Below are 72,089 nucleotides of genomic sequence, written 5' to 3'. Positions count from 1 at the left end.
TTTGAAATGATATTTTTATGTAAAAAGCAACATGAAAGCCAGACACCAAAAATAAAAATTGGCTCGCACGAGTGGTGGAGTCTGGGTCAATCTCAGGGAACGGGGGATACTAATGTCTTCTTTTAAATCGTTGTAATTTTGAAAAGATTTTTAAATGTAAAACATGTGAAAACCATACATCAAATAATAAAAACCGCTTCTCACTAGTGGATGAGACCGGGTCGAACTCAGGGAAGGGGAATATATCGTATTCAAGTACACAAATCTAAACTAATCTTTATTGCTGAATTATTTGAAATGTAAAAATGTTTAAGAAATGTAAAATCAACTAACTATTACAACAAATGAATACCCTTCGCAGAGGGCGTAAAGTGCAATATTTACAAACCCAATCAAATTCCTAATTCTAAACTAAAAAGTAAAAATCTTCTACTCTTTTGCTTCCCCGTGTCACATAATCACTTCCGCTCCAATCCCTTGCAATCCTGCACAAGTCAAACGAGACACAGCAGTACACAATAAAAGAATAAAACTATACTACAAGAATTATAAAATCTAAATGACTCCCCTAAGTAAAAATGATTACTAACTACTAATTGACATGAACTAAAATGCTAACTATTACAAAAGATGTTAATCAAGTCTACTACTAACTAATTGATTAACTATTGTTATATTAAACTAAACAACTACAAGCTAATGAATTACTAATCTGTAAGATGAAACATGAACAACCAATTCTCAACAATTCTTAGTGAAACTCAAATTTTGCTCCAGCTAATACTTAATGAACACATGCAATGAAGCTCATTAAAAATCAACAATGGAATTCAGTAAAAATCTGTAAGTAACAATCAGTGAAAAATATGAAAATCCTCTAAAAACCATTGCTAACATTAATCCAATCAACTGGAAATTACACCAGAATTTCAGAAATCATTAACAACAATAGAGATAGTAGTTTAGACACTTAACTTGAATCCAGCTATCCGGTTATACCAATCCACAACACATTAACACATAAATGAACTGTTGTTACCAGATTACAATTTCACGGCAAAAATGAGATGCCGACAGATCAAGATGGACATAATAATTGCCGGAATTTCAGTCATGAATCGGAACTCCACTCCATACCGAGGCTCAGTAGAACAAATGTTCAGAATGTTTCTTCACCCAAGCAAACAATAATCCGCTGATCAGATTATTGCCAGAATCTCCAGATCATTGTCGGAAATTTTATCATCGCCGGAACAAATGCTCATCAATCATATGCAATTGATAATCAACTTATTTGCAAATACAATTCTAGCTTTCAGAACAAATGTTTTCAACAAAAATTAACCTTTGTAGCTGGAACAATATCCAATGGATTAATATGATAAAACTATGATAATCGATCAGATGATTGATTAATCTCCACACAAATTGCTGAGAAAAAAAAATTCAGTGCTCGATCATTCAATCCGATTTCTCCATTTCAGTTTATGATGATGTTGATGCTGATCATTAAACTAAAATGTAAATACAAAATCAAGAACAGGATGACATTTAGAATCAAACAACAATTATTCTAACAGAATCCTTTTTTTTTTCTATTTTGATTTTAAGCAAACGATCGACTACTGTAATGAACAATGGAATAAAAAAGAAAATTAGGAAAAGAAGATTAGGAGAAGAAAAGAAGATGCAGAGGAAGGAGAGGAAGATCTGAAGGAGAAGAAGAAGAAGAAGTAGAGGAATCAGAACTTACCGTGAACCAGAAGGATTAGAAGAAGAAGTGGCGACCTCCACCACCATGCTGTCACCGGAATAAAGAGCTTCCACCACTGCTGCTGGCTGGAGTGTAGACAGAGAAAGAGGGAGAAGGGGAAGGTAGGGAAAAGGAGAGGCCGGTGTTAGTGGAGGAGGGTGAGAAAAGAGGGAAAGAGAGGGAAAGAGGGGAAAACAAGAGGGCTCAGCCGTGAATGGGGGAGGCGCCCTGAACTTGCGTTTTTTTGGGGTTTTTTAAAAACTTTCAAACCGGCTGGAACCGGTTTGAAACAAATGCAAACCGGTTCAAGCCGGTTTGGTTATTATTTTTTTTTTAGTTTTCTTTTAGAAATACAAACCGTTTCAAACTGGTTTGTGTTATTATTATTCTATATATAATTTTTTTCAATTTTCCAAAAATTACAAACCATGTAATGATTTGTTTTTATTATTTTATATTTTTCATTTTTAAAAGTAAAGAAAACCTATTAATTGGTTTATTATGAAAATTTTCAAAAACAAAACTATTTATTTATTAAGAAACTCAAAAACTAATCTAACTGTATATATTTTTTCTTTTCTAAAAAAAACAAACACTTAAAATGAATATAAAACTATTTTTTTCTCCATTTTTTATTTTTAATAAAAACTAAAACCAAACTACAAAAACTAAAATAGGCATAAAAATGTAAAATAAAACTATTTTTCCTGCATTTTCTATTTTTAAATCATTTTAACACATTTACTCGAAAACTAACATAAAATTGGGTTTTTGAAACATTATTTTATAAAATCATGCATATTTAAATGTTAATTAACCCTGATTTATATGCATGATCAGATACTTCGTATTCAAACACGCAACTAAACTACGCTTTATTACCAAAATTATAAAAGTACGAGAAAAATAACTACTTAACTATTACATCAAATGTTTACCCTACGTAGAGGGTTTAAAACGGTTTTATTACAACCCAAAATTTAAATGAAATTCAAGCTCCTAATCTAAAAGAAAAGCAAAAAGTCTTCTGCTCGTGCCTCGTGTCGCATGTCAGACACGTGCCACTATGTATCTCGCTCGCTTGCCTTCACTTTGCACTTTCCTACAAATCATGAACACACAAAGCAACGAAAGAAAACAACTAGCACTATGCTAAAAATGTAAGATACGCAAAAATATGCAAAAATAAAAGATATGCAAAATATAAAAATCAAAGATACCTACAATACCTAAAATTCATAAAATGCAATGTCTAAAATAAAACTAAAATGCAACACGTAAAATAAAACTAAAATAAAATGCTTGAAATGTGAAATGAACATTACCATAAAAAAAATTAAAACTAAAGATTTTGCCGTGAACACACTTTAAAAACAAGCCATGGAAATGAACTTAAAAAAAAAATAGCCGTGAAAACCTAATTTTTAAAAACAAACAACTCGTGAAAGACTTCTTTTAAAAATACACTCTGCTGTGAAAAATGTTTCATAGCAGAGTAAAGACACCCGACGTTTTCACGGTGGTGTAGTAGCAAAGGAACTATCGAAGAACGACGATTAAGCATTTTTCATGTTGGTGACCTGGATTCACGTCGATGAGCAGCAGAGGAACTATCGAGGAAGGGATTAAGCATGAATCCAACAAATGAAGGTGGACAAGGTGCCGTGAAAATGAGGTTCACGAAATGTGCCGGTGGCTATGCTGGGCAAATGAAATCTGGTGGATTCCAGCGTTTATAGAGGATGAATCCGGCAATCATAATGGGATTCTGATGGCTGGATGACAGGGGATTCCGGCGGTGGATGACAAGGGATTCCGGCGATCAGAAAGGGATTCCGATGGCTGAAATAGATCCGGCGAATGTAGTGGATTCCGGCCAGAGATCTGAAGGGGATTCCGGCCAGAGGACGCCGATGTTGAGCTTGCTGAAATTTGCAACAGAAGCTAAATCATGGTGGATGAGATCTGCTTTGCACGACAGATAGAAAATAGGGACTGGATGCCGACGTTTGTAGAGGTTTTCATTTGTTGTGAAGAAGTTCACGGCAAATACTGAATGATTTTGCCATGAAGAAGTTCACAACAAGTGAAACTCAGGTGAGGCACAGATTCTGGCTGTAGATACTCTGGCAAAAGCAAGGTTTCACTGTGAAATTAGATGATTTCACAGTGAATCAGTAGATGATCGTGCAAACTACACTTTGGCAAAACAATATTTCACGACAGATGATGCGTATGCATTTTGTTTTTACTAATGATGCTTATGCAAATGAGTATGCAGCAATGAACAGTAAAAGAAAATAAAATTACAGAAATGGATTAGAGAAGTAAGAGAAAATAGGAAAAGAAGAAGAGATAGAAGGAGAGAAAGAAGAAGAACTTACAGTTTTGGTTGAGAAGAGAAGGTTGGACTCCTCCTCCTCCTTGCGCCATTGCCGGACTGTGTCACTCCACCGAAGAAGAAAGAAGAAGAAGAGAGGGAAAAGAGAGAGAAGGGGAAGAATAGATAAGAGGATCCAGAGGAGAAAGAAGGGGAAAAGAGGGCTCATGCACATGGAAGAGAAGATTGATCATGCATATATTTTAGGGATAGTTCATATAAAAATATGCATGATTTCATGAGAAAATGATTTAAAACCCAATTTTATGTTAGTTTCGAGTAAATGTGCTAAAATAATATAAGAATAGAAAATGCATGAAAAATAGTGTTATTTTACATTTTAATGCATATTTTAGTGTTTGACATAATTGTAGTAGTTTAGTTTTTGAAAATCATAAAAAAATTAGAGTTAAAATAGACTTAGTTTTACAATTTCTAAAACATAGTCATTTTGAGTTATTTTGCAAATAAATTTTTGAAGAGAGTTGAAATGCAATTGTAAAAAGAAGATGGACTTATGGACAAAACTTCAAAATTATAAATATGATACGTAAGGGGAATTTCAAATGGTCTTCTCTCTTATGCCTTTGCCCGCTTTCCTAACCCTTCCCCTCCACCTTGTTTATTTCCTCCTTCTTCCCCTTCTCCCTATTTCTCTCTTCTCTTTTCCGGAGGAGGTGCTTCTTCAGTCCGGCGACGGCGTACGGGTGGATGACCGCCTTCTTTTCTAATCCCACTGGTTACAGTAAGATTCTTCATCATCTTCTTCTTCTTCCTCTTCTTCTTCTATTCTTTCCTCATTTTATTCTTCATTAGATTAGTTCAGCTGAAATAAAATCAAAATAAACTGAAATCGTATCATTTTAAACTGTAGGTAAATGTGCATCGTTTCATTTCAGAATTTCAATCTTAAATCATATGCATTGTTTTTAATTCAATTTAATGTTCATCTATGTTGCTTAATCAATTTTCATAAATCAGTCAACTGATCTCTAATAATAGCTGTTATCCGTTTGTTTTTGACAGAATTCATTTTGAATTACTCTGTGTATGCTACAAATTGAGTGTTGATTGATCATCTGGATCGATCAAAGTTGATTCAAGGTTTCAATTGAGAGTACTCTGTCTTCGGCGATGAAATCATAATATTTGATCGGATAAATGTTTGAGTTCAAATTGATCGGATATCTGAATCAGTCTTAATATTGTGTTTTTGTGATGTTAACATTAAAGAAAAAAATCACCGGAGGTCTGTATTGAGTTTTATATGATGTTTACTGCGTTTTCCAGTGATTGACTGTCGTTTATGGATTTTTTCGGCTAGTAATTGTTTTTCCGGCAAGTGATGGTTTGAAATCTAAGTGAAGGTCTAAAGTTCAGTAGTTAAATGTCTGAAGTCTATCAAACATCGATCGAATGTCTGCGGTTTTTTTATTTGATTTCCAATTGATTCCAGTCTGAGTGAGTCGTCCAATTTCTGATCATCGTGATCTAATGTTTTCCGACATCTCTGTTACCGACAATAGATCGCCTGATCTATCCGGCAGTTTGGAGTGTTTCTGAGCATTGCATCGCTGGTGAAATCTTTCATTTGTTGCATCTCCGGTGATCCTCCTGCCTGAATGGCATCCTCCTGCCCGAATCCCCTGCTTTAACTGGAATAACTTCATGATTATCGTGAAGATGTGAATCCGGTGGTTTCATTCTTGAGCCACCGTGAAATTCATTTCACGCTTGTTATTTCAAATTGATTCTATTGTTGTTTCTGGTAAATGTGAGTGTTGTTTAAAATTCAAATGAGTATTGAAAAAAAAAATTGATCGGATGATTGGATTCAATATAATGTGAGAGATATTGATTTTGAATCAGTTTGATTACTGGAATGCTTTTCCGGTGACTAGTTTTTTTTTTCTGATTGTTTTTCTCAGTGATCGATTGTTTGAAATTAGATTGAATGATTGTGTTTTACAGATCTCTGTTGGTTGTTACTGATTTCTGATAGCCATCCATTGAAGTTACTGTAGTTGATCCTTGTATTGTTTGAGCTTCAGATTGTGATTGAATTTTAGCATTGATTGAAGAACTGGATTTATTCCAGCCGGTTATGAATAGTGAAATCCTATAGTTGGCTGAAATTCCCTAAGTAAGACAGATTACATTCATTTAAAATTTTGGTGGATGCTTGCAACTTGAGAGTTTGATTTTCACTGTGATTTGGATGCTTGAAATTCAAGTATGCTGGATGAGTTAACTGTGATTTTTCATTGTTGAAATTGTTGTTGCTAATTGTTTTACTCAAATTAGTTATGTGATTAGTTAAGTAATTAGTTCATTGTTAATTGCTTTGTAATTAGATTAGTTAACTGATTTGAAATCATTAGCATATCTTTGTTTGTAGTGTAGATTTCTTTCATGTTATCTTTTAGTTTTTTTTTTAGTATTAGCAATTAGTTAATTAGTATATTCTGTTTAGTATAATTTCTACTTCTTTCTCGTGTACTGCTCGTGTTCTTTTGACTTGTGCAGGATTGCAAAGGAGTGGAGCTGAATTGCATATATGACACGAAGTACATGAAGATAGAAGATATTTTTTTCTTTTATTTTAGAATTTAGGCATTTAATTGGGTTTGTATATATCGCTTTTTACGCCCTCTGCGAAGGGTATTCATTTGTTGTAATAGTTAGTTGTTTTTACTTTTCTCGTACATTTTACATTTCATAATACGGCAATAAAGAATAGTTTAGATTTGTTTGCTTGAATACGAAATATTCTCATTCTCTGAGTTTGACCCGGTCTCATCCACTAGTGAGAACCGGTTTTTATTATTTGATGTCTGGTTTTCACATGTTTTATATATATAAATCTTTTCAAAATTAAAATGATATAAAAGAAGACATCAAAGATGAATCCTCCTCTCCCCTTACGTGGGCTTTTAAATCCCATTTTAGGGTATTTTAATGGGAATTACAAAAACCACCCATTTTATTCTGGGTAATTCTAAAGACAACCTCCCTAGAAAACTTATTGTCTAAAACGCTCTATTTCACTATATTTGCTAAAACTAAAGCTAAAACTAATTTAAAAACTTTTTTCTCTTTATTTTTCTAACTTAACCTACTCAACTAATTGTAAATAATAAACTACAACATAAATTACAAAATAAACTCATTTTTCATGCATTTTCCATTTTTTATTCATTTCACACATTTTCTCGAAACTAACAATAAACTCGAGATTTTAATGTGATTTTATATTAAATCATGCATAGTTTAATGATTTAAATGATAAAATAAATGTATGATCAAATACCCCCATGCTTATCATTTGCTAGTCCTCGAGCAAACTGGAAAAATGCAAGAATCAACACTATTTACACTAACTCACTTTTGTAGGAATCACAGTTGCATTTAGTACATGCAACAAGACCTTTCAACCCCTAGGTTACCCCAGTGGACGAGTGAGGTCTCGTGAGGGTTTGCACTGATGCTACCCACAAAGATCCTTGTCATGTATGCATAAAGGTATTCATCTTCACAAGTAGTAGGTAATTAAAGACTTTGTTTTCACAAATATTTTCTGTTATTACGTAATCAAAACATAATTAGAGTCTTATATATACCACCACAGAATAAAAAGATTTCGTTCACTTTTCTAAATATCATAATTATTTATCTTTTATTCTTAAAAAAATCAAATAAACTCATGTTATTATTTACTTATCCTCACTCATATGTTTTCTGCACAAGTTTTCTCAATCATGCTTCTAAGCAGTGAACTTTTTTACTTTTTATGCTTTTTTCTTTTTTTTTATTTTCAACTTTTCACACTTTTTCTTTTTGCACACTCTTTTTATTTTGTGGCTTGCGTATGGTTTGCTTTTATGTCCTGTGTAATGCCAACATCTTTTATACTTTCTATAAGAACAATATAGGCCAAAGATATTGACTAAGACATAAAAGTGACTTCCTTCGTTCACCTTTTCGACATGAAATTCAAACACTTCAACTTGTGTCTACTCCCAGCTACTAGGGATCATGAAGACTTCCACTCTCCTTTTCGACGTGAGATTCAAACACTTCAGCTTGCGTATGAGTCCAACTACTAAGGATCGTAAGATATACCCAAACAACCTAACGCATGCTCTTTTACACTTATGAGCTCATTTTTGTACTTTTGTTCATTTGCTTAGTTTTTCAAAAATAAACTATGCATATTCATATTTGTGATTCAAAATAAACTCTAACATGCATCTATCATCATTTCTTTGAAATCCACATAAACAACCATGATTTCTAGATTCATGTCAGAAAAAAATTTTATGGGGCTTAAAAATCCTTTAAAAACATTAGATTTTGAATAACATTCATATAAGTTTAAACTCTTTCTTTAAAGACCTACTTTTCATGAAAGATGTGTAAACATGTGCAAGTATATAGACAAAAATATCAGGGTGTGCAAACTACACCCTCTCCCATGCTTGAATGACATTGTCCTAGTGGCACTCTCTCATGCTTATATGAAACTAAGTGAATGCACATGAGACACAAATAAATGAGGGAAAAGAGTAGAAACAATCTGACATGAAATATGAATGCATGTCCTACGACTGCAATGAATGCAATGTATACATGACATGAGAACTCATGAATGAAAAGAAAATAAAAGACATACAACCTAAGAAAATCTTACAAATTCTAAAGGCAAATCTAATAGTATACAATATATGAGCTGCCTCCCATAAAATGCTAAGTTTCACATCACCAGCTAGATGGATCTCTGGAAAAACCCTTCATCGTCCATGAGATCAATGGACATGAAGTCATGCTTAATGAGCCTCTCTGAGAAAAATAGTGTCATCTATGATACTGTGCATAATATTTCCACCCACTCTACCCCTAAAAGTAATATTATGACTCTCGACACTGGAAGGTAAGAGGTTAGTCTCCTCTTGGAGACTGCGGTCAAACGGAGAGTCAAGAACCGATTATAATCACAATGCCACTTATGGGCAAAACAAATACACAAAAGTGTGAATAAACATATCTTGTCTATATATAATAACACTCATTAATGAGTGTATCAGCTAATACAATAAGAGTATAATCTCAATGTCACTTATGGGCTAAACAAACACACAAAAGTGTGAATAAATATCTCTTGTGTACATATAATGACACTAAAAAATGAGTGTATCAACTATTAGAACAAGAGTAAAATCTCAATGCCACTTATGGGCTAAACAAACACACAAAAGTGTGAATAAACATCTCTTATTTACATAAATGACACATAGATAAGAGGCATAACAGGAGAAAACACAAGAGGTAAGGAGAACTTGTAATGAAAATAAACCAATGCCATTAAGAAGAATAAGAATATCAATCTTTCGAAACTCTACAGTTTCATAACACAGGAAAAACAAGATATCTAGCATCCAATACATTTAAAAATGGCTAAACAAATTAGTAGTAAAATACACTCATAGAAACCAAGGTCAATCACCTTCCAGTTAGTTACATACCTATACTGACAAGATGACATGAGGTGCGCTTACAACTCACCCCAACGACCAGAGGATCCTTCATAGGACCTCTCCTCCTCTTAATAAAGCTCTTACCGAGCTTTGTCAAGAAGAAACTTGTTTTGCTATAGTCAAAGATAGTGATGAAGTACATGCGGTCTTTAGGCTCGGGAATAATATGAGGATATATAAACCTCTTCATTTTGTGAAAAATAACTATAATGGAAGAAGGAAAATTGTATTTCACTTTTGCAATGAGCCGAGACATATCAAACCCGATTGTCCCAAGCTTAAGTGGAAAGTGGCTTCCATTGGAGAAAGGCTCCCCAAAGCAAATGAAAAATCAAAGAGGGATGGAGACATTATGTAAGGAAATAGAACTTCAAAAGCAACCTCGAAGACAAGCTCACAAAGGATCTCTTAATGAACACAAGAGTTCATTCAATATACTCACAAGAACCACAAAAAATACTCAAAAGAGTATATACACCAAGAAGGAAAAGAGGATAAATATATCACTCGTGGGGAAAACCCACTCCAAAAAGAATACATAATGCATGGGGTATGGCCCCATATTTATACATGAAAGGAAGGGGCTAGAAAGAGTTGTTGGACCCTCCAACAGCTCTATTAGAGCCGTTGGAGAGTCCAACAGCTCTTACATGCTTTTGCTTTTTGACTTGGTCAAAAAACAAAAGTCTAAAGGATGTCCAAAGTTATTTGCTTTTTGCTTTTTGACTTGGTCAAAAAGCATAAGCTTACACTAGTCCAAAAACCAAAAAAATAAAACTAACTAGTTGTCCTAATGTAACTAAACTAGAAAACAAATAAAAGATTACATATGAGATTGTCTATGAGATTACAACTTTTAACACATTAAAGCATCCATTGCTCAACTTACGGAAACTCGCCAATAATTTATGAAGAACAACTCCTCTACTCCATCTACATCCGGTGCCACAGTCTCATCACCTCCCGGTATGTCTTATTGGATCCTTGATTCGGGTGCATCTTTTCATATGACTCTGAATGCATCTCTTTTATCCGAACAAAATATCAACTCTTTCAAATCTTTTGTTTCTACCGCCAATAGGACATCCTTAGATGTTAAAGGTATAGGAAACCTTTACAAAATTTTAAGAAAAAACAAAGATTTTTTTTGTTCCAAAAATTAGAATCATTCATAAACTTAACTTAATTTTTTTTCGATTTCTCAAATATCGAATCATGGTTGTAAGGTCTCTTTTTCATCTACAAAATGCTCTGTGTAGGATCTCCAGTCTGGGAAGCTGGTTGGGTAAAGTCATAGGAAAGGGGACCTATATTATATGATTTTTTTTTACTTTACTTCCAAATCATTTTGTAATCCAGTTCAATCTAAGGATGTTATTACTTGGCACAAAAGTCTTGGTCATTCTAGTGCCTCCAAATTGTATCTTTTTTCATTCTTGGAGAATTTTGGTAACGAAAAGAAATTTACTTGCAATGATTGTATTCTTGAAAAAATACACTCTCTTCCTTTTCAAAATAGTCACTATGTTTCTAAAAAAACCTTTTGAATTAGTGCATTCGGATGTATGGGGGCCGACACCTGTAATGTCTAAAGGAGGACACTCCTATTATGTTATGTTTATTGATGATTATGCTAGGCATACGGGTTTACTTTTTTAAGTTCAAATCCAATGTTTTCTCTATTTTTAAAGAGTTTCATTCTCTTATCAAAATTCAATTTCAAACTAATATATCTACTTGTAGATCGGATTTATGTGGTGAATGTATGTCAAATGAATTTCAAAATTATCTTAAGAAAAATGACATTATTCATCAAAGATCTTGTCCAAAAACACTTCAACAAAACAAACTTGCCGAGAGAAAACATAGGCACATTATTGAAACTACTAGGACTCTTCTTGTTTCTAAAGATGTTCCTAAAAATTTTTGGGCCGAAGCCGTGGTTATCGCAACATCTCTGTTTTTTAAAATTTGTTTAAAATATCATCAGACTTCAAAAAGTTAAGAATCTTTGGTTGCAAATGTTTTGTCCTCTTTCAAGGAAAATATAAACTCTCACCAAAGGCTCTTGAATGCATTTTCATTAGGTATGATGAGAATAAAAAAGGATATAAATGTTATGATATTTAAAATAACAAACTTTACATTTCAAGAAATGCAACGTTTTTGGAGGATCAAGACGGATTTGAACAAAATAAACCCAAGGAAGATGTGGATTACTCTTTTTTTTTTTTTACTTATTGCCTAGAGATGTCTCTAATAACTCTAATAATGATATTGGATGCAATGATGAGATTAATTCTCTTGATGTTGATGATGATAACTCTCTTAGGGATAACTCCTCTAATGAGAACACTAATATGATGCATGTGTATACCTGGAGTGGGGGTGAAGAGCATCAAAATGCTCTTGATATGTATTCACAAAATCTTTCTTTAGAAGAACATTTGGAGGAAACCCTACCTAGAAGAACTATTAGGGTTTTTAGACCTCCTCAAAGATTTGTATTCTATGATTCTTTCTCTCCAAAGTATAGAGCTTGTTTAATGATGATCCATGCCCATCATGAACCTTCAAGCTATCATGAAGCTAAGCAACATTCACATTGGGTGGATGCTATGAAATTAGAATTAAAATCCCTTAACAAGGCCAACACTTAGGAAATAATATCTCCCTCAAAAGAAAAAAAGACTATAAGGTGTAGATAGGTATATAAGGTAAAAACAAAAAGTGATGGATCATTAGAAATGTACAAAGCTAGATTAGTAGCTAAGAGATACTCTCAAGAGTATGAAGATTGGTTATGAAGAGACTTTTTCTCTTATTGCTAGGATGACTAGTGTAAGAACTTTAATAGCCTTAGCATCTATAAAGCAATGACCTATTTACCAATTAGATGTCAAAAATGCTTTTCACAATGGAGATCTTTGTGAAGAAGTCCATATGGATCCTCTGTCGGGTCTTGTGATTGATAAAAGAAAAATCTTTAAACTTAAAAAGGCTCTTTATGATCTTAAATAAGCCCAAAAAGTTTGGTATGACCGGTTTAGTAAAGTTGTTATTGATAGTGGATTTGTTTCTTGTTATATTGACACTGCTCTTTTTGTTAAGAATATAGAGAACGACATAACTATTTTGCTATGTCAAACGGACTCGGCTAGGGGGTCAACGCACCCGCGTCGACACGCCTCGACAAGGGTGTGGCCACGGGTCGGACACGGTCAACGAAGAGTCGGACTCGGTTAACGCACCGAGGCTGAGTCCGTCCACGTTTTGGACTCGGTTAACGTTGATCGAGTCTATATTCATCCATTTTTAGGGTAAAAAACTAAAAAAAATGATTTATATATATATATATATTTTAAATATATATATATATATATATATATTTATATATTGTGTTGTGTAGTGTTGTGTGCAAAGTCTGTGCTATGTGCACAATCGACTGTGCACTTTATATATATATATATATATATATATATATATATATATATACATATCCAAAAATTTTGAAATTGCGCCGCACCCGCACCCATGTGACACCTATTTTGTTACTGTATGCTGATGACATGATCATCACTAGAAATGATAAAAAAAAGCATTAAATTTATTAAAAGTATTCTTAAAAATAAACCTTGGGTTTCTAAGGTATTTTTTAGGCATTGAAGTTGCATACTCTTCTAGAAAGTATGTACTTTCCCGAATGAAACTTGCATATAATATTATTGCAAAGTCTGGGCAAACTGACGAAAAGAAAGTGAAAACTCCGAAAGTGATCAACGCTAAGATGAGAGCCAACGATGAAACTCCTTTATAAGATCTCACTCCTTATCGTCAATTGAATTAGTCATTAACATATTTGTCCATTACCAGACCAGATATTGCTCATGTTGTTTACACTGCAAGTTAGTTTCAAGCTACGCCTACTACTGTTCACGTGGCTACTGTCATGCGAATTATCCGATATCTGAAGGAGATAGTAACAAAAGGGCTTTTCTTATCCTCTTCTTCATCTCCTAATTTAATTGCTTATACTGACTCTGATTGAGGAGGTAACCCCAATTATCGAATTTCTACTACAAGATATTGTATTTTTCTTGGAGAGTCGCTGATCTCATGGAGATGTAAGAAACAATAGAAGGTCTCATTGTCTTCCACTGAAGACGAATATATGGTGATGGCCACCACTACAACCGAAATTGTTCGGTTGCAAAGTATGCTCAAACATATGATCGTCCTCATCTCTACTCTTTCGAAGTTGTGTTGCGACAACAAAAGTGTGATCTACATTGCCAGTAACCACACCTTCCATGAACAGACCAAGCATATCGAGATGGACTGCCATTATGTTCGTGATATGTTTCTAAGGAACACCATTGAACTTTCATATGTCATTTCAGAATATTAGCTTGCAGATTTTTTCACCAAAGCTCTGCCATCTCCTCGATTTTTCTTTCTTTTGGGCAAACTTTTGGTGATCACACCTATGTTTGAGGGGAATGTTAAAATATATACACTACGTATATATATATATCTCCTATTATATATATATATATATATATATATATACATATATTTACATTTTTTTTTATTGCTCAGTAGGGGCATTTTAGTCTTTTATATCATTATAATTAGAACTGTCCACTAGGGACAATTTTGGTTTTTTGTATTTTTTTTTTATTTGATAAAGGAGGAGGGTTGCGGTAGGCCTCTGACAGCCAGCATAAAAACTTAGTCATACCCTATGAAAATGAATGTAGAGACTTCTTCATTCCTTTTCATGAGATAAATCGTGACTTCATACGCAAGATTCAAAAGAAAGAAATTGCAGAGGCTTTGAAGAAAATGAAATCAAGAAGGGCAGTTGGCCCAGATGGTATACCTATCGAGGCTTGGAAATGCTTGGGCAAGAAAGGTTTAGAATGGTTGACAAATGTTTTTAACTTGATTTGGCGAACAAATAAGATGCTTAATGAGTGAAGGAAGAGTACTTTGGTGCCTTTATATAAGAACAAGGGTGATATACAAGATTGCACAAACTATCGTGGTATAAAACTCATGAGTCATACTATGAAACTTTGGGAGAGGGTGATTGAGTCTAGGTTGAGGAAGGTTGTCATGATATCGAAGAATCAATTTGGTTTTATGCCTGGAAGATCAACTATGGAAGCTATACATTTTCTTAGACAACTTATTGAAAGATATAGAGAGATGAACAAAGATTTGCATATGGTTTTTATTGATTTAGAGAAGGCATACGATAGAGTACCTAGGGACGTTCTCTGGTAGACAATGATGAAGAAAGGTGTTTCTCTCAAGTACATTAGTATAATTAAAGATATGTATGAAGGAGTAGTAACCAATGTCCGCACTTGTGGAGGGGTGACAACCAATTTTCCGATAACGGTTGGGTTACATTAAGGATCTGCTTTAAGCCCTTTCCTATTTGTGATAGTGATGGATGAGCTTACGAGATCAATTCAAGAAAATGTACCGTGGTGTATGTTGTGTGCTGATGATATTGTTTTGATTGATGAGTCTAGAGCTGGGGTTAATGCTAAGTTAGAATTATGGAGACAGACATTGGAAGCTAGAGGTTTTAAGTTGAGTAAGAGTAAGACTGAATATATGGAATGTCGGTTTAGTAAGCAACGAAGTAGTGAGGGGAGTGTAGTGAAGCTTGGTGAGCAAGAAATACCGGTGAATGATTATTTCAAATATTTGGGATCCATCATTCAAAAGTATGGAGAAATTGATGGAGATGTAAATCATAGGATAAAGGTTGGGTGGATGAAATGGAAAAGTGCAACTGGAGTGTTGTGCGATCGTAGAATGCCATTGCGGTTGAAGGGAAAGTTTTATAGGATGACTATTAGACCCGCTTTACTATATGGTACGGAATGTTGGGCTGCCAAGAGACATCATATTAAAAAAATGAGTGTAGCTGAGATGCGAATGCTTAGATGGATGTGTGGAAATACAATAAAAGATAAGATTCGGAACGAGGAGATACGTAAGAAGGTAGGTGTTGCACCCATTGAAAATAAGATGCGAGAGAATCGTTTACGGTGGTTTGGACATATTCGGCGAAGGCCTAATGATGCTCCAGTTAGAAGGTTGGAGAAATGGGAAAATATATTAGTTAAAAGAGGTCGGGGTAGGCCTAGGAAGACTTGGATGGAGATGATAGGAAAGGATATGAATGCTTTGAACCTCACTGAGGACATGGCATTGGATAGAAATGATTGGAGGAAAAGGATTCATGTGGAAGACTCAAAATGAATTTCTTTTTTGGTTCATATCGCTGACCCCAATTGTTTTGGGATAAAGGCGTAGTTGTTGTTGTTGTTGTTGTTGTATTTTTTTTTATTTGACCAATGGCTCTTTGGTCTTTAACCATAGAACCATTAGGTTGCTCCCAACGACTCTATGGGCTTCTTGGTCCCCTCTTTGTATAAATAGGGGTTGTTGCCCCTTTGTTTCTTTAAGCTTTCTTAAGCATTCATTATATTAATTTTTATCATTGTTGTGTTCTTGCTCCACTTTAAGTATGAGTTGTGTGTAACCCTTTGTGGCCTCTTGTATTTTGCCCATTAGTGGCTTCTTGCTTGTGTGTGTACTCTTTGTAGCCCCTTGTGGCATTTCTCTTGTGCACTTGTGTTTCATTACACTTATTTGGGTGCTCCAAGGTCTAGAAAATATATAAAATGCATGGTTTACTTCCATGAATATTTCATCCTTTGCTTTTTTCACTTATATTTTAGTGGGGCGCCAAATTTGCAATACTAATACTTGTTAAATGTTAAAGTGTGTATATATATATACTTATTGTTTGTGGATGTACATACATATCTATACATTTTCATCCTTTGCTTTTTTCACTTATATTTTAGTGGGGCGCCTACTTTGCAATACTAATACTTGTTAAATGTTAAAGTGTGTATATATATATAGATATATATTTCTTTATGTAATAAGTGAAACCCATTAGGGGTATTTTAGTCATTACACATTATGTAATTAGTGGTGTTCCTAGAGGGCACTTTAGGGTTTTCCTTTTTAATGTATTTTATTATTTTCTTGGAATAGAGCTATTGGGAGCACTTCCCAACAGCAACAACTATATTTCTAGCTGTTGGGAGCACTTCCCAATGGCTCTTCTTTGCTTCTTTTTGTGTATAAATAGGGGGTGTAACCCCTCTTGTATGTTATGCTTGTTCTCAAGCAATTATCCAATAAATTCCTATATTTTTTATGTGTTGTTCTTACCCATAAGAGGCATTTGTGATTGAGTTTTATATTTAGACCCATAAGTGGTCCTTCTTGTGTGTTGTTCTTGCCCATAAGAGGCTTGTACTTGTGCACTGGGTATTTCATTACATGGTATCAGAGCATTGGTGCTCTTGGGTTGTATATCATACGTGAAGATCAGGAGGAAGATCGTGAAGAGCGGTGAAGCTTTAGTTCGTTGGTTTATTGCCTCGAAAAACATGCCATCAAACTTCTTAAACACATTTATTGCCTTTCTCTTCTCTATCTTTTATCTTCCTCTATTCTTTCTTTTCTTGGTACAATGGCCAAAAAAGTAGTTACGGTTGTTCCCATCAAATTTGATGGAAAAAACTATAATATGTGGGTCACTATCATGAAAAGAATCTTAGTTGATAAAGACTTGTGAGACTATGTTGATAGTTCCATATCGGAACCTCAACCTATTCTCACAAAATCTATTTATGGAGAAGATGTTAAAATCAAAGAGGAAACTCCTAAAGATAAAGAGAGAAAAAAAACTATTAAAGCATGGATGAAATAATCATGATTTGGCATCATGCATGCATAAAATAATTTTGAACGTATTATGCATTTTGTTCATTTGTTAGTAAATAAAGATTATAATACCATAAAGGAGACAAAGTACCCTAATAGTTTCTAATACTCATGTCACCTTGCTTAGTATTTATCACTTTTTCTTGCAAAAAGTAATGTCTAACAAGGTCTATTTAAGTATACATGCCTTTCATGAAGACTGTGCTTCATTTGCTTTTCTAAATTTGGCTAGATTAGCACAAGTTTTGAGTGCCACATTGCTCATGAACCATACTAGTATCTTAGTATGTTCATTCTCCCAATCTTCTATCATGGATTGATAGTCTTGAATAACTTTTTTTTTCTTCATCACTCTAGGCTTTTTTTTCTCTCTCCTTCTTGGTGAGCTTACGAAAAGAAATTGGTTTTCCTAAGTCCTGAGAAACAGGAGCTCGGGAAATATATGATGAAGATATAATATGCGGGCCTTGCTCTTTCTCCTAGGACCTAGTGGAGGAGATCGACTGGTCAGTAGGTATGACAATGGGCTCATCAGTCGATTTTTGAATGGGGTAAAAATCCTTCCCACTCTAAAAGAATGTAACAGAGTTGACCCGCTCATGGTGTGAATTTGTGGGGTACATGCCAAATGACATGGGATCCTTTCCCTTTGGGTTGACAACAGTCTGACTAGGTAGGCTGCCCTCGCTGCGCCTGCTCAAGGACTCATCCAACTGTCCCATTTGAGTCTCTAGACTGACTATTGATTGTGTGTGAGAACAGAGAGTGACCTTAATGTTAGAAAAGGCCTCTAATATCTTCTCCTGAAACGATGTGCTCGATGTGGGCTTCTGATGAGAAGGCAGACTAAACTGGGGGTGGGCCTGTGAAAATGTGGGACGTGAGTAACTTTGTGAAAAGTTACTCTGTCTGTGCCGTGTCTGGGAGGGCTGATGGGGTGGTTTCGCCATCCCGAGTTATATGTGGGTACATAAGGATTGTGCACCGGTCTGACAAAACCTTTGGCAACATTCACTTGCTTTTGAATGAATTCAGGATATAGCGGTGCTGCCGGACACTCGGAAACAAAGTGTGCAAGGCTAGTGCATAGCTCGCATACTTTTCTTACTGGACTTCTCGAAGATGAATTGACTAGGAATTGATCTAACTTCCTAGTCAACTGGTCAACTTTGGTATGCAAATCGCACTCGGACCCTACTTCAGAAATTTCAACTTTTCTAGGACCACTAGGCACAGATGTGGTCCTATCGAGCCGTGAAGACAAGGCATGGTGCATGGCGTTTTCACTCAAAGTCTCCAATAAAGACCACACCTCATCCTCACTCTTGAGTATGAATATGCCCTCACATGATGAATCAACCATTTACTTGTCCTTCTCAGTCAAGCTATCATAAAAATACTACACCACTTGCCAATGAGGCACCTGGTGGTGGGGGCACTTGCGGAGAAGATATCTCATCCTCTCCCAAGTCTCGTGTAATTGTTCTCCCTTAATTTAAGAGAAACTAGTTATGACTTTACGAAACTGATTCGTTTTGCCAATTGAGAAGTACTTTTTGAGGAACTCACACTGCATTCTTTCTCTAGTGATAATCTGAATCATATCGAGAGCCTTTAGCCAATGCTTGGCTTTGTTCTTGAGAGAGAACAAAAACAACGTTAACCTCAATGCGTCATCTCCAAAGTTATTGATCCGCACTATAGAGAATATCTCAATGAATTCGTCGAGATAACAGTATGGGTCTTCGTTGCTAAGGTTATAAAATAAAGGTAACATTTGAATGACGCTGGCCTTAATCTCAAACCGATTCGCTTCTACATCAGGTCTCGTGATGCAGGAGGCGGGAGTGTACTGATATGGCTTGAAATACTCCCTCAGAGGATTAATCAAAGGCTGATTGTTGGCCATGGTGATGGGACAAGGGGCTCTCCTAACGAGAGACTCAGGGTCTTCAATAGGCTCAACAAGCTCAGGGATGAGGGTTTGTCATCCTTGCATGCATCAACGGAGTAGACTAGTGTGGCAAACGTCCTAAACTTGGGTTTTCTACCTAACTAACGCACTAAGCAGCCAAACCACGCAAACCACAAAGCGAGTAAAACAAAAAACAATAATGAAAAGCTAGAAATAAACAATACACCACACACTTGCACTCAGTAGGGAATTTGCCAAAAGCAAACTTAGAGCACGGTACCAATCATGTGCAATCACCTCTAAGGGTATCCTGATAGGTGGGCTGTGCGGGAAAAGTAAACTGGTCTTTACGTTGTGCAAACACGTGGTTCTAATCCTAAGTACGAAAAGCAAACTAAGCAATCCTAATTAATCAACAGGAAGGTAAACTAAACAATCCTAATTAATGTACTGAATTAAACTAGCAACCTAAAATATAAGAACAAATAAAAGCAATAAAGTGAATACTCGTATTTCGTCGTTCCCCGACAACGACGCTAAAATTTGATGTCTGTGTTCTGAAAACAATTTTGAAATGATATTTTTATATAAAAAGCAACGTGAAATCCATACATCAAAAATAAAAACTGGCTCGCACGAGTGGTGGAGTCCGGGTCGATCTTAGGGAACAGGAGATACTTTGTATTCAAACATGGAACTAAACTATGCTTTATTGCCAAAATTATAAAAGTATGAGAAAAATAACTAAACTATTACATCAAATGTTTACCCTACGTAGAGGGTTTAAAACCGTTTTATTATAACCCGAAATTTAAATAAAATTCAAGCTCCTAATCTAAAAGAAAAGCAAAAAGTCTTCTGCTTATGCCTCATGTCATGTGTTGGACGCGCACCACCACGTATCTCGCTTGCTTGCCTTCACTCCACACTTTCTAGCAAAACATGAACACACAAAGCAGCGAAAGAAGACAACTAGCACTATGCTAAAAATGTAAGATACACAAAAATATGCAAAAATAAAAGATATGCAAAATGTAAAAATCAAAGATACCTACAATACCTAAAATGCATAAAATGCAATGTCTAAAATAAAACTAAAATGCAATACGTAAAATAAAACTAAAATAAAATGCTTGAAATGTGAAATGAACATTACCATAAAAAAAATTAAAAACCAAAGATTTTGTCGTGAACATGCTTTAAAAACAAGCCATGAAAATGAACTTTAAAAACAAACAGCCGTGAAAACCTGATTTTTAAAAACAAACAACCCGTGAAAGACTTCTTTTAAAAACACACTCTGCTGTGAAAAATGTTTCATGGCAGAGTAAAGACACCCGACATTTTCATGGTGTTTTAGCAGTAGAGGAACTGTCGGAGAATGACGATTAAGCATTTTTCATGCCAATGACTTGGATTCATGCCAGTGAGCAGCAGAGGAACTGTCGGGGAAGGGATTAAGCATGAATCCAACAAATGAAGGTGGATAAGGTGTCGTGAAAATAAGGTTCACAGAATGTGTCGGTGGATATGTTAGGCAAATGAAATCCGACAGATTTCGACATTTATAGAGGATAAATTCGGCAATCAGAATGGGATTCCGGCTTGCTGAAGCTATTTTAGTAGATCTGCCAGTGCATGACAGGGGATTCCGGCGATTAGAAGTTGATTTCGACGGCTGAAACAGATCCGACAAATGTAGTGGATTTTGGCCAGAGATCTGAAAGGGATTTCGGCCAGAGGACGCCGATGTTGAGCTTGCTGGAATTTGCAGCAGAAGCTAAATCATGGTGGATGAGATCTGCTTTGCACGACAGATGGAAAACAAAGACTGGATGCCGACGTTTTCAAAGGTTTTCATTTGCCGTGAAGAAGTTCATGGAAAATACTGAATAATATTGTCGTGAAGAAGTTCACGGCAAGTGAAACTCAGGTGAGACACAGATTCTGGCTGTAGATACTCCAACAAAAGCAAGGTTTCACTGTGAAATCAGATGATTTCACAGTGAATCTACAAATGATCGTGCAAACTATACTCTGGCAAAACAATATTTCACGACAGGTGATGCGTATGTATTTTGTTTTTACCAATGATGCTTATGCAAATGAGTATGCACCAATGAACAATAAAAAAAACTAAAATTATAGAAATGGATTAGAGAAGTAAGAGAAAAGAGGAGAAGAAGAAGAGATAGAAGGAGAGAAAGAAGAAGAACTTATAGTTTTGGTTGAGAAGAGAAGGTTGGACTCCTCCTCCTTGCGCCATCGCCGAACTATGTCACTCCACCAAAGAAGAAAGAAGGGAAAGAAGAAGAAGAGAGGGAAAAGAGAGAGAAGGGGAAGAATAGGTAAGAGGATCCGGAGGATAAAGAAGGGGAAGGAGAGAGGGCTCATGCACATGGAAGAGAAGACGAATCCTCCTCTCCCCTTAAGTGGGCTTTTAAAGCCCATTTTAGGATATTTTAATGGAAATTATGAAAACCCCCTATTTTATTCTGGGTAATTCTAAAGACAATCTCTCTAGAAAACTTATTGTCTAAAATGCTCTATTTCACTATATTTGCTAAAACTAAAGCTAAAACTATATTAAAAACTTTTTACTCTTTTTTTTTCTAACTTAACCTACTCAACTAATTGCAAATAATAAACTACAATATAAATTGTAAAATAAACTCATTTTCCATTTTTTATTCATTTCGCACATTTTCTTTAAACTAACAATAAACTCAGGATTTTAATGTGATTTTATATTAAATTATGCATAGTTTAATGATTTAAATACTAAAATAAATGCATGATCACTTCTTAAAACCCCTCTTTCTCTCCATGCATCTGTCTCATCTCTCTCTCATAACCCCTCTCCCTCTCTGTAGGTGCTGGTAGCCGATGGGTGAGGGTTGACACTTAAAACCCCTCTCTCACCCATGCATTTGTCTAGTCTCTCTATCTCAAAAACCTTCTATCTTCTTACATGTGTCTCGTCTCCCTTTCTCATATTCCCTCTCTTTGTGTGCTTTGGTCACTGGAAAGTTGTGCATCGAATCTCTCCCTATGGAGGGAAGGTCTTGTCCAGTGCTTCCCCGCAGTACACTGGAGTCGCAGTAGAGTTTGGGATGTCGGTGCCTCCAGACTCTCAGGTTGAGTGCCCTACCTTCCCCCTCTCTATGGGGGAGAACCAGTCTGGTGCTTTCTTGCAACATGCTTGAGTTGTGGTAGCGTCTGAGACGTTGATTGTTTGGCTGATGAAAATGTCTGCTATCCAACATGCTTCACGCACTTTTGGGAATCTCGGGTCTGACTTTCCATCCCCGGTGTTGGGGAATGAGGTCCAACAGGCTCATCCTCTTGATGTGGATGTTGTGATCGACCCATTGGTCAATGGCGGCCATGATGGGAATCACACATCCTCTATTACAGGCAGTGCTCTTGGGAGCCAGACTTGTCAATCTCATGGCACCGATTACAATCTTTGGGTGTAGGATGTTCATGGGTCTACTATTGGTAGCTCATTCATGAACAAACATGCCCATGAAGGAGGTAATTTAATGTCTCTTGAAGGTGTTCCTGCTGCGACTAGTGGTATTTCTGGTAGCAGTCATATTGCTTCTCTCTCTTGGGCCCAGGTGGTATGTTGCTCATTAATTTTGCCTAATCAAAACCTTTTCAGGTCCTCAATGATTGATGAAAAACACATTATTCTTTTTTCTCAATCATTTTGTATTGAGAAACAAAAATCTTTCAGCCATTGACTGATTTATAAGTGGGACACTAGGGCAATGAAACAAGAAATTTATGTTTGTGAGCATTGTAAGCAATGGAAGCTTCTTTCTAATCCGATCTTTTTTGTGCTTTAGGACAATGACTTCCTAGTGTGTTTTTCATCGCAAGACGATCTGATATCAGTTATAAGAAGAAAATCATGGTTGGTTCCTGCTCGCACCTTCTTATAGAAACTTGAGACTGATATGACCTAGGTTTAAGGTCTATTCCGGTATGGATTAGAATGGATGGTCTTCCACTCGCTTATTGGTGCAAGAATGTCTTTTGTTTGATAGCGGATGCATTCAAGGGAAAGCTGGTTGTTGTTGATGAAATGACCTCTGTCGAAGTTTGCTTGCACGTTGCAAGGATTCTTGTAGAAGTTCAATCTGATTTAGAGATCTCTAATTTGACCCCCATCATCTTGGGCATGTTCTATAAGGGATACCTTCATATTAAAGCTGAATTAGACATATTTATGATGTGTGTAAGGCAAGATCGCATGTCACTATAAAATTTTTGCACAAGAATCTTGCATTTAATGCGCATAGTCTTAGCAATGGGTGCTAGTAGCAGAAGCACAAAGCCAAAAATGTATAGGTCCTGAAAGTCACATATGAAAATCATAATTCTTCTAAGACTCTTGAGGAGAATCAGGAAGAGGAAGATGTTGATGCGCCTCCACAAGAGTCAATTTAGGATGTTGTTGCTCTTGATGATGCTTCCTATCCTAGGAAACAACATGCTATTCAGTTTAATGGTTGTCCAATTTCGAAGAAAGAAGTTGATGCTTACCAGATCTCTGAAAATAATGATAATCATAGTGCTCTCTTGATTAGTAAGAGATATGGGGACCGTTTCTCTGCCCAAGACATAGATAGCCCAACTTCTCTTTCCTCAACGTTTGTGCATCACACCATAGAAGATACCATTGAAGAGATCTTTTTTGGCAACCTTTTTTATTCTGACCCTGCTTCTCCTCTAGGCTTTTGTCATCTTAAAAAGTAAGAGGTTCAGATATTGGCTAAGGTTTATAGCAGGGATCATCGATTACCTCTACATCTTGCTCTATTACTTTTTTTATTCTAACCCTACTTCTCCTCCAAGCTTGCTCTATTACCTCTATCTTTTCCCTCTACATCTTGCTTGGTCTACAGATTATCGATTGAGGAGACTCATCGTACCTTTGTACATACAATTTGTAATGCTTAAACTAGTTGCTCGAGTGCTTCTTCCATGTTCCCTATCAAGTTATTGCTCAAGATTGCTAAAAAAGTGCACAGTGAAAAAATACTAAAATTGAGATGCTAAATGTGAACTCCAAGTAATATGCCTGAGGTGTTCAAGGAGTAGGATCTCAAAATGTACTTAGTCTATAATTGTAATCTTCATCTTGTTGGATCTTAATCAATGGAATGAGTGAGCATCATCTAATGTAATCACCATCTCATCTTGAGTGATATCTCAACACTTAGAATCTTCGATGTAATTCTTTCCATCTTGAGAATTCATAATTTTATTTTTCTTTCAAAAAGGTTATTCATTGGAAGCACCATGCAATGCTGATGATGGAAATTTGGAATTAAACCTAGACAACTTATCGTAATGGCCTCCTTTATTGTTGGTCATTGGACAACCAGTATGATGAGTGCACGTACTTGACCTGACTCAACCCGGAGATATTGTTGAACATTTTTTGATATATAGCTTGATTCCTTTTTGTTGTCTTTTATGGGAGAAAGTAGCTTTATTTTCTCCATTAGTTGCATGCCCCCTTAATTTATGATAGAAGAGATGTGGTTTTGTATCCATTACTACATATTACTTCTACAAGTGGCTTATATGCTTAGCACCATGGTTCAAAAGTTTTTTTTATGTTTTCTTGTATTTTGAAAATATTGCAATATATTTAGAAAATCCTGATAAATTTGTGATATTTTCAATCATCATTTATTTTTTAAAATCCATGATCTTATTATAATTTCATTTAGATTTTTTTATACCAACCTTTTCGGCACAAAGTGGAGTAGGTGTTTTTTAAAGGACTCCCCCACCCCCACTTTCCATGGGAATACATGCACTTCCTCTCATAGTTCCATTCATGGGAAAGTGCTTTCTTGTGGGGCTTGCAATAAATGACCCCTTATAGCCCAATATTTGTTTCACAAGGAATAATCATTTCCCAATGAAAACGGGTCATTATCCCACAGGATTTGAAACAAACATGTCCTGGAGAAAAATAATCAGCCCACATGGTTTTGTGATGGGCCCTATGTTTTTCCACAAGACTTGCCATTTTCTCATAAAAAGTGAGAGAAAAAAAATACATGTGGTCATTCTTGGAGCTGCATCACCTTTCCTAATGGAAGGCTTTCTTTTATGTTTGGATAATCTAAAGGAAAAACCCTCCCATCACCAATTGTACACTGTCACCTCTGATTGGTAAAACCCTAGAGGTTTTCCCTGCCCACTGAGAAATACCCCTAACTAATTGACCTTAAAACAATAGATCCCACCCATGGGTTTAAAACTTGTGACATACCGCCAACTTGGGGACATTCACAAGTCACCCCGACCAGATGAGTAAAGCCCTTGTGAATTCCTCCTTCTTGAAAGAAACAGGCTCGTAAGGTATGTTTGATGGCTTGTCTAGGATTGGATGAAATGAACAGAAAAGATAGGATAAGTTTATTCCGTAACAATTCTACCAAGTCTAACGTTTGTTTCGACCATACTCGGATGCTATGATTTAAATGTTTGTTGTTTGATGATGATGTGCGAACAACTTGAACAGTCATGGATAATGGGTTAGATTACTTTATTTTGGATCGTATAACCCGATCCACCCATCATTTTACAAATTTTAACAAGTATATTATGGATTTTTGCCCCAAATATGGATCTTGAATTGGATCTAAATGCCATAACATAAAAAATGTTAAAATCTAAAAACTATTTAAAATGTTCAAAAAATATATATTCAAAATCACATTTTATGTTCAAACACATGAAATGTTTCTTCTGAATGAGGTGCCAAAGAGTGTATTCCTTCCTTGGCATCTCCTTATCACCATCACCAAGCTTGAGGCTCGGACAATAGTCCCCACTACTGTCACCAAGGTATATAAATCTTTTTGTTGTTGTTGAGTCTTTCATGATTGCTGCCTAGATTTGATCAATGATCAGGCATTGATTTACAAGATATTAAAGTTATAAACACCAATTCAAATCATAAATACAATAATCAATCGAACAATACACATCAAACTCTTGTTTAGTATGAAATTGAAAATTTTGATCAAAGCAAACAAAACTAACAAATAGAAATCGGCACAAGCCTATTACCTTTCACATATTATGAGGGCAGAGTGTGCATCAGGTGAAGTGTAGAAGAAAGAGAGCAATAAAGAAGGGAGAAGAATGAAGAAGGGGGAGAAAAAGGGAGAAGAATGAAGAATTTATGTTGTAGTTGATTGCAAATCAACACATAACATGGATGCACAACCAAAATGAAAATCGAAATCCAAAACAAAATGAAAATCAATAACCATTAACAAAAAAAATGGCAGATTGTTCATTTTAATCTTATTATGATACTTAGGATTTAGGATTGTAGTCTGCGTAGTGAAGGTGAGCTCTAGGTGATAGAGGAGAAGAGAATATGGTTGACATTAACGGCCTGCTTCAAGAGGGATTTCTTGATGTAATAGTAGAGCTCTTTGTGTGCCTGCAGAGGCAAGGGCTAGGATACTTATCTTCCTCTGGGTAGCCGTTACCCAGCCATAACCATTTCATTGAATTTTCAAACATGCTAGAAATTCAATGTGATGTGGGTCCCACCACTATCTTAGTGGTTCATAATTCAATGACCCACTACGTAAGTGGGTCATTGGATTCCTGACCCACTAATCTGGATCTATACCTAGATCTATATTTCAGATCTAATACCTAGATCCATCTTTGTCTTATGGGTTCCATGTGTGAGACTCAATGGCCACACTAGATTCGTATCAGCATCCAACATCTCTCACTTAGCCATATGGGGCAAACATCCATATTGTATCATAACTGGTGCACTCATTTCACATAACTATATGGGTGTTTGCCATGACATCATGAGGTTTTATATACACTAGTTGGATTTCTCCTTCATGATATATCTCTATCATAAGGCTATTCACAAACTATGTTATTTTCCATCATGTCATAAATTTTTATCATAACCGTTAATATGCAATAATTTATTTCAAGTATTCACCATTCAATGCATCGGTTCATAGTTCTAAAGAAAAAGTGAATACATCGTAACGTGCTTCTCACATAGTCATGGGGTTCTTGTAGTTCTTCCATGACCATACCATAAGACATTATCATGTCGACAAACACACTAGTGAAGTACTATAAAATTTATTAATTTAGGAATCCATGATTTGATAAACATAGCAAATACTCTCACTTTTCAAACTTTCACCATAGTTTATACTTTCACTATCTATGTGCACTATCACGTGTTGATTTTCACCTAATCATTTTAGATCAGTATATCTAGATCCAAATAGTCATAAATGTGATTGACTAACCATGTTACATTTCATGCATAAGCTTTTAAAGCATAAAAAATATCCTTTCATGCATTCATACAAGCATACCATAGGGAGCATTATTTATAATGATTATTTACCATTATATACAAATAAATATCCTTACATGCATGTGTAAACTTATAATTCAGTTCCAACTATTTCAATGCATTGCATTTATGCAATATTTGTATTAAGCAATGACATCATGAGGTTTTACATACACTAACTGGACTTTTCCTTCGTGATATATCACCATCACGAGGATATTCACATACTAGGTTGATTTTCCATCATAAAGTAACACTACAAGAAAAATGTTAATTATCAATAAAAATTTGTGACAGAAATAATCCGTCACAAATTTGCGACGGATTAGCTAAAGAAAACTAGTCATCCCTAAAATCAGAATTAGTTGCAGAATCAGTGACAGAAAAAATCTGTTTCAAAATTCGTTGTTAATTAACGATGAATTAGCGACAAAATAATTCTATCTCAAACTTTGTCGCTAATTAACGACGAATTAGCGATGGATAAATTTTGTCTCAAACTCTGTCACAACTTCTCGACAGATAGGCGACATAATTTTTCTGTCATGAATTAGCGATGGATTTTGAGACAGAATTTGTCTGTCGCTAAGTTGTCACTACTTTTTGATGTAAAATGGCCCATTCAGGGCACAAAATTCTCTCTCTCTCTCTCCCTCCTCTTCCGTCGATCCACCTCCATTTCTTCTCCCTCGCTCGATCCCCCTTTGTCGCCTCCCATCCTTCGAGCAGACGCCGACGACCGAAGCTGTCGGCAACCCCTTCGAACACCACCATCATCTCCTTCTTCCCTATTGCCACTAACGACCACCGACCGTCGGCCACCCCCTCTTCGATCACCGCCATCTCCCCTTGTTCCCTCAGTGACTCCACCGGCGACCCACCGCATGTTCCTCCCGGTTTGTCAACTCGGTTGAAGTCCACCAGTGACCACACCGATGAGCGCCTCCCCTCTGTCCCTCTTTCCAATCTGTTGGCAAAGGGCCCCGCCCCCCTGCCGCTGGTCCTTTCTCGCAGGGGGATCTGCCCCCTACCTTTGTGTTTGCTCGACCGACGAGAAGCTCCGCCCCCTGCCTTTGTTCTCTTTTGGCTTGCAGGGGGACTCCACCTCCTGTTGCTTCTCGATGGGGGGTTGAGCCACCGTCTTTATTTGCATTCGGTCGGCAAGGGGCAGAGCCCCCTGTCCTTGGTTCTTTCAGTCAGCAGGGGGTGGAGCCCCTCCGCCCCCTATCCACTTTGTTTCTCCAACCGACAAGGGCTCTGCCTCCCTACAATTGTCTTTTCTCGTTGAGCACGGAGGGCGAAACCCCTACCTGAGTGGTTCTTCTGCCGACAAGGGGAGGAGGCTCTAACCCCCTATCGTGTTCTCCTTTCGTCAGGCAGGGTGGGTGAAGCCCCCTTTCTGTGTCTTTGTCTTTGGCCGGCAGTCTGTTTTCTTTTGCTTCTTTCTGTGTCTGTCTTTGGCCGGCAAGAGTAATATGCATTGCAGGTGCGTAGCAGAGCAAAATGTGTGATTCTTAATGCTAAGCATCGCATGCGGCTTAAAATGCCATGCAAAAAGAAACAAGAAAAATGCAAATGCAAAAGCATGCAAATCGGGTAAATACCCGTGGTGAGTAAGTGATGCAAGTGCATCACATGTTATTTACTTTCTTGGATGCAACACTTTCCTTCTCACACACTCACTTAATTGTGTATATCTAGGACTGTTTTGCTGGAGTTTGGAGATCATGCTGAGCATGATTTGAATGTATGGTAATATAAGTGCTTTTATTTTTGTAGTTCGGAGACCATGTTATTCATGATTGTAGTTAGCGAGATATTAGAGTGTGTTTGTTGCAGGTACATGTTTGACATTATTGTGATATGAATGATTAAATGTATTGCAATGTTTGACATGACTATCCATGCTTGCATGAAGTTATTTTCGATTTGATTATACATTCCATGTGAAATTGTATCATAAAAATATGCTTAAAATGAATGTATCATGTGTGTATGATATATGTATATATATATATATATATATATATATATATATCAAATCATTACATCCACCATCAATGCATGATAAATTAGATATTTTCTTCATCATAGCATTATTATGATTCTATTTTAACTGGTTAAGATAATATTCGTAACATCATAGGACAAAATGGTTGTAAACCATGAATGAATGTACTGTAGGATAGTTGATAATGAGGTGTCGCTTGAATATATGGATGGTGTTGACAGTTTTATTGAATTTGTAACGGCAAGTGTCAGTACAGTGGATCCCACCGGTCGGATCAGGTGCCACTGCACAATGTGTAAAAACAATCGATTTGTAGAACCTCATGGCGTTAGACATCACCTATACATAAAGGGTTTTATTAGTAGTTATCAGAATTAGACGCTTCATGGTGAAGAATTTTGGAATAATTTTGATGCACGGGTGGATGTGGTACACGATAATCCATATGTGGATTTGATATTTGATGTCGTAAGACCAAAACTGGGTTCTATTATGGGTCCTAGTGATGTACCAACTGGGGTAGAGAAAGAAGCAACAAACAATGCAGCTAGTAGATTTTATGACTTAGAGATGTTGATGAGCCAATGTAGAATGGTTGTGAGAGTCACACTATCTTGTTTGCAGTTTTTCAACTACTAAATTTGAAGTCAGAATATAATTTGAGTCAATCATGTTTTGATCGTCTGTGCTCTATTGTAAAGAGTATGTGGGACAAAGATGAGAAATTGCCACAAATTTTCTATCGTGCGAAGGTTATGGTCAATGCTCTAGGTATGGGGTATCAAAAGATAAATGTTTGTCCAAATTATTGCATGTTGTATTTCAAAGATTAAGAAAATAGAAGATCATATCCATCATGTGGGCATCCTCGGAACAGGGGAACTTCGTATGCCTTCAATATGAGCTCTGGTGCCCATCAGGTACGTATAACGTTTATTTCAATACATATCTAAAGTTTCATGTCGTTAGATTTCAATACGTATATGCAAGATTGAATCACAATGAAATTTTATTGATAGCATTAGAAAACATGTATGCATGATTGAATCACTATAAAAAAATTTTGATATCACTATAAAAAAATTTTGACAGCCTTAGAACACATATATACATGATTGAATCACCATGATTTTTTTTGAGAGCCTTAGAACACATATATAAATGATTGAATCAGTATGAAATTTTGTTGACAACCTTAGAACACATATATGCATGATTGAATCACTATAAAATTTTTTGACTGCCTTATAACACATATATGCATGATTCAATCACTATAAAAGTTTTTTTACAACCTTAGAGCACATATAAGCATGATTTCATTACTATGATTTTTTTTTGACAACCTTAAAACACATATATCCATGATTGAATCACTAAAATTTTTTTTTACAGCATTAGAACATATATATGCATGATTGAATCACTATAAATTTTTTTGATAACCTTATAACACATATATGCATGATTGAATCACTATGAATTTTTTTTGACAAGCTTAAAACACATATATGCATGATTGAATCACTATAAATTTTTTGACACCTTTTGAATACATATATGCATGATTGAATCACTATAAAAATTTTATGACACCCTTAAAACACATATATGCATGATTGAATCACTATGATTTTTTTTTATAACCTTAGAACACAGATATGCATGATTGAATCACTATGTAATTTTTTTGACAACCTTACAACACATATATTCATAATCAAATCACTATGAACTTTTATTGACAGCCTTAGAACACATATATGCATGATTAAATCACTATGAAATTTATTTGTCAGCCTTAAAAAATATATATGCATGCTTGAATCACTATGACATTTTTTTGACAACCTTAAAACACATATCTGCATGATTGAATCACTATAATTTTTTTTGTGAGCCTTAGAACAAATATATAAATGATTGAATTAGTATAAATTTTTTTTGACAGCCTTAGAACACATATATGCATGATTGAATTACTATAAAATTTTTTTGACAACCTTAGAACACATATATGCATGATTGAATCACTATTATTTTTTTTATTGCCTTATAACATATATATGCATGATTGAATCACTATGAAAGTTTTTTGACAACCTTAGAACACATATAAGCAGGATTTCATTACTATAAATTTTTTTTGACAACCTCTATATTCTGTTAATATCCTTCACTTTATTGCTAGTCTATGTGTCATTCAGCCATGTTACTTTGATTGCCTTAGATTAGGTGCATTGCATATAATTTATTTCATTATATTTTGTTTATCAATACTAACATTTCGGTTCTCTTGTAGGATGCTGGAGATGATCAGCGTAGAGAAGCTGATGAAGGCATGGATGGAGGGGCAGATTGAGACAATGAAGAGGATGATGCTTCGAATCTTGGCGAGGATTAGCTTCATGTGTTGAATTTATTTCACGTACTTGTTGTTTCAAACGAAACTCTTTGTATATGTTCACTTGTAACTAAATTATATAAATTGGCAAGGATTATACTGGGTTCTTAAATTTGTTTCACTTATAACTTGTGTTAAATTTGTTTCACCTACTTTGTATATGTATTTTTTATGTATACTTTGTTTTTTATACACAGGTTATATAAATTATATAACGAGAAATTTTTTCTAGATATTTATATTTCAAACAAAATTGTTTTATTTTTTTAAAATTTTGTGACGAATTAGTGACAAATATTATTCGTCGCTAATATTCAGCGATGGATTTTTTGAAGAAATTTAGTCGCAAAATGGTGACGGTATTTGGCGATGAATAATATCCATCACCAATTTAGCGACGGATTAGGGACGGATATTTATTTGTCTCAAAAACTGAATCAACCGATGTTTTGCTATGAAATGTAATCCTTCGCTAATCTGTCGCTAAATTGGCAACGAATATTAGAGACGAATATGTATTCATCATTAAATTTATCGACGGATTTGTGATGGATATGTATCTATCATAAAACCAAATCAATGCTTATTTAGCGACGGATCATGACATTCGCTAACCATCATGAATTAGCGATGAAAGTAGAAACAGATCAGTTATGTCGCTAATTAGCAACCAAAAAATTGTGACGGATGCTATCCATCGCTAATCCGTTGCTAAACAGTTCAGCGACAGATTTGCATCGGACAACGTCCGCCACTAATCAACAAAATTCTTGTAGTGTAAAGCATAAACCCCTATATTTTAATGCAAATGGGATATACACTAGATCCATATCCAATTAAAGTTGTCGCATTACCATTTGGATATGCCAAACATGATAAGTCAATTCCAAGGCTTTAATTAAACTACAAGCTTGTGAACATATAAGTTCAGATTCATAATCGAATCCACTCATGATCTAAATCTAAATCCATTGGATTTGTATAAGACCGTATCCAAATGCGACTTGAGATGTTCTCATCAAGTTCAACACAATCTGTATTAAAATTCAAATGGATCTCATGCAAAATAAAACTATGGATCATAAAGGATTTGACCATATTCCAAATCCATATATTTATGGATTCAGACTACATATCCAGCATTATACTTATATGGATCTAACCGTGTCAAACCAGGACCAATACAAAATATATGACATTATTAGGTCCAAATATATGGTCTGATACTATCAAGATCCAACATAAAACCTAGATCAAATCTAGATTCATATAATATATTTGACAATATATATATATATATATATATATATATATATAGATTTGTCTCTAAAACAAATTTGGATCCATATCCCATATTCAGGCATTATACTTATCCAGATCTAATCATAAATCTTGGATTAAATCTAGATCCATATCCTATATATAGTAATTTATACTTATCTGAATCCATCACAAACTACATATCCCATATCCAGGAATTATATTATCTGGATCCATCATTAGATCCGTTCAATAAGAGTCTATCCATGCATCAAACTATAACTGAGTACATATCATATTATTAGCTTTGAGTCAAAACCTGTTCCAAACTGGATCTCAATACTTGATTCATGTTGAGTTATTTGCTCAACATCTAAATAACAACAAAATACTCATAAAATGTCTCATTTAAGTATGCTCAATGATGTTTTCTGGATCCATAACTTATTAACTGGATATATTTAGATCCATTAAAGTTCAATAGGATCTAATAGCATTGCCTACATCTAAACTCATTCAATTGGATCTATACTCAATCAATATGATCTTATTCTTATTTTGATCTATACATATCCATACAGATTTAACCAGATCTAAAATATTTTACTGGATTAAACTAAGGTCTGTGTCACCTTATAAGATCCAAACATCTGATCTAATACTGATTAGATCCAATCTTGACCCAAATATTAGATCTAATGGATCCTAGTCCAATTACACTTGATCCATATAAAACTGGATAAAAAAAGACATACTAGATCGAAATATAATATGATCCAAACCATTGACACAATATTAAAGCATATAAAAAATAATATGCAAACATAATATTTCAGGATCTAAGTCAAATGCATGTTAAAAACCAACCTCTCCCATATGAAGGTAGAGATCCAAAATAGATCATAATTAAGACAAAAAAATTTATTGGATCCAACCAGATTTATAAGAAACTACCTGTACCCACTTGATTCAATCCAGATCCAAACATGTCTGGATAAAGCTTTAGGAGGTACTCCACAAACCATAGATGCTTTTCTGCAAAAACAGAAAAATTAAAAGGTAGTTCTGAATAAAAACAACAAATTAGAACATTAAAACATAATTTTCAAAGCTTTCTAAGTTAAACAAAAAAAATCATCTGGGTTTTTGTATTTTCAAAAAGGTTGAGGATCTGTTATAAAAAATTAGCACAACAACCCTGTCTCGGGTATTTTCAAGAGAACAAGCTTGTTTCTGGAAATTCCCAAAAAACACAGGCCCTTGTTTAAAAGACAGAATAACATATATGAAATAATCCAAAAAGAGTAGGGGCAGATATGTAATCTTATGCTAAAAAGGATAAAATCAAAATTATAAAAAAAAATTGAGGAGCAGAAACCTTAAATCTTGTCATAAACCACCTTCTTCTTCTTCTTTCACTTTAATTTTTTTTCTTCATTTTTCCCATTTTTTTTTATTTCAACTTTTTTTTTCACCCTCTCTTCTAAAAGGGAGAGGCCCTTAGGGTAACCCCTTTTATGAAAGTGGAAAACCAAAGAGAGGAGGTGGGGCGGCCACTTCCACCTTAGCTGTGCGGGTTTCAGCAGGCCCGCTCAACCGATGGAGAGGACTCTGCCACTTTCGGCAGCTTTGCAACCTTTACCGCAGCTTCCTCCTCTGAGGACCACCACCAACGACATCCTGATTGCCTCCTCTAATCTGATCTATAGCAGCTCGGACTTCGCCATCTACGGCATCACGATTCGTCAACTTGTCATTCCTGACATGATGGTCGTTACCGGCCCACTGCTAAAGTGTCTTCTAGCATCCTGTGGAGGTTCTGGCCTCATGGGGGTTCACGATCTTTGCCTCTCTTCTGGATTTGCAGATCTTGACGGAGGTCACTGGCGAGTTATGGAGGCACGTCATGTCATGCAAGGTGTTGTCATGGACCCTACAGACTGAAGTTCCAGGCTTGTTCTTCCTCTGGTCCATCATGATCATCACAGGTGAACCAAACAAAAAACTCTGCTTTAGGCATCTTTCTCTTTGGTTTCTTTCTTTGGCCGAGGAGTTATGCTCTGGATCAGGATCCATATCTGGGATCAACGAAGAGACGACTCATTATCTTGGCTCGGAGCCACAAACAATGAGTACATCATGAGGTTGATCCCCACCAAACGACATTTTCTCTACGCGGCATCAACGAGTGCGATATGCGACTCAGCTTATGGGTCAAGCTCCTGGCAGGGTTGGTTGCCCCAACGTCATGTATATTGCACCTAGTCAATGAGGCAGCCATTGATCCCCTATTTTTTCTTTGGCGCATTGCACACCTCCACCACGAGCTTTCAGCTCTGCCCCAACCTCTTCAATGTCGTCCATGCCATTGAGACCTCAACCCGCAGTTGGACAAATGGCTCTAGGTCCTCGTGAACGACCCTGAGTCAATGACATTTGAGATGCTCGAGGTGAACCTATGATGTCTGTTTTTTTTTTTATTCTGCTGCCTCACACAGGCAGCAAGGGTCGATAGGTATGGTCGACCCTCTTCTAGCTCGTGGGAGGGGTCCTCTCTGTTGTTGCTGATTTCCAAGGACAACATCGCAGGCCGATCTCAGGGGTTTTTAGGTTTCCTTACTAGGGTTGTACCTACACTAATTGGCAACGAGTCTTTGTACACACTAAAACTATGGCTATGATACCACTATAGGATTTAGGATCGTAGTTTGCACAGTGAAGGTGAGCTTTAAGTGATAGAGGAGAAGGGAATAGGGTTGAGATTAACAGCCTGCTTTAGGAGGATTTCTCCATATAATTATCAAGCTCTTTGTATTCCTGTAGACGCAGGGACTGGGATATATATCCTTCCCTGGGTAGTAGACCCATGGGTAGCCGTTACCCAACCATAACCATTTCATTAGATTCCCAAACATGTTCAGAATCTAGTGTGATGTGTGGCCCACCACTATCTTAGTGAGTTCATAACTCAATGGCTCACTACGTAAGTGGGTCATTGGATTCTTGGCCCACTAATCTAGATCTATTACCTAGATCCATATTTTAGATCCAATACCTGGATCCATCTTTGACTTATGAATTCTATATGCGAGACCCAACGGATACAACCACCATTACAGAGTAAACCACAATATGCATAAATAAACAATATTTCAATAACCACATCACAACTATCAACCTGGGTGCCAACATCCCATGACATTCAGATCCTGTCATCAGCATAAAGAGGGAAGAGACAGATCGAGACTAAGTGCACCCATAATCAAACGACAAGATTTAAGTGCCCAAAAAAATGCAAAAACCATAAAATGGGTTTTGTGATTTCTACAATCCCAGATATTTGAAGACAAGATTAGCACAACTCAGCCTTTCCAATTTCAACAAACAACCCACTTAATGGTTGTCTCCTTTCTTCAAACCCCAGAGAAGAGATAGATCGAGTGGGAGAGGCCCCTCTCTCCCTCTATTTCTTCCTCACTGGGTTTCTTCAAACCCTAAAGCAGAAAGAGGGAAGAGACAGATCGAGACTATCTCACTCAAATTCTCCCTCTCTAGGTTTCTTGAAACCCTAGAGGAGAGAGATAGAGTGAGCCTCTCTGGGTTCCATGAAACCCTAAAGCAGCAAGAGAGAGAGAGAGAGAGAGAGAGAGAGAGAGAGAGAGTCCGGACACCTTCCCCAACTTTTTTTCCAAAAAACCCCCTACCCCGCATCTCTGTTCTTTTCATAACGGGGCCGTGAAACAAAAATAACAGACATGATGAACGTCATTTTGCGCATCCGCGGCATCCAATGTTTGTCAAAAACTGTGTTCTTTTTGTGTTTTTCATCCTGCGCGATGCACAGGACGCACCATCAAATGTGCCCTTAGAATTTATATGGTTGGGTTCGTGGAAAGTATGTGAATGCAACTGAATCCTCCTTGTTCTCCCTTGCCGTGTACGATGCATATTAAGTCCCATTCAATCTCAGTTTCAGGATTTTCTTATATTTTCAAAATTTTGTTTTTCTCAAGAACATATTGAGATTTTTAGATTTCAACAGACAAGATATCTGAAAAATAGAATAAAACTATATATAAGAAAATGTTAATATCTCGTTAATAATGCAATAATTAATCTCACTATTTGTGATATTTGAAAATATCACGATTTTTGTAGACTATATCAGGTCTTCAAATATAATTTTCAGAATAGCATGATATTTGTTGGTATGTTTCGAAGACGGACTCACTATATGACTCGTGGGACTTGCACAATGTTGTCAATATCGGAATTGGACCGGTTTGGCCAACGATTCAGGCGAATCTGCTGAATATCGATTCTCAAGTGAATCGTTCTGAATCAGCAAACAAATATTACATGTCAATCAGAATCTGACACGTGTTAAAGCCATAAAAATAATATTAAATTAATATTAAAAAACATAATTTTAAGCTATTTTTTATATTTACAGGTCCGAATCATATCGATTTTCTGGTACGTTGGCCTATTCGGACCGATACTACAACACTGGCCATGCATACCTTCTTCTTAGTCAAACCCTATATCCTTGCCCTCTTGGAGACAGCCAACCAAATTGCCTCAAATGCCCTTTTCCAAAATCCTTGCGTGTTCTGATCTCTAAACCTACCATTTATATGTTAAGAAGTAGTGAGCTGATTGGATTGGCTTAGAGGCTTTCAAGTTGCAACTCAACTTAAAAAAAAAACTATTTAATTAACCCTAGGCACCTCCCAACCCTAGTGATTTGAACCTGGGCGTTTCTATTTGTCCTTATGGTATCAAAAGGAGCAGAAAAAAGGCACACTAGGCCCAAGGAAATGACTGCACCATTATGGCACTGTCTTCTTAGACATGGGCCTTGTTTTCCTCCATGAAAAGACAAGGCCACGTTCAATGGATGCCATTTTATTCAAACTTTGTAAATATTCTCAAATTCAAAGTGTGGTCACAAATATATTCTCAAGAGAGCCTGTACATGAGTAGGAGAATTGGATCGGACCTGACCCGAGTAAAACTCTGATATCCAGGTAACTTGGTCCAGCACTAGAGTTTGAATCTGGATCTGTGCATGGCAAGTTGCCATTTAAGACAACTCCTTTTAAAGAAAACCTTGACAAAAAAAGAAACTCTTTTACATAACGCTGACAAAAACTTGTTCTAATTTAGAGAAATGCTTAGAATATAAAATATTTGGAAAAAAAAAAACATGAATCCAATTGTATTGGGTCTTGAATTTGAATCATGTTTAGTCTTGGTCTTGAATCCATAAATCTTCAAGGAGAAATCTCAAGTCTTTTTTCCTTAACCACATTTTATAAATTAAAAACAAATTAAACCTGTATATAACAACCTGCTCCATGGGACCATTTTCATCAGGATTCCCATTAGGACCCTAAAAAAAAATCATAGTTAAATGTGTTTTTCGCTTAATCTGAACTTATAAATATCTTTATCTCATTGTCAGTTATCTATCATTCAATATAAAATATGTACTAGATTAGGTATTTTTTATGCTCAAATGTATGTTTTAGAGAGAATAAAATCAACAGCTCATATAAGACTACCAAAACTTGATCAAGTTTTTTTTTTATTGCTAATTAAATTTTTACAAGATACAAACGGCTCCTAATGAAAATGAGTCTTGATGAATCCACACATTATATATATATATATATATATATATATATGCATGTGGATTCTAAAATACAAGGTAACTTTGATAGCTTTATAAAGTTACTTTTTTGGAAAAGGTATTTAACTTTCAAAAGACCTATAATGACAAAAAAAGTAACTATGTTTTTTAAAAAAATACTATTCTTTTAAGAGTATTTTAGTTATTTGAATAAATTTGAATCCATCTAATGTTAAATGCAATTAGTTTAATGTCATATATATATAAGATGAGTGTATCATCAAACACACAAAATATTTGATGATAATCGAACGGTTTTTTGCCACTGATTGGGCATGTCTTATTTTTTACCATTTAGTGGCAGCCACGACCGTAGCTAAAGGTTAAAAATCACACAAATAAAAAAAAATGAATGAACATGTTAGGTGTGTGTGATCATCTCTCTCTCTCTCGATATATATATATATATATATATATATATATATATATATATATATATATATATATATATATATATATATATATATATATATATGGTCACTCAATATGCAAGATTTTTGTTGGATCAGATTTTTTGCTTTGACAAAAGTGACCTAACAAAAACAAAAATATCCTTTGTCTTCGCGCAAACAAACACAAGAGATGAGAAGCAAACCAACCAAGTAGAAGTTTTGCCAGAAGCAAGATGAACAAGTAGAGCAGTCGTAGAAGCAATAGCTTCCCCATCGTTCTAACCTTTGTTCATTGTCGTGTGGATACACTTTGGATTGGCTTTGAACCTGTTCTTTTCTCCTTCTTGGAATAAAAAAGGGTAGCAACAAAGCTGCAACCTGGGTTTTGAATTGTATTGCCTATCCGATGCAGTGGTAATTCTATGGCATAAGGTGCTTATAGATCCCATTGCACACTTAGACAATAAATGGTTCCCTAATCTTCGTATAGGTCTTTCTTTATGGATCACTATTTCGAGTATTGCCCCTATCAGACCCCTATAGTGGTATCCGAATATTGATCAAATAAGAAATCTTGCAAGTCAGAGTAAAAGGAACAAGTGCTTATTGCCCAGCACCTCGGCAATCGAATGCTCCATCAGCATTATGGCTAGAAGATCTCGCTTTGCAGACCTTGTTAGTTGTGTCGAGTGAGAGCATATTGTGAGAGAAAAAGAAAGATGAAGACCACTTATCTAATATGTATATATGTGTGTGTGTGAGAGAGAGTTTTCAATCATTTTTTTGCTTTTCTTTTTGTAGATCTATCATTTTTAATAGAAAACTTCTTTAATTTATATTCATTCCTAACGAATTCTTACCATCTCTCTCTCTCTCTTGAAGAACTTTCCATCTCACATTTTTTTTATAGGCAAATTGGGGTTTGGCGAACCCCTATCAGTTTATTGAAAGGATTAGCAGCTTAAGATGACATTACACGAAACAATTAATCCTCTATCAGAGGTTTGCCAATTCGAGGGTTTGTCTTTCCAGATTTTGCAAAGCCTCGCTTTAGCAATATACACTAGTTTTCTAGCCAAAAAATTGAGTGTTTGTACACCCTATTCACATGGACTTTGTTAAAACTATGCAGAATATTCATTTGGTGGTTTGGCATGGCCTCTGCCCCTCCGTTCCAGGTTGTTTTTTTTACCTTGGCGACAACTCTTGATCTCTAAATTGGACGATGAATTGATTTTCAAAAGAATTTCCTACCATGCAATCCATTCCTGCTCTTTAATACTACCCTCCACTAAAAAACTCCCTGCAACTTACCATCTCCACTATAAGAAATCTACATTTACTGGTGCTAAATTAGCACAAGTAATAGTCTTTTTAGCCCCAGTAAAAGTGTTGCTGGTAATGCATTTATTAGCTCTAATGCATAGTACCAGTAAAAGCCCTTTTTTTGGCACTAAAATAGCTCCAGAAAAAAAAAAATTGGTGTTATTTTAGCGTTAGAAAAAAATATTTTTTTGGCATTAAAATAGTGCTAGAAAAGGTATTGTTTTTGCTAATTTAATTTTTTTCTCATGTAACTTGCTCAATAATGAACATTTTTAGACATTCATTTATTCAATAATGAACTTGCTTAGACATTCATTTATTCATTCAAAAATAAACCTACTTATACATACATTCATTCATTTAAAAATAAACTAATTTATATATTAATTTATTTCATTCATTCGAAATAAACCGACTCATTCATTTCATTCATTCTAAAATAAACTTGCTCATACATACACTATTTTTTTTCATTCAATATAAACTAACTCTTAAAATCAATCATTCATTTATTTATCACCAAATGAATATGCTTATACATATATTCATTAAAAATGAACCTACTCATACATACATTCATTTATTTATTAAAAAATAAACTTGCTCATATATATATATATATATATATATATATATATATATATATATATATATATATATATATATATTCAATCATACATTAAAAAATAAATATACTTATACCACTACAACAAAGCAGTAGATTAGCGACGACCACATTCCGTCGCTAACATGGTTAGCGACGGATTAGCGACAACGAGGCGACAGTATGCTTACGTCGCGAATATTTCGACGCTAACTGGCGACGGAATTATTCCGTCGCCAGGTCCATCGCTAATTGCGACGGAATACCGAGCGCTATATTCCGTCGCCAATTCGCCGGTACTAAACGGCGACCACGGCTTGGCGACGGATTTACTTCCGTCGCTATGTCGTCGCTAGATTAATTAAATAGCGACGGATGGTTCCGTCGCAAACACGAAAAAAAATAAAAAAAAAATTATTTGAAAATTAAATACAGAGCAATTTCTATTTCCTGTAAATAAAAAAAAAAACACACAAAAAATTTCATATAACAAGAATCTACAACAATTAAACGTTCCACCTTAAAATTAAGAAGTTTAATTATTTACAATTCAACAATTACAATTAGGAAACATAAAAAATTAGAACTTCTTCAACACAGTCCTCTAATCATCGCCAAGATTTTGTGCGTCTTCTTGTTCATTGTCTTTATCTGTCCCTTCAGCTCCACTACGCTGATTATCGCTAGCAGCCTACACAAGAAAAGAACAGTCAGTATTGATAAACAAAATATAATGAAATAAATTACACACTATATGTGATTCTATCATGTGCTCATGTGTGATCTAAGGCAATAAAAAAACTCTATATGTGATTCTATCATGCTCATATGTGCTCTAAGGCAGACAAAAAGTTATATATATATGTGTGATTCTATCATGCTCATATGTGTGCTAAGGCAGTCAAAAAATTGAATATGTGATTATAGCATGTTCATATGTGTTCTAAGGCATCTAGAAAAACTCTATATGTGATTCTACCATGCTCAGATGTGCTTTAAGGCAGACAAAAAACTATATATGTGATTCGATCATGCTCGTATGTGTGCTAAGGCAGTAAAAAAATTGAATATGTGAATATAGCATGCTCATATGTGCTCTAAGGCAGGCAAAGCAAAAAAATTTATATGTGATTCTATCATAAATGATATATAACATGTTCATTTGTGTTCTAAGGCAGTAAAAAAACTCTATATGTTATTATAGCATGCTCATATGTGTGCTAAGGCAGTCAAAAAACTGAATATGTGATTATAATATGCTCATATGTGTTCTTAGGCAGTCAAAAAACTGAATATGTGATTATAGCATGCTCATATGTGTTCTAATGCAGTAAAAAAAACTTTATATGTGATTCTATCATGCTCATATGTGTTCTTAGGCAGACAAAAAAACTTTATATGTGATTATAGCATGCTCATATGTGCTCTAATGCAATAAAAAAACTCTATATGTTATTATAGCATGCTCATATGTGCTCTAAGGCAGTCAAAAAACTGAATATGTGATTATAACATGCTCATATGTGTTCTTAGGCAGTCAAAAAACTGAATATGTGATTATAGCATGCTCATATGTGCTCTAATGCAGTCAAAAAAACTTTATATGTGATTCTATCATGCTCATATGTGCTCTAAGGCAGACAAAAAGTTATATATATATATATATGTGATTCTATCATGCTCATATGTGTGCTAAGGCAGTCAAAAAATTGAATATGTGATTATAGCATGTTCATATGTGTTCTAAGGCATCTAGAAAAACTCTATATGTGATTCTACCATGCTCAGATGTGCTTTAAGGCAGGCAAAAAACTATATATGTGATTCGATCATGCTCGTATGTGTGCTAAGGCAGTCAAAAAATTGAATATGCGATTATAGCATGCTCATATGTGCTCTAAGGCATCTAGAAAAACTCTATATGTGATTCTACCATGCTCATATGTGCTTTAAAGCAGGCAAAAAACTATATATGTGATTCGATCATGCTCGTATGTGTGCTAAGGTAGTAAAAAAATTGAATATGTGATTATAGCATGCTCATATGTGCTCTAAGGCAGGCAAAGCAAAAAAATTTATATGTGATTCTATCATAAATGATATGTAGCATGTTCATATGTGTTCTAAGGCAGTAAAAAAACTGTATATGTTATTATAGCATGCTCATATGTGTGTTAAGGCAGTCAAAAAAACTGAATATGTGATTATAATATGCTCATATGTGTTCTTAGGCAGTCAAAAAACTATATATGTGATTGTAGCATGCTCATATGTGTTCTAATGCAGTCAAAAAAACTTTATATGTGATTCTATCATGCTCATATGTGTTCTTAGGCAGGCAAAAAAACTTTATATGTGATTATAGCATGCTCATATGTGCTCTAAGGCAGTCAAAAAACTGAATATGTGATTATAACATGCTCATATGTATTTTTAGGCAGGCAAAAAGTTATATATGTGATTCGATTATGCTCATATGTGTTCTAAGGCTGACAAAAAACTGAATATGTGATTATACCTGAGAGGGACCTGGAATCGAAGATCCCCTATCCTGAACAGCGGCCTTGATCTCATTTCGGAGAAAGGGGGCGACGGTGTATTGGAAGTAGTTATTCAGTGATTCATTAATGATCTCGCGTACATCATCACTGGAAAGAATAGTCGGCTGCTTGGAGCTTATGTCGGCGCAAAAAGTCGGTGAGCCGTAACTGGAAGAACCAATAACTGGTGAAGTGTTCATATTACTCCCAAACCCGAACACGCGACCTTTTTTGGGTTCACCTGCTGCAGTCACCCATGCTGTAGGATCAAATGATGGATGTTGAGTAGCGTCATCGCCATATCGCTCTACCATCTGTTGCTCATATGCCTCCTACAAAATAATGTTTAAAGTATTCATTAATAATTAATGATAACATTATGATAACTTGTATATATATTGCAATGATTATTAATAGAATTAATACATACCGTTGTCGTTCTCGCCTTCTCTGATACGAAGACTCCCGTGGTCTTCCGTTTATGTGTTTCTACAAACACATCTTTATATGGTACACTGCCTCATTTTTCTGCTTCCTGCAAAGTTAAATGACAAAAGATTTAATACACAAGTTTGCAACAATACTTATAAAATTAATATTATATATTGATGAGTTACCATTTTTTTTAAGTGGCTCCCAAATGTCTTAGATCCACCTGTGTGTAGATGGGCTTCGGGCATCTTCGATCGATTTTGTGCAGCCTTCGCAGAGCGATTTCTAAATGCATCTTCCGCCCACTTATCGCACATTTCATCCCAGTAATCTCTCCTGATAGTAATAGGACCATGGCCCTTCTACAGTAATGGATCATCTACTACGCCAGATGTTTTTTTTGCTGCAGTCTTCATAGTGTGCAACATGTCTGCATATCGATTGGCAGCCACCTTCTGCCACACCTTCCTTGCATCATTTTCTTCCACCGTAGTTGCGAAGCGATTCGAAGCCTACAAATATTTTCAGCCATTCTGTAGACATTGCTTAAATAAATTAACTATGAAACACATTAATTATGAGGAACAACTGTATACCATGAATGAGGACCACAATCTGTCTAACACCTCCTTTGGGTACTCTTTCCATTGAGCAACTGGTCATGGTAGATGTTGAAGAAGTGAATTCCTAATCTCTCGTACTACTTCTTGTGGCTCAAACCTTGTGCTGCACATGAATTGTTACACAGTAAATATCAATACAAAATATTTAAAAGATATGCAATAATTGAAAACAAAATACTTACGGTCGATTATCGATATACACTATTCGAATGAGTCTTCTTGTGTCAGCCTGAGAAGACCCTGTTTCTTGTGTTGGCTCTTGACTTGTGTGATCAACTGGTGTAGGTGGGTCGTGTACAGGCGCAACATCATCTGTAAAAAAATACATTAGAAATTCTCAGAATGCGCATTTGAACTAATCAAGCATCCAATTAGTTATATGATATACCTATCACAGAAGCCCGTGAAGATGAAGGCTGAGCCTGGCTACTACTGGATGAACGACCACTATAACCTCCACGAACCATATTCTAACAAATAACATATGTCATACAATACATTCAAATAATTCACATCAAGTATTATAATGCATTCAAGTCATTCACATCAAGCATTGCAATGCATTCAAATAATTCAAATCATTCACATCAAGTATTGCACTAAATCAAATCATTCATTGCATAAATTATAATACATTCAGATAATTGAAATCATTCACATCAAGTATTACAATGCATTCGAATCATTCGTATCAAGTATTACAATACATTCAAATAAAATTTTTAATCATTCACACCAAGTATTGCAATACAACTCACATCAAGTATTACAATGCATTTAAATAGAGGTTTGTAGTATAAGATTTTGCTCATTAGTTTGAGAATTCTTCCTCGTCACTAGTTTGACTTTCTTCTTCTTCTTCTTCTTCTTCTTTTTCTTCTTCTTCTTCTTATTCTTCTTCATTGTTTGCCCATCCACTTGGTACATCATTTGGATCACATTCCTCTATGAATGTTTCATCGGCCAATGGAGATATGACATGCATATCATGCGCAACATCGTGACCATAAGCGAAGTCATAGACATCATCTTATTGATAGTAATCACTGTCTTCAGCTAACTCATATTCTTGTAACTGATCTTACTCGGGGTATAGTTTGGATTTCACCTTGCAAACTGCCCACCATTCATTTCTATCTGACTTTTTTATACTCGGATATGAAGTATAATAAACTTGTTGAGCTTGCGAGGCTAATATGAATGGTTCATATGTTCCAAACCTGGATTTATGATTCACTTCCACAATGCCTGAAGCTTTGTCGAGTCTTGTTGCAGTTGGATCAAACCAATGACACTTGAATATCGTAACCCTGTTATTCATTCCTAAGTAAGTCAACTCCATTATTTCCTCTATAACACCGTAGTAATCATGTTCATTTTCACTGTAGCTGCTACCCTTGACACACACGCCACTATTTATCGTTGATTTGTTTATACCGTAGTCTTTTGTATAGAATCGATAACCATTTACGATATACCCGTTGTAGCATTGCACAACTTTGGTCGGACCATTTTCTAAATCACATATTTCTTGATCTTTAACATCACCATGGCGAACCTACGCACAAACATAAACAATGATTATGATCACGATCAATTAAGTAACTTAGTGTTGTTTATAAGTACAAAATTTATGTTAGCTTCTTTACCAACTGTTTCAACCACTCCACAAACTTAGTTTCACGTTCTTTTTGTACTTCTGCATCAGTGAGATGTGAAACTTCGCTTTGCAACTCCAGATCAAATCGTCTGCAAACCACAAATACTTATATTACCGAGCCATGTATCCACATATAGAACATAAAAGGATTTATAATTGAGTTGCATATACATATACTTACTCGATGTATGGGTCAATCGCTCAGCAATTAAAAAGAATATGGATGTGTGTTGCATCTTGCTCTCGATCTGTCCATAGCCTTGATCGACAACTACCAAATGCATGCCCAAGTGGTTGAAATATCGACAGCTTGTCAGCTACAGTTACTTGTTCTTCATCATCGTTACGGGGTGGGCATGTGTAACGTGTTGAAATATGAGGTTCGAAGTACATAGATGAGAAATTTGAAATCTCTTCTAAAGTGTATGCCTCACAAATAGAGCCTTCTACTCTTGCTTTATTACGAACCTTTTTTTTTAGGTCGAACATGCATCTGACAAGAATATACATTTCAAATTTTAAATATATGTCATTAAAGAGACAAATATAAAAAAACATATACCTTTCAAATGGGTACATCCATCGATATTGCACAAGGCCACCAACCCTTAGTTCATATGGCAGATGTATGATCAAATGTTCCATAACATCGAAAAATGCTGGCGGAAATATCTTTTCTAACATACAAACAGTGGTGATGACAGAGTCCTCGAGATTCTTTACATCTGATAAAACGACCTCCGATGCGCACAATGTTCTGAAAAATCCGCTCAACTCAGACAATACCCCCCATATAGGTTTGTCTAACATATCATGGAATGCTAGGGGTATCAATCGTTGCATAAAGATATGACAATCATGGCTCTTCAACCCATATAACTGTCCATCGTCAATCTTCACAGCCCGAGCAATGTTAGAGACATATCCATCTGGAAATCTCAGTTGTCTCAACCATTGACATACATGTTTTATTTGATCAGGTCCGAGCACGTACTTTGCCTTTGGTTTCAGTACTTTGCCATTATACTCTTTGAGTTCCAATTCTGGTCTTTTACATATTAATTTTAAATCCATACGGGCCTTCAGATTATCCTTCATTTTTCCTTTAATATTCATTACTGTATTGAACACATTATCAAACACATTTTTCTCTACATGCATCACATCCAAATTATGTCGTATCAATAGGGTCGGTCAATAGGGTAGTTCCCAAAAAAAAGATTTTTTCATCCAATTGTGATCCTTCCCAAATCCACGGAAGGGTGTAGGACTGCGGGCATCTGTTAATACATCTGGAAAGTATCGCAATCTTCTTAGAATCTCTATGCTGGACAATCTTGAGGATGGACCTTCCGTTTCAGTTGTGCCTGCTTTAAATGCATTCTTTTGACGTCGGAATAGATGATCGCTGGGTAGAAATCGACGATGGCACTCAAACCAGCAAGGCTTCCTTCCATGCCTCAATCTAAAAGCTTTGGAATTCTCCATGCAGTACGGACAAGCCAATCTCCCATGTGTGCTCCAACCAGATAACATACCATATGCAGGGAAGTCACTGATTGTCCATAGAATAGCGGCCTTCATGTTGAAATTTTGTTTTTTGTGGGCATCATACGTGGTAACACCGTCATCCCACAGTACTTTTAATTCATCAATCAATGACCTTAGATATACATCAATGACCAGGGATCAACAGAGACAAGAAAAGATTTGGACGTTTCATACACAAGCTTGGTGGAAGGTTGTATGGAGTTACAAATACTGGCCAGCATGAGTATAGAGTTGATCTACCCCCAAATGGATTAAATCCATCTGTACATAGACTGAGTCTAACATTTCACACTTCCATTGCAAAGTTTTGATGAGTACGATCAAAGTGCTTCCAAGCTTCAGCGTCAACAGGATGCGTGATCTTGTTTTCATCGTGTCGAACTTTATTTGCATGCCATCTCATGTGTTTAGCTGTCCTTGAAGACATATACAATCGCTGCAATCTAGGAGTGATAGGAAAGTAGCGGAGCGACTTGTATGAAACTTCCTTTGATCTCGTGCTACCATTGCCTCTTGCCTTTGGCTTGAACCAAGGATGCCCACAAGACGGGCATGATATGTCATTTTTCTGCTCCTTGAAATACAACATGCAGTGATTTGGACAAACATTAATCTTTTTGTAACCCATACCTAGAGCGTTGACCATAACTTTCGCACGATAGAAATTTTGTGGCAATTTCTCATCTTTAGGCAACATACTCTTCACAATCATGCACAAACGGTCAAAACATGATTGACTCAAATTATACCCGGACTTCAAATTCATTAGTTGAAGAACTGCAGACAAGATAGTGTGACTCTCACAACCGTTCCAAAGTGGCTCATCAGCATCTCTAAGTAAATCATAAAATCTACTAGCTGCATCGTTTGGTGATTCTTCATCTATGGCAGTTCTTACATCACTAGAACTCATAGCAGAACCCAGTTCTGTTCCTGCGGCATCAAATATCAAATTCGTATATGGATTATCGTGCACCACATTCACCCGTGCATCAAAATCGTTTCTAAATTCTTCTCCATGAAACGTCCAGTTCTGATAATCACTCACAAAACCCTTCCTGTATAGGTGATGTCTAACGCCATGAGGTTCTACAAATCGATTATTCTTACAAATCTTGCAGGGACACCTAATCCGACCTGTGGGATCTACTGTACTGACACTTGCCATTGCAAATTCAATAAAACTGTCAACACCATCCATATATTCATGCGATAACTCATTGTCCACTATCCTACGGTACATCCATTCACGGTTTGCAGTCATTTTGTCGTATGATGTTGCGAATAGTATCCTAACCAGTTAAAAGAGAACCATCAGAATGCTATGATGAAGAAAATATCAAATTTATCATGCAATATATGATGTCATACAATCACAAGAATTATGATGCATGCATTGATAACTTAATATTTTCATGTGCAAACTATTCATGACACGATACATTCATTTGAAGCATGCTTTCAGTATACAATTTCACATGGTAGACATAATCAAATTGAAAGTAACTACATGTAAGCATGGATACAATCACATCAAACATTGCAATACATCGAAATAATTCATATCAAACAAATCTCAAACATGTACCTGCAGCAAACACACTTCAATATCCCACTAACTACTACCATGCCTAGCATGGACTCCGTACTCCAAAAATAAGAACACTTTCATATTCATACATTAAAATCATGCTCAGCATGATCTCCGAACTCCAACAAAGCAGTCCTAGATATCAACAACTAAGTGAGTGTGTGAACAATAAAGTGTTACATTCAATAAATTAAATAACATGTGATGCGCTTGCATCACTTACTCACCACGGGTATTTACCCGATTTGCATTGTTTTTGTCACTTACTTACCACGGGTGGCGGGGCACAAGCGAGTTCCGTTGAGAAATCTGCACAAAAAAAGTGATGTTTTAAAATGAAGTCACCATGAAAAAAAACTCACTCTAAACAAATGATTTATAAAGTTAACTATTTAGTTACAGGAGGTGAATCAAATACCATGAAAAAAAATGGTATCTCACTCTAAACAAATGATTTATAAAGGTAACTATTTAGTTACAGGAGGTTCATAGATTTTGAAAACATTCATAAACATGATTTGCGAATGTCGTATTATATTTGCCAACGTACGTTGAAAAAACTAGTTAAAAGAGATTCACATATTTTAGGTGAAATTTGCAAAAATGATTTGCGACAATCATATCATATTTGCATACATACGATGAGAAATATAGTTAAAAGAGGTTTGCAGATTTTTGAATCTTTATAAAAAGGACACGCCTGGTAATAAACTAATTGGTTGGCCATATATGGTTAGAAAAAAAAAAGGTTAAAATATTTATCTCTTATTCCAATAACAAAAGAACGTAAGAGTGGATATTAACAATGAAGGAAAAGGAATAATTCTATACACCAAGTGGCTATTGAATTTTATCATGGATAAGCAGGCACTACAATGTAATAATCTAAAAGTTGAGCTAGTTTTTGCAAACAGAGTGCACAGGCTTTTGTAATTTATTCAAATAAAATAAAAACATCTATTTAGACTCTTATTTATGGTTCTTAAGGCTTGTTTGATGGTTTGTTCAAGATTGGACGAAATGAACAAACAAAATGGACAAAACACTGGTCTGTTAGTTCCTTACCAAGCCCAAGGTTTGTTTCGACCATACAATGTGCGCATAACTTGGACAGTCATAGATAATGGCTCAGTTACTTCATTTTGGATCGTATGACCCGATCCACTCACTATTTTACATGTTTTAGCAAGTTTATTATGGATCTTTGTTTCAAATCTGGATCTCGAATTGGATCCAAACACCATGACTTTAAAAAAGTTTACAATCTAAAATCTTGGATTGGATCTAAAAATTAAAAAATGTTTAAAATTTGAGTATTTTGAGAAAAATATGAATTGATATTTTTTTGATATATAAATGATTTAGTTAATGTCATCTTAAATCTAATTATGAAAGTTTATCATAAGAATACCAAATTCTATTAAATCAAATTAACTATAAAAATCAAATTATTCGACCATATTAAATCATAAAACCTTAAAATACAAGAAAATAAATTATAAATAAACCAAAACATCATAAACTATAAGAAAAATAAACCATAAAATTAAATAAAAAAGCCACAATTTAAACCTTAATCAAAAAAGGAAAAAAACTGCCCTAATCAAATACAAAAAAATCCTTAATCAAATTAACTAAAAAGTATTAATTAAAAAAATGTGATTTAAATCCCTAATTATAGAAAATAAAAATAAAAACTCTAAATAAATAAAAAAACCCTAATCAAATTAACTATAAAAGCCTTAATTAAAAAATTTTGATTTAAAGTCCTAACCAAATTAACTAAAAATCCTTAATTAAAAAAATTATGATTCAAATCCCTAATCATAGAAAATAAAAATAAAAGCTCTAATCAAATCTCCGGCAGGGGGTCGACCCCCGGCCGGACACGGCAGGGGGTCGACCCCCTGTCGGACATCAAAAGGGGTTGACCCCTTGCCGGACACGGCAGGGGGTTGACCCCCTACCGGACACGGCGGGGGGTCGACCCCCGGCCGGACATGGCGGGGGGTCGACCCCCGGCCGGACACGGCAGGGGGTCGACCCCCGACCGGACATGGCAGGGGGTCGACCCCCTACCGGGGTCGACCGTATTGCGGAGTCGACCCCCTGCCGGAAAACGCAGGGGGTCGACCCCCAATCCATTTAACGGTGAAATACCTGCGGTTGCTCCGGGCAGCAGCGACGGCAGCGGAAGGTTGACGGAGATCGACTTCCGGTGAACGGTGGGGGTCGGCAGAGAGGTCGACGGGATGTATAGGGCGGCCGAAGGAAGAGGGCGGCAGGAGGGAGAGGGCGGCGGGCAGGAGCAGCGAAAGGAGAAAGGAAAAAGAGGGCTGGGATTAGGGGTAATGCGACATTTAGTGACGGCTTAGCGACGGATTAATTTCGTCGCTAAGCCATCGTAATTCAAAAAACGAAAAGGCGACAGAAAATATTCCGTCGCTATGTTGCGACGGAATTTTAGCCGTCGCAATTCCGTCGCTAACTGCCGTATTTATTGCGACAAAATATTCTCTCGCACAATCCATCGCTACTTAGCGACGGATTTTGCGAGGGAATATAATCTGTCGCTAGTTTCGTAAAATTCTACAAATATAGCGACGGATTCATTTCTCTCGTTAATCCGTCGCTAAGTAGCGACGATATAACTCCGTCGCTAAATTCTGTCGCTAATCAACTGTTTTTTTGTAGTGTACATACATTCATTCTCATTTGAAAATAAATTAATTCATGCATTCATTTATTTCATTCGAAATGAACACACTAATCCATTCATTTAACTTAAAGTAGTTCATATATTAATTTATTTCATTCATTCAAAAGCATACTTTACATTCATTTCATGCATTCAATAATGAACCTCTATAAATCCAACATTCATGCTTGAAGTTCGGCAAGAAACACAACATCTAAAGCATATACACAATTATATATAATTTTTCTTTCAACCCTCCATAACATATACATTTAAAGCCCTATAAGAAACACAATATTTAAAGCATACATACAAACAAAACTATATATATTTCTTTTTTCAACCTTCATAACTCTAACCTCCACAATGAACCTCTATAACTCTTAACATTCACATTTGAAGCTCTGCAAGAAACACAATATTTAAAACATACATACACACACAATTATATATATATTTCTTTCTTCAACTTTCCATGACTTCAAACTCCATAATAAACCTCCATAACTCCAACATTTATATTTAAAACTCTTTAAGAAACACAATATTTAAAGCATACACACATACAACTATATATATTTCATTCTACAACCCTTCATAACTCCAACATCTACAACTCCAATATTCATATACATAACTCTAACCCGTTATAAAAAATTAATGCATAAAAATGAGATAGTCTGAAAGTTCACACATATATTTAAACCAACCTGAAAAAATTTATTGATATGAACAATGTCAGATAACAAAAAAAAAGTTTTGTTTCAAATAAGTATAGACAATTTGAAAGTTCATGGATTATATAGAAGAGAGACAATCTCAGAACCGGATGCCTCCAAATAAACATAGATGAAAGAATTATACACACACACACACACACACACACACACACACACACACACACACACACACACACACACACACATATATATATATATATATATATATATATGTATATATATATATATAACAAAATACAAATTCATGTAAAACATTACAATCTTTAATTATATTAACTTACCTAAGGAACTTGATTGATTATTGTCCACCACTCTCAATAATAGCTAATTTATCCTTACGATCTCGAATTCAAAACCTTTGAGTCACTCTTGCATTATATCTATCTTCTCGCGATACATAGTGTTTTGATGCAAGAGTTCTACTCGACTGAGACATGCACCAAATACATCATTGTTGGACACTCCCATGCTTAACGTTCATATACGTTCATATACGTTCATATTTGTCTGGTCCCAAAACCTGAGAGAAGACATCCTCTCGCGATGGGCCATCTATGGATATGTCTAACATCTGAGACAATTGAGCTATCTTGTCTCTCATCTCTGTTAGCAAGACAATGTATTAATTTAATAATAATTACATATTTTATTTTTATATATAATTTTTTTATGAATAATAATGAACTCTAAGAAAGCAAAAAGGTCTTACCATCACTTGATTTGTTTTTGTATTAACAACCTCAGGTTTTTGGCAAAACATATGCCTTCAAGAAAGCCCTACCTATCATCACCAACCTATGAATAAATGGAATATAATTAAAAAGTATAAAATCTTATACATGAATGACAACCATGCAAAATATGATATGTACATTCTCTTATCGATATCATGCAAAACTCTTTGTGCCCATACTGTGTGAAATTTTTTGTTGGACGTGATTGACTATGTTCTTTATACTTAGTGCATTGAAGACATGTAAGTGATATATATATATATATATATATATATATATATATATATATATATATATATATATATATATATATATATATATATATATATATACACACACACTATTACAAACAGATATAATGAATTCATACAATATTAACATATAATGAAAAATGCAAATCTTCAATTGACGATAATCAAAATGATGCATCAAACATTTTCACTGATGGTCAGAGATGTAAAGTGAACGTGCAACGAGACACTCATCGAGAATACTATACTGCTTGTAGATCATCCTAAGCTCAAACCTAAAGCTTCTTCAAGTTCTATTGTATTCTTTCAGCACCTATCATTTCATTATCTCTGAAATTTCATATTTTTCCTGCATTAACAATATATGTATCTTGCCTATTGTTGAAGGAATAAATGTTAAATATCAAATCTATATATATATATATATATATATATATATAGAGAGAGAGAGAGAGAGAGATAAGAAATATACATAACAGAACTGACGCCCAAGCATCCTACATGTAAGAATTTGGTAATGCACACCAGGTCAAAAAATGTAAAGGTGTCTGGCAAGGATCTCATGTCATGGTTTCTACAAAGCTACTCAAGTATTGTGCCTCTTAGGAGAAGGCCTACAGTAGCCAAAGCATGTATATGCCTTCTTGTCATCCTAACTACTGCATTGAAATGACATGCATTGATAATTTGTTAGTTATCATAAACAATATTGTATTGTTAATATGACATAGAAAATACCTAATGACTCAGCAAACATTTAAGATTCTTGTATCGATGCTTGTGACGATACTAGTATAGGATTTTTCATATGTTGAAAATTGAATACTAAGTTAAAATTTAAATGATATATAAGAAAAAAATAAGATTTTTCATGCATTCACTAAATAAATAACACAATTAGTAATTAAAATATAAAACTCCTAAAATCAAAATCGTATATGAGAAAAGAAAATCATATTTAGTATGCATTCACTCAATATACAATAAAATTAAAAATTAAAATGCAAAACTCCTAAAATCTAAATCATACATGAAGAAAAAACCAGAATTTGCATGCATTCATAAAATAAATTAACACAATTAATAATTAAAATGCAAAACCCCTAAAATCTAAATTATATATGAAAAAATAGATTTAGCAGGAATTTACTAAATAGATTACAAAATTAAGAATTAAAATGTAAAACCCTTAAATTTTAAATCATATAAAAAAAATTAGCATGTATTTACTAAATAAGTTATAAAATTAACAATTAAAATACAAAAACCTTAAAATCTAAAGTATACATGAGAAAAAAAATAGATTTAGCATGCATTCACTCAATAAATTATAAAATTAGTAATTAAAATATAAAACCCCTAAAATCTAAATCCTACATGAAAAAAAATAAAATTTGCATGCATTTACATAATAAATTATATAATTAATAATAAAAATATAAAACCCTAAAAATTTAAATCATATATAAGAGAAAAAAACAGATTTAGCATGCATTCACTAAATAGATTATAAAATTAAGAATTAAAATATAAAATTCCTAAATTCTAAATCACATATATATATAAAAAAAAGAATTAGCATGTATTTACTAAATAAATTATAAAATTAGCAATTAAAATGCAAAACCCTTAAAATCTAAAATATACATGAGAAAAAAAATCGTATTTAGTATGCATTCACTCAATAAATTATAAAATTAGCAATTTAGATATAAAACCTCTAAAATTTGAATCATACATGAGAAAAGAAGTTAGATTTAGCATACATTCACTTAATAAATAAAAAAATTAGCAATTACAATATGAAATCCCTAAATTCTAAATCATATATGAGAAAAAAATAGAATTAACATGCACTTATATAATAAATTATATAATTAAAAATAAAAATATAAAACCCTTAAAATCTAAATCATATATAAGAACAAAAAATGGATTTAGCATTCATTTACTAAATAGATTACAAAATTAGGAATTAAAATATAAAACCTTAAATTATAAATCATATAGAAAAAAAAGAATTAGCATGCATTCATAAAATGAATCTTAGAATTAAGAATTAAAATGTAAAACCCCTAAAATCAAAATCATATATGAGAAAAAATCATATTTAGCATGCATTCACTTAATAAGTAATTAAATTAGCAATTAAAATGCAAAACCCTTAAAATCTAAATCATACATGAGAAAAAAATAGATTTAGTATGAATTCACTAAATAAATAATAAAATTAACAATTAAAATGCAAAACCCTTAAAATTTAAATCATACATGCAAAATCTCTAAAAATTAGAAAAAATACCTGGCTGGTGGTGCCGTCCGATAGGAGTGAGCCCCGTCAGTAGCGATTGTGACCAGTGAACATAGAAAGAAGGAGAGGGGGGGGGAGAGAGAGGGAGTTGTCAGTCGACAGTGATGGTCGATGAACATAGAGTGAGAGAGAGAGAAAAAGGAGAGATAGAGAGGGAAAGAGAGAGAGAACATAGAGAGTGGGATATGCTCACAATGGTGGTGACCAATGAACACAAAGAGAAGGAGAGATAGGGAGAGAGAGAACACAAAGAGTGACGAAGAGAGCAGTGGTGGTGATGGTTACCGACAGTGGCGGTGAACACAAAGAGAGAGAGTTCCAGAAGTTGATTTTTTTTAAGTCTTATTTTTTTCTGGTACACTTTTTATGTGTGGAAGAAAAAACTAATCTTTAGTGGAGCAACAAGTAGATGCACCAATAAAAATCTTTTTTTTGATGCACTTCCTTTGTGCACCAGAAAAAATTTATTATACTGGAGCCCTATGTTTGGCGTCAATATAACTTACTTTTTCATTGGTGCTAGATATATTAGCGCCCATGAAAATTATCCTTTATTGTTGCACTAGGGGGATGCGCCAGTAAAGATGTTATTTTTTGTAATGCTCACGTATGCAGACTGTAGTCAGGACGTCAATATGAGCAAATGAAAAAAATCAAATACAAGTCCAAGTCGGTCCTAGATCTTATGTCTTAACCCAACCAACATGATAAGCTTATCAAACATAGGGATACACACCAAACCGAGCTGGCTCGGGCTCGTCCACTTCGTAAATGAGAAGAGTTTGAACCAGTGTATGAAGCTCGAACGAGCTATCGAGTCGAGCTTGAACAACCTGTCGAGCCAGATAAGGCTCGGTTCATTGCAAACCCCATATATATAATATCTTAGCAAAAAAAATCATAACTGCATTGTTACTGTAATGGGTAGGGCGTTATTCTTTATTAAGAACTAGTTGGATTTGAATCCCTCCTTTTGCGCCTTTTTTCACTAAGTGTTAGTATGCATAGAATTTTTCTAGTAATAATAATCAAGACATGTTTTGGCTTAATGGTAAGTCCCTTGGTTAACGTTGGGGGCTTAAATCCCTCCTCCACAAATTTTTTTTTTCCGATTTCGGACAACGCTTTACAAGCTGAGCTAGGACAAAGTGATTTTGAAATGAGCTGAGTTCGAACAGCCCGGGCTCAGCTCGAACTCGGCTCATGTGCATCCCTAATCAGACACAAGTCAAGCATATGGCTCGGGCCCTAAAATGCGTGGGTCCGGATAGGTCCAACACATTGATAGCTTTACAAAGAGACACAATTGCTTTTTTGATCGAATAAGTGTATAGACGGTGGGATTGACATTGGGAAGTCATTAATCAGAGAGAAGTGATCAAGAGAAGGGCATCATGCCGTATGGTGTTTACATTTGTTGGAGCCTTTTGCATCTCTACTATTTTTTATGCACATTTGTTTGTTTAATTCCTAAGTCGTTCAGTTGTGTAGGTTGCTCACTAGATCTTGATGTGGTCGTTTACATTATATATATATATATATATATATATATATATATATATATATATATATAGAGAGAGAGAGAGAGAGAGAGAGAGAGAGAGAGAGAGAGAGAGTTTAATTAAGATGGTATTTCCCGTTATCACAATTAAAAAGTATAATCAACATCAGCGCTTAGCAATTCTAGAGAGAGAGTGGCGTTGTTTATAGGTCGTTTAATATATTAAATGGTTTGCTGTTTTGTAGGTAGCTTTCTTTAATATATATTAAATAGTAGAATTAACTATAATTGCCAACTGCTGATGTTAATGACATAGGTTTGTTATCGTGTTAAGGGAAGCTCTCTCTCTCTCTCTCTCTCTCTCTCTCTCTCTCTCTCTCTCTCTCGAGAGAGAGAGAGAGAGAGAGAGAGTTGAGATCATAACTTTTTGCTTCACAAAATTATCCAGGGGAGAAAGAAATTTCTTTTTTCTCTTTTGGGTTAAGCTCTTGGAAAAGAACCTAAAGATTGATCTGCATATTCCTCCTAAACAAAAATTCAAAACTTCCTTGTAGCGGTTCATACAATTGATATCATCAATTAGCCATCTTCAAGCATTGACATTGAGAACCCTATCATATTTAATTAATGAAGGTTTATTGGTCTGACTAGAAGCTAGTTGACAAGATATCTCCACTAATCTATTCTAATCAAGGATGGAACATGCTACTTGTTTAATTGTTGACATGGCATTTGTCTCCCCTGCAGCAATAAAACCCAAATACGCCACAAAAAATTTAATTTCTTTCCTCTTGAGTGTAGATGGCTCGCAATGAGAACATGCATAGAAAAAGAGATGTTATCCCAGCTGAATCCGAGGTCTCTCCAAGCCTGCTGCAATAAAAATCTCATGAAGTTGCAGTCCTAAAACAAGTGTTTGGTTGATTTCGCACTTCGATGGCATAGGGAACATCTACTGCACAAGTGAAAACCAAATTTCTTAAGCTTGATTTGTGTTTTCATTTTTCCCTTCCGAATGATCCATCCCGTCAATAAACCTCCCAAAGGCAACCCACCTCCCCAGAATGGTTTAGTGGGAAATTATTGCATTGTACGTATTGATAATGCCGTGTAAAATGAGGATGTGAAAAAAACTTTATCCTCAACATCCAAATTAGCTGGTCGGTTCTCTCTGTCAAGAAGTTAGCCAATTCATCCATTTGAAAGATCCATTATTGAAAGACATCATCAGTTGGATCTCTTGTCAATATGATCTCTCATTTATTGGTGGATTATGACCAGTTTTCCTGCACCCTACAATATTTCTTACATGCTGACGTAGAAAAGGATATGCCTTCCCTAAGGATATACATCATGCCAAATGAGGGTGCTGCTTCCAATAGCAACAATGATCTTCAAGAAACAACAAAACTCTTCAATAACCATCATTCAACCCTTCCATATACTAGAACCTCCTTTCATCTATATGTGTCAACCTAATTATATGGCCATTCCACTAAATCATATTTTTTTAAAAAAAATTGTGGACAAAAACTTCCTTCATTCTTGCAAATAACCCACAACCATTTTGCGAGAAGTGGCTTGTTAATTCTACCAAGGTGGTGCGGCCCTAGGCCTCTAACATCTACATGTAACATCCACATGTTTAGCAATGACATCCCAACATACCGAAGAAGTAGACCTCCCTTCCATGTTGCCATTCCAAATAAAATTTTGAAACATAGAGACCAACCTCTTTTTAACTTTTTAATTTTGGTATGACAAATAATTACAAAAAATGAGTAACCATAGTGGAGATATTGTGAGATACAAGAATTATGCGTCCTACCTTAGATAATACCCGAATTGTACACGATTGTATTTTTGCACATAAATAATGAGGCTCCTTGGGGTTGTCAAGTTGCACCTATGAAGTCTGACACCTCCAAGACGACAACTACAGGTGCAGAAGATTAAGACTAGTGCGGTGAGGCCTCTTCATGTAATAAACGAAAAAAAAACACTAATTACAACTAAGCTTTACCATGTGATCAAATAAGTGAGTTCCATTTATCCTATACGTCATCCCTATCTTCATACCCTGCCTTGGGTTTTCATTAATGCAAGTTGTCTTCATTAAATCGACTCCATAGCTAGATGTGATCTATATACATCATTCGGGTAGTGAACATTGGCATTTAAATCGCCAAAATACAACTTGTGTGCAGGATTTTTTGGTGATTCAAAAATCAATGGTTGACAAAACTCAAATTTTTGTAATTTAAAAAATAAATTTTTTTCATATAAAAATATGATCCAAGGGTTGATTCTTATTAAATTGACCATGTTGAATCCATCTATGAGGTCAGATCTGATCAAAACAATTTGTATCATAAGATTTAAAAGGGGTACGAAGATGGGGATGACATAAGGGAAGAATGGAACCAAACTCACCAATTCACAGGTATGGCCAGCTGCTGGTGTGATCTAATCAAAGAAAATGAGAAATAAGCGAGCCTTGACCACCATGGTCCATGGGCCCAACTACTCAAACCAAGCCCATTGTGAATTGCATTACAAAGTCAAATCCAACGTGAATCTAAATAGATAAGCGAAGCAGGTTATATGCCCCCCCCCCCGAACAGGGCAGTTAGCTACATCTCATGTTCGGGGGTCCCAAAGAGCACCACGTATGTAAGCATGTGTGTCTCGTATCTCCATGTTTGTCAGCATTAATTAGCATTGGAGTTTGATGCGATTGCAAAGACTTAAGTACCCTCTCCTCCATTGGTGCAAAAAAATGACGGTTCTTGAAAAGGAGTGGTTGTAAAGACTTAAGTGCTCCAAAGATGATTATTTAAGACCCAGTCTCTGCACTGCAGGATTATCCAAGAAAGAAATCTCCCTTAGAGGAAGCCATGAACATCAACCCTCTCACTCTCTCTCTCCCTTCTATTTTTGCTTCTGTGCACATCCAGTAGAAGATCCTACATTGCTCCATCAAGCACCGACTGACCTGCACATTGACTGTTGTGGAGCCTGATTCAGAGTTTTTACCCTTACATGAGGAGGGTTTGGGGGCTCATCCCAACGTGGGTAGCATCATTCAACTAAATGAATTGTAGATCCTGATTCAGAGTTTTTACCCTTACAAGAGAGGGGTCTGGGGGCTCCTCCCAGCGTGGGTAGCATAATTCAACTTGAAGAGTTATGGAGTCTGATTTAGAGTTTTTACCCTTACAGAAAGGGGGGTCTGAGGGCTCCTCCCAGCGTGGGTAGCATAATTCAACTTGAAGAGTTATGGAGTCTGATTCAGAGTTTTTACCCTTACAGAAGGGGGGTCTGAGGGCTCCTCCTAGCGTTTGTAGCATCATTCAACTTGATGAGTTGTGGAGCTTGATTTAAAGTTTTTGCCCTTATAGGAAGAGGGTTTGAGGGCTCCTCCCAACGTGCATAGCATCGTTCAACTTGATTCGTTGTGGAGCCTGATTCAAAGTTTTTGCTCTTACAGGAGAAGGGTTTGGGGGCTCCTCCCAGCGTGGGTAGCATCGTTCAATTTGATTCATTGTGGAGCTTGATTTAGAGTTTTTGCCCTTACAGAAGGGGGGTCCGGGGGATCCCCCCCCCCCCCCCCCGGCACGGGTCCCGGGTGTCGTGGTCAAAAAATGCAGAGGGTGTCGTGGTGAGAAAGACATATGTTTATTCCAAGCAAGGTTGAAAGAAATCAATGGAAAATCCAACAGGGAGCATGTCAGAATCAAGATGTGGATGTCAAGCGAGAATGGTGTTGTGCAACTCAAATAACACAAAATAATAAGGGTCTGGTTTTTAGTTAAAATGGGGAATGAAATGACAATAGAAATTGCTTTAAATTTACAGGAATAAACTAGACTCAATAACGAATACACCACTTTTTACGAATTTGGAATATGATTTCCAGTTAGGGAGATATGGCCCTGACAAGTTGGTCCTAATTCGGGTAGTGATTTACAGTGATTTGCTTACTGAATAACAGTATAAATCGCTATAGCGATTTGCGAAAGACACTACAAATCGCTATAGTGATATCCAAAAACACTATAAATTGCTATAGTGATTTGCGGAAGACACTACAAATCGCTATAGTGAGATCCAAAAACACTATAAATTGCTATAGCGATTTGCGGAAGGCACTACGAATCGCTGTTGAAAAGCCGGATAACACTATAAATCATTGTGGGGCTCGTTGGAGACCCAAAAATACTACAAATCGCTGTAGGAAAGCCCAATAACACTACAAATCGCTGTTGGAAGGCCCCAAAAAAATTTGGTCCAGAGGGCGCTGCCCCCCGAGCCCCCCCCGCCAGGGGCGCCCCCCCCTGGACCCCCGCTCGCTGACCGCGCAGCGGGATCAGCGCCGGGGGGGAGCCCCCGGACCCCCCTCATGTAAGGGAAAAAACTCTAAATCAGGCTCCACAACGAATCAAGTTGAATGATGCTACCCACGCTGGGAGGAGCCCTCAGACCCCCCCCCCCCCTTCTGTAAGGGTAAAAACTCTAAATCAGACTCTACAACTCTTCAAGTTGAACGGTGCTACAGTCAGTGTGCAGGTCAGTCGGTGTTTGATGAAGCAATGTAGGATCGTCTGTTGGATGTGCACAGAAGTAGAGAGAGAAGGGAGAGAGACTGAGAGGGTTGATGTTCATGGCCTTCTCCAGGGAGAACTCTTTTCCTCCCTTGATTTCTTCTCTAGAGAGAGAGAGGGTTTTACAGTGTTTTACGGAGAAAGAAGAAGAAGACTTTGAAGAGTCAACATCATCCTCGACTTTCTGGATGGAGGACATGTTTGTCCTTTTTTTGAACGGAGAAAGAAGAAGACTTTGAAGAGTCAACATCATCCTCGACTTTCTTGATGGAGAACATGTTTGTCCTTTTTTGGAACTGTTTGTTTTTTCTTTTTTGAATGAAAGACATTTTTGTCATTTTCTCAAACCATCACTTTATGAGAAGAATAGCAAGAAAGGGTACTTAAGTCTTTGCAACAACACCAGAGTTCGATGCAAAGTTATGTCAACATACACGGGAATACGAGCCCCATGTGCATGTACACGTGGTGCTCATTCAAAGCCCCGAACACAGACGTGGGATTCAGTAAATCATGGGGGGTGGGGCATACACCACCCTCTCATAGATAAGTCCAATATAATTTTGCCTATCCTTTAAGGGTAGATTAGTCATCATCAGAAAGAATAAGCAACTTTTTTAACAAAAGATGATCACAACAATAAAAATAATTAAAAGGAGGAGGCTGTATTTTTTCTTTCCACATTCCACTAATTGTCCGCAATCGTTAGTGTGTCGGGACTCAAGTGGTAAAAACGTGCTCCCACCTGCTCTTACTCACACTACCCAACAACCATGTTTTTTTTATTTAATTCATTCGTCTTTTGTCTCTAAAACAATATAAAAAAAGCACCCAAGATGCCACAAGCCAGCATAATCTAAACTTTAATTTTTTTTTTAAAGAAAATTTCTTCCTGTAATACCACCAATCCCCGAAAACCACCCTACCCTAAAACCACGCCTGTACCTGTATAGCAAAAAGTAGGCAAACCCTAGAGAGAGAGAGAGAGAGAGAGGTTTTGATTGCTCTTCATTGTTTTTTCCCTTCTGCTTCAGCGCGCTCTTCAGTCTCCCTCAGATCTCGGAGCAACAGCAGCAGAAGCAGAGAGGGAGACGTGTACATCACACGAGGGGAGTCTGCCTTGCCTGCTTGGGTCCCTGCTGTTAGATATCTCTTCCTTCTCATTTGCTGCCTGTGGGGTTAATTTTCTTTCTTTTTCTTCTTCAAGTGGGAGAGTGCAACAACAACAAGAAGCCTGGCAAACAGGTGGTGGACCGGCCATGTGGGGCTGCCGGGTCTCAACCCGGCAGCCTTCCCGGCGAGTTCTCCACCCGGTTCATACCGGAACTCGGCAAACTCGCTCTTCCCCAACCTCAACAAGCTCGATAAGCCACCTCTCGGGACGTTGGCAGATGACAAGTCGGCAAACCCAACCGGGTCCGAGTCATCCCCAAGGGAGACCAAGTCTGACCCGGAGCACGACGACCCGAATACCGGCCAGGAGGTGGTGGAAGCGGGATTCCGGCGGCCTCGCGGCCGGCCGCCAGGCTCGAAGAACAAGCCGAAGCCGCCTATCATCATCACAAGAGACAGCCCGAACGCCATGAGGACGCATGTCATGGAGGTTGGAAACGGAAGCGATGTAGCAGAGTGCATCGCCATCTATGCCCGCCGGAGGCAGCGAGGTGTCTGTGTGCTCACCGGAAATGGCACGGTGGCGAACGTCTCGCTGCGCCAGCCGGCCGCCCCCGGATCGGTGGTGACGCTTCACGGCCGGTTCGAGATACTATCGCTCTCCGGCGCTTTCCTTCCTGGACCTGCACCACCAGGCGCCACCGGACTGACGGTTTACCTCGCCGGTGGCCAGGGACAAGTCGTCGGTGGGAGCGTCGTTGGGCCTCTGGTGGCTGCCGGGTCGGTCCTGGTGGTGGCTGCGACGTTTTCGAATGCTACATACGAGAGATTGCCGCTCGAAGATGACGGAGAGCTTCCAGGCACGGAGGCGACCGCATCCGGAGTCGGCACATCGCTGGGGTCCGGTGGTGGTGTTTTGGGGGAGGGCTCGGCGCTCCCCATCTTCAATCTGCCACCAAATTTGATGAGCAACGGCCAGCTTGGGCACGATGCATTCGCCGGATGGGCGCCTTCTCGTCCACCAACGTACTAAAGGAAGAAGACTAAAGTGGGGAATCTCTAAATCTTTCTTTCTTCTTCTTCTGCTTCTAATTTAATCTGGTTTTATATATATGGTATCTATATATAAATGTTACGGTGATCTTAATTTGGTTATGTTACCACCTGTGTGTGATTTTGTTGCTTTGTCTAGATTAATAAAAAATAATAGTTTATCTCCATAAACAAAAACACAATAAAGACCATCATCGTCTTGATCATGATGATGATTGTCATCATCATCATTCACAGTAGTGGGATTTGATGTATTGTGATGATGCTAGTGATGGAAGAGTACTTGTGCACTAGAAGAGCTGTTTGATATGGAGGAATAAGTTAACAATGAAGGATTATCTTGTAATGATAGGAACCCAATGCCAAAGGTTTTTAACTTCTTGTTTTTGGCAAATTCAAGATGCGTTTTCCATGCAGTATTTACAGGTCTCTGGTGATTTGGTTGTTGTGTTTGTTTGTTAATTCCTGTTATTTAGTCAAGTCTTTGTGAAGTTTCTTGGGTGGTGGTTGTTATTGTTGTGAATGGTGATTTTGGCATGGGTGTTGGTGCTAGTGTGGGTCTCTTTTGTTGGGAACCGGTTAGGGCTTCCTGGTGTTTCGGTTTTCTATTGCTTAGGTTTCCATTTTCTTGGGTTTGTAAATTCATACTTCTGATAATCGAGTAAAATAAATATAGTAGATCATACATTTCTAGCGTGGCAACATTAAAAAAAAAAATAGAATATGGTTTATTCTTGTGTCCTCTTCTTTTTTTTAAGGGACTCTTGGTTGTGCCCATTTATACATAGCAAAGTACAAAGTGTAAAATGTTGGATGTTGGGGTGCTTTACTTAAATATTGTATTTTTTCTTGCAATCCCTTGTTCTCTCGTATATGCATAAGCACATGCATATGGAGAGATGGTAGGCATGTAAGTTGGGAGCTTAGAATGCAGCAAACTATTGGAGAAAACCTAGAATTGATAGAAATCAGATCTCACAGTTTAACTAATGAATTCATTGAGGATCCAAAACCATTGGAAGAATCATTTATGAATTAGCTTTGTTGACGAAGTAACTAATTTCTTTGCCAGTTATAATGTTAGAAATTATGGAATCATTTTTTTTTGTTTTTTGAGAGAAAATTATGGAATCAGTTGACCCTCTTGCTTCTTAAACCTGCATCTTTAAATTTGGATTCCGAAGGAAGTTTGACGTAGCTGAATTTGTTTGGTAGTGATTATGTTGGAAGTCGCGCAAAGGAACATGCCTTGTCTCTTCAACCTTGAGCTTGAACATTTTGTTGATACTCCTAGTGACAAAGTTTGATGTTTAACTTAAGGTTGTTTTGATATCTGTATAAGTCTTATTTTAGTCTTGATGCCATAAAATATCTAACAAAGATCGTCATTTCCAAAACTGAAATAGAATTCTTTAATTTGTTTTGGTTTAGAATGGTTCACAGTACGACTATGTATTGTATACACCTAATGCTTATGAACTATAGTATCATTGGTCTTTTGTTTGGAATCAACTTCTAAGTTTCTTTTTATGCATTATTATATTACATATGTAGAAACCAAGTTTTTGCCATGTCCCATATTACCTAAGAACTGGGTGAAAGTTGTAACTTATATGTGCTGCAGGAATTCTTTTTTTACACATCATCCATATCTTACTGAAGATTATTTTTTTTCAAAGAATTACTGGAAAACATATTCAGTTTGAAGCACTTTGTTGATTTTTTAGTGAAAACTTTGTTGAATTATTATTAAGCTATTTTCACTAAAATGCATAGATAACTTTTTAACATTAATAAACGTGTGCCTATAATTAAGGGCTTTGCACACCTGGATAGGTGAGTCAGCTTAAGGCTTCAAGTTGGAAGAAGCCTAGGCCGAGACTTAGATACCTGGGCGAGCATCCTTTGCCACAAATCCAAAGCCAAATAGGAAACCATCCCAGTGGGCAGAGGGGGACATCCAAACCATAATGTTGGTTTCTTCACATTGAATGAAAAAAAAAAGAACAGCATAAACTTGTTAGATTTGTGGATTTATATATAGCTATATACGAAATTGGCTTCTAAAAAGCATGACTAATATGAAAATTACCTTAGTGAAAATTAATTATTATTCTTTATTTTTACTCGAACAAACCACCCCAGGCGCAGCGACCTAGCCATGCTGGCTCAGCCTGCTGTACTTACGATCTCTGTCCATGTCTGCGTAAAATTCTGAGGGCTTTCCCCTCAACCCCATGGAGTCACTAAGCTTCGGCTTACATAGGGGTTGAAGCCCATGGGATTTGAACCTAGACTGCCAGTCAAACGGTCTAGGCCCCATTAAATTAATTGTTTTCTATTACTTTTGAAACCTTATGAAAAGCTAACACATCCTCGAGTTATTTACGTTCTAGACTTTAGATTGCATTTAGGTTTAATAAATTTGTTTTTATCCACTCCATGCTCTACAAAAGATGAGGAATAATACCTACTTATTTTATGTAATTCTAAACTTCCAATTCACGACTCTGGGACACCTTCAGTTCCACGAAGCAGACATTCTTAGTAGAGTATACAATGTAGTGAACATATATAATCTTTTAACTATTTAATTTAAATCGACAAACCTTCAGCCTTCTTACTGGCATTGTCTCAAAGAATGTTAGCTGGGTCAATTACATAACTAGCTCAAAGAATATTAAAGTAGAAGTTACTGATCAGCTTTTTCTTTTGCGCTCATTTCCTCTACAATGCATATCGCTGTTCTTGATTGCCATAGTGAAGGGTGTCAACTTATAACTGTCGTGATTTGATTATCCATAACTTCTTACCAATCACCACACACACACACACACATATGTATGTGAGGAAGCAGATCAGGTCATGCTGAACATGAGCTTTTTGCTGATGCCAACATGGTGGCCGTCTGTTTGCATTTTGGATGAATGCCACGTAGCATATAACTGTTCTGTTGACTTTTTAACTTTTCAAAATACAAAACGGACGGCCACTATGTTGGCATGAGCAAAAAAGCTCATGTTCAGCATGACCTGATCCGCTTCCTGTATGTGACTGTGATTGATAAGAAGTTATGGATAATCAAATATCATGACACTTATAAATGTGTGTGAGAGAGAGATTTACAAAAAAAATTAAATTCATGAGCAGAGGGACCTAGTTATGTCATTGGATTAGGTCTAGTTTATATGCAAATATAAAAAAAGGTGAGTAAACATTCAATTGTCATTACTGTGTATGTTTCTGTGTGTGTGTGTGTGAGAGAGAAAGAGAGAGAGAGAGTGTTCTTTATTTCATCCGTACCGTGGCAATACATTGTTATTTTGCTTGTCTATTGTTGTTAGAGAACATGGCAGTACTAGTTATTTCGACCTCGAAGTATATGTTCAAGAAAGAAAAAAGGATCAATAAATCTCTTCTACCGATGATAAATGGGATCAAATTCTCTTTCAAACAAGAAAAGATGAAAGAAAAATGACCTACAACAAAAATGACAAGGTTTTTTTTTTAAACCCTACAATTTTTTAAAATCTGCCAGTGTCCAAAATCCCAACTTTTTAGTTGTAAAAGAACCTTTTTACCTTTCACACATGTAAATTTCTTCTAGACATGTGAACTTCCCTCTCAAATATTCAAATATGCGAATTTTCTCTTTTATTTGTGAATTTTCTTTTATGAATTTATGAATTTCCTCTCAAAATATGAGAATATGCGAATGTCCTTCCAAATATGTGATTTTTCTCCCAAAACATGTGAATGTCATACCATATTTTGGGATCCCCCCCCCCCCCAAATACGCTTTTTTGAAGCTGCACTAAAGGCTTTAGCAATGCTTATGAAGCATCATTAAAGGCCCATTATGATTTTAAAGCATCACAAAAGGCTTTAGTGATGCTTTTGATGTGTCATTAAATGCTCATCGCACTTTTGAAGTGTCAATATTTTTCAACAAACTCCTTTTACTAAAAATCACATAAGGGGCACAGACAGTTGAGTGACAGAAAAATCACATATTTGAGAGAAATTCAAAAATAGGGGAGAAAATTCGCATATTTGGATATTTGAGAGGGAAGTTTGCATACCAGAGGAAATTAGCACGTGAGGAGGGTGAAGAGATCCTTTTAAAACTGAAAAGTTGTGGTTTTGGACACAAGCAGATTTTCGAAAATTGTAGGGTTTCTAGATAAACATGTCATTCTGTTGTACAGTCATTTTTAGAAAGATAAATGTGAATTTAGATAAAAGGCATCCAAATATTATGACCATCATCATTCTGCGATTGGGAAGCAATTTTCATGTTGCCCAATTATGGGCAAGTAAGAAGAAGCGTGGTCTGCAATTGCGAGTACACTCTCTTTTTTCTTTTTTAAGAAAGTGCTCTCTCTCTCTCTCTCTCTCTGACATGCATGTCTGCAGGTTTCGTGTGTGTTTGCTGCGAAAAAGTTTGTATTTCAAGTAACCTGATTGGCACTAACCAGAAAAAAATGTGATCGGTTAGTTGGAATAATTTCTTGAACGATTGTTGTTAATATTCTGTTTATTTTTTTGTTTTTTTTAAAGAAAAGTAATACCTTCATTGATAGATTGAAAGAATTAGCAAAAACATACAAATGAGAGGTGAAGAGATATCACGACTCACTGTAATCAGAAAATCTGGAATATTACAATCATGAGAAGCCGAAAATAAAAACAGAAAGAACCGGGCTCTCTAAATCGCCATTCTTCCTGTGCCAATCCATCTCATGTCCCTTCCCCGCCATTTCTTACTTACCCTCCACTTAATTTCTAGTTTTAGGAGAGATAAGAGCTGGGCGGCGTCAACAAGAGCATCACTCTTCTTGGTAGGGTGTTTGGGAAGAAAATTAATGACGTAGTCAGTGCATACCAAATATTCGTTGTATTTATGAATATTATATTTTCATCATATTTTATCTTAAAGCACTTGGTATTGGATTCATATAATATGCTTTATCATGATTTCGTTAAAAAAAAAAGGAACACGATAAAATCATTGATGATTACAGGATACTTTTTTTCGAAAGAAGTGATTACAGGATACTTGAATCAAACAAAATGCTGGAGCTCACAATTCTTCCACAAGCAACCTGTTGTGCCTAATTAAGTTGGCTGCTGTCTGACAATGGCCACTGATGGGTAAAGATCATGCCATATTGTATATAAATCTACCACAAGATCTCATTTGTTATATTTTTTCTTTGAATGAGGATCATTGGTTTGTATTCAATCCCTGCTAGACATCTCACTTGAGAATCGTGCATCTCACTTGTAAACTCTGAAAGTGGGGCTTACGCAGGTCTCTATCAAGTGAGATGCACTGTCTCATTTCAATATAAGTCAACAATGCATGTTTATACGATATGACCTGATCCGTCCTTGTGTCATATTTTTTTTTAAGGATATAATTATCAGTGTTGTGAGAGGCGTATGCCTAAGGTACTGAGGTGTTGCAGTGATGCGCCTAAGGTATTATTCAGGTAACTTTTATTATATGAAAGGCCACACCCCCAAACAGTTGAAACATGTTAAGTCAATAGATTTCAGAAAAGTGGTATTTAAACTAAGGACCCACGTGTTTAGACATCCATTTATATTAACCAAAACAGCAAGAACTGCAAGACTTGGTTGTGAGAGGCCTCAGAGGATCGCATTTAACAACCTTGATAATTATATTCAGAAAACCAGGTAAAGGAACCGGGTGACGAGGGGTCACCATGATTCCAATACAAGAGATCAGTACAGAAGAACGACAAATGCTAATCAGAAATACAAGTGGGTCAGCGGGAGTCATTCAGCAGCAAGCCGCGCCCTACCAATTCGCCGCTCCCCCAACCCACTGCAAACCCGAACCCAGCCACTTGAGCTGCAACTGCTCCAGCCGCTGGCCCCGGATAATCTATCTGGTCTTGCATCATTAGACAAGGATTGTTCCAAACCTGCCTATCTTTAGCATTCGGGGTTTAGTACATCTAAAAGAGGAGACAGCTAGGCATTTAAAAGCTTAAAACCAACCTTTTTTTAATGCCATTATGACCACCATAAAACCAAAAACATGCACCCACAAAGGCTTAACTCATCCGGTAGGGCTGACTCGTTAAGGTCACCAAGTTGAAAGAGTATCACGAGTTTGAAGCCTTGTGTTCCCTTTGCCATGAAGCGTAATCTCTGGTAGGCAAAAAGAATTGAATTTTGCTAGCATGTCCATTCTTTGTCAAAGGGAAGAGGAATCTGGGTTTCATCTATTTTGGGAATGTGAATTCACTAGAAAGTGTTTCAAATTGGTTTGGCAAGCTGTCACAATGGATTGTCCCACCAAACCTAAGAGACGTCCTCATAACTCTGCATCTCCAATGTTGGGGACAAAAATTTATCTTTGCATGGTGATGCTTGTGCTTCTTCTTTGGCGCCACATATGGCTGCAACGGAATCATCAAGTTCATACGGGTGGCAGCCACAACTACATTTTCACTTGCGAAGACCGGCTCTGCATGAACATCTTCACTCCAAATTCAAATGGGGTGATTTGAATGTTTTATTTTTACAAGACCTTGGGTCCACTTGATTCCTGATAAGTGACATCTCGTCACCTTGTGATGTAATTCTTTCAATCTGAAATGAATTTAAGAATATTTTTCCTTAAAAAACAAAAACTGAATTTTGGCACCAACATGCTCACAAGTGAGTGAGGAGTTCATATCTGGTTATCAACAAAAACTAAAAAACAAAAGAAAACAAAGCATGCAATGGTGGTGGAAACAAATGCATAGGCTGATAGCACAAGTACTGCTGTTGTCATTGGTTCCACTCATCCCAAAGTCATCCCTATCTTCGTACCCCTCCTTTAGATTTAATTGATGCAAGTTGTTTTGATCAAATTGGACTATATATAAAGATGTGATCTAAATCATTCATTTAGTGAAGATCAATACTTAAGTGGCTAAAATCCGACTTGTGTACAGGATTCTTTTGCAACTCAAAAATCAATGAATGACAACACAATTTTGTGATTTAAAGTTTTTTTTTTGTGAAAGGAATACCATCCAAGGATCGATTCTTACTCAATCGATCATGCTGAATCCATCTACAGGGTCAGATTTGATCAAAACAATCTGCATTATACTATTTAAGAGGGGCATGCAGATGGGGAATGATCAGTGGAACCGAACCACAGTGTTGTTA

General features: G+C 36.1%; 1 protein-coding gene and 1 pseudogene across 1 annotated transcript; one reads left to right on the top strand and one right to left on the bottom strand.

The window, feature by feature from the left end:
- Positions 1-41,988: 41,988 nt before the first annotated feature.
- On the bottom strand, positions 41,989-44,230 carry LOC149822331 (uncharacterized). Its single transcript, XM_089980261.1, has 2 exons — positions 44,009-44,230; positions 41,989-42,181 (listed from the first exon to the last, which is right to left on the bottom strand). The coding sequence occupies exons 1-2, from the start codon at positions 44,228-44,230 to the stop codon at positions 42,095-42,097; spliced, it is 309 nt and encodes a 102-aa protein (XP_089836387.1). The 3' UTR covers positions 41,989-42,094.
- Positions 44,231-60,539: 16,309 nt separating this feature from the next.
- Positions 60,540-64,872, top strand: LOC149822330 (AT-hook motif nuclear-localized protein 20 pseudogene; annotated as a pseudogene).
- The last annotated feature ends 7,217 nt before the right edge of the window (positions 64,873-72,089 follow it).

This window comes from Nuphar pumila, chromosome 11 (assembly GCF_984573655.1).
Source record: "Nuphar pumila chromosome 11, dmNupPumi1.hap1.1, whole genome shotgun sequence".
Taxonomy (NCBI): domain Eukaryota; kingdom Viridiplantae; phylum Streptophyta; class Magnoliopsida; order Nymphaeales; family Nymphaeaceae; genus Nuphar; species Nuphar pumila.
The sequence above is the reverse complement of the archived record's forward strand: the minus strand, read 5'-3'. Positions and strand labels throughout refer to the sequence as shown.

Bases quoted from the DNA above. Each gene is read 5' to 3' on its own strand.
- LOC149822331 (XM_089980261.1), bottom strand. From the start codon at position 44,230: ATGAACACTTCACCAGTTATTGGTTCTTCCAGTTACGGCTCACCGACT. The intron at 42,182-44,008 runs GTATAATCACAT...TTTCTTGTGTAG, and splicing joins CGATTCCAGGTCCCTCTCAG to GCTGCTAGCGATAATCAGCG.